General features: G+C 34.9%; 2 protein-coding genes, 1 long non-coding RNA gene and 1 pseudogene across 5 annotated transcripts in view; 1 reads left to right on the top strand and 3 right to left on the bottom strand.

Moving 5' to 3' along the window:
* LOC126726869 (cellulose synthase-like protein E6) overlaps positions 1-4,574 on the bottom strand; it is a 7,432-nt gene extending 2,858 nt beyond the window's left edge. For 2 of the 3 annotated variants that reach the window (XM_050432275.1, XM_050432277.1), the window contains exons 1-2: positions 4,095-4,572; positions 3,687-4,008 (exon numbers count right to left, since the gene is read on the bottom strand). In XM_050432275.1, coding sequence (XP_050288232.1) covers positions 3,687-4,008; positions 4,095-4,366 — 594 coding nt within the window. In that variant the 5' untranslated portion in view covers positions 4,367-4,572. Of the gene's footprint in view, positions 1-3,686; positions 4,009-4,094 lie in introns of all 3 variants that reach the window. The other variant, XM_050432276.1, reaches the window with a different exon arrangement.
* A 9,813-nt stretch (positions 4,575-14,387) lies between these two features.
* LOC126726865 (cellulose synthase-like protein E6) lies at positions 14,388-23,967 on the bottom strand. The gene is made up of 8 exons (XM_050432273.1): positions 23,522-23,967; positions 23,077-23,398; positions 16,532-16,672; positions 16,294-16,425; positions 15,931-16,143; positions 15,587-15,811; positions 15,146-15,493; positions 14,388-15,059 (listed from the first exon to the last, which is right to left on the bottom strand). Exons 1-8 carry the CDS (start codon positions 23,791-23,793, stop codon positions 14,514-14,516), a joined length of 2,199 nt encoding a protein of 732 aa, XP_050288230.1. The 5' UTR covers positions 23,794-23,967; the 3' UTR covers positions 14,388-14,513.
* A 200-nt stretch (positions 23,968-24,167) lies between these two features.
* On the top strand, positions 24,168-25,344 carry LOC126726874 (uncharacterized). Its single transcript, XR_007656086.1, has 2 exons — positions 24,168-24,415; positions 24,745-25,344. It is a non-coding gene; the product is annotated as an uncharacterized LOC126726874 (long non-coding RNA).
* Positions 25,345-29,040: 3,696 nt separating this feature from the next.
* LOC126728623 (cellulose synthase-like protein E6) lies at positions 29,041-58,182 on the bottom strand (annotated as a pseudogene).
* Positions 58,183-58,412: the final 230 nt, after the last annotated feature.

Genomic DNA, 58,412 nt, shown 5'->3' with positions numbered 1-58,412 from the left:
TTAGTTGCGAGTGCAATATCATTTCACCTTCCTCAATCTTTCTGCTATTTCATATCAACATCCCTATTTGACGACCCTTACTTATGAATGCCGCTAATAGCTCTTTTATAAAATCTTTTTAGGACAGAGTTTAACTCTAAACTAGTTTGAAATTATCTCTTCCGATCAATCTTGTTAGTGGCGATTTATAAGATTGTTTATGTATATTATTTAAATAAATCAAATGACTCATTAAAAAAATCATATGACTAAAACTATACAAAAGTTATGTAACTAAAACTACAGATGAATTATCTTTTCAATCATTATATAGTGAATTGAAAGAAAATAGATCTATACTAGTTTGGAGCTAAGCTTTTTCTATCTTTTAATCCATTTCTTTTCTAAATAGACTAGAGTTTACAAATAACACATTGCATTCAAACAAAATAAAGGCAATAATCTTCCTAAAAACCTTTAACTAAACCAAGAAAAATATGTTCAAATTTAAGATTTAAGAATAATATGAGAAGTTAATAGAATAATTTTTAAAAACATAGAGGGAATATTTAATGATTGTACCAAGTTTAGCTACAATTCTCACTACATAAAAAAAACACATGACTAGATATTTGAAAATTTAATTATTGAATAGTATTTTGGCCATGTTTTTTTATGTTCTTAGTACATATATTAAATTTCGTGCCAATCTTTTTTTTTTTAGAAAGAAACCTGGAAATATTATTAAGAAACAGAAGCCAAGTTGGCAAAATAAACAGTTGAAACTTGCGGAGGGGCATCTTCCATCCACACAAGAGAACTTGTGACATGACATGCATGTCTAGCAAAGTTGTGAGCTATAGAGTTTCCATCTTTACAAACATGAGAAAAATTAATACAATGAGAATGCTCTGCAAAAAGATTGATGTCTCGAATAAGAAGACTATAAGATGCTACCTAGGGAGGGGACTCTTTTAATGCATTAATCACTATCACAGAATCTCCTTCAAGAACAGCTTATTTACTAGTATAAACTTATTTTTTATGTGTAATTTAAAATTACAAAAAATTGAAATTTAAACATTTGATTAATGATATAACTATTGATTTTTAATTTTTTGAAAATTTTGCAAGAGTGAAGGATATAAGGGAAAAAAAAATGTTATTTAAAAGTAGATTTATCAAAATTCACGGTTACTAAAAAAAAATGTTAAGTGTAGTTATAGCCAAACTTTATCCTCAATCATATCTAATCATCTATTTCGTCAATCCATCTGTGGAAAGAGACAGACGCATACATATTCTGAAGCTTAGCCATCGTCTAGGACCTACCATGAGTTATCCAAAAAATAAAATGTATGACAATTGAAAAGGATTTTATATAATAATAATCGAGTTGCCAACTACTGCCCATGCATCCTCAAATAATGATGTGATATTTTTTTAACTTATTGCGTTCTTTAAGCACAAATTATTGAATGTAACATGAGGATCTGTGCGAAATATGATTGGATAATATTCTCTCTTAGACAATTGCTATAGAGAAATATGACAACAAACAATCAAGCATCGACAAGCTTGTAGAGAACGGTGGCCATTGATATATAATATAAACATTATCTTCTAAAAGTTGTCCACGTACGCTGACCAAAATTCTCCAATCGGGTAGTCTAAGCCATGCTTTTTGTGGAAAATCAAATGCCAATTTGCATGTGGTTACGGACAGAAGGAAAAGCCATTCTATTCTATATATATGTGCACTAAAATGATTCTCTACACAGGGATAAAATACCCAACAATGAATGGAACAAATTTCATTTTAAAACTTATTTAACTCCTATATAGACGTCAGACACATATTATTATTACACTATTTTCTTAATGAATTTCACTCTATACTCTACTAACCGCAGCTTGTCACATGCCCTTTTTGTCTTAAAAAATACTTATGATATACAATAGTTGGTGGATATTTGGAACACTTCTAGTGAAACATAAGATTTTTATTCCATATAGAGATCTAACACAATTGAGAGAGAGAGAGAGAGAGAGAGAGAGAGAGAGAGATAGAGAGAGAGAGAGTTCAATTTCTCTTGGTCATGTTGATCCACAAAATTTAACGCTATGTGGATTTTTCAGGCTATTACTTGATGCATTTGGTGGTAGAAAGTGAGGGACAGGGACGGAGATAAGATTCTGAGTTAGTGGAGGCTATAGTATATGTGGGGACGTAGGCCCAAATATATATTGAGCCTTGGGTCTCGTTCAAGGAGGCATAGTAGTTCAAGAATAGACCAACAATGAGGAATGAGTAAGACTAAGAACTTCATGAGCAAGCTATGACTGTAAAGGCTGAGAGAGGTAGGCTGAGAGTCGAGGAGGAGTATCTTCTCAGCTAAACAAAGAAGGGATCAGAAGGTGAGTTATCATCCAGAGTGATATTCCAGGAAGTTCTGTTGATAAGGATATGAACTATGAACATACGGGACAAAATGAGAGCTGAGAAATATCTAAGAAAGAGCTGCTACCACGTATTGAATGCTTTGCAGCTAACTTTCTGGTCGCATTTATGTGGAGAAGACTCCTGAACAGTGTTGTTTTGGTCGCCCCAACTCACAGAGGGTCTATGAAAGTGTCCGATGGGACAAGCATTCAAGTAGTGGCTTGAATGACCGACAAGTGAAGAGCTAAGATCATTTAAAGGGAGATATATAATGTAAGAAACCCTTGATGTAAAAGAGGGGGAGAAATTAAGGGAAAATGACTGTAGCAATTAAGAATTGAGCCTGTAATCAAACTTGAAAGAAATATATAAAAAATGATCTTCTCGGACTGTGCTGAGGACAGTTTTCTTTAGATTAAACTATTCTATCTACTTTTTCTTATGATTTGAATCTACTTTATTTGTTGACTGATTCATTAAAGTCCAGTTTTCCAACCCACTTTCTACAAATTCATTGTATTAGGCTTTTTGGGCCTAAGTTCATTTATCATTTGGGTTAGGGACTCAAACTTCGTCCTTTCAGTATAAAAAAAAAATTTATTATGAAACTCCAATTAGTATTAACAAATCAAGAGAGTCAAAACAGTACTTAAAGCTGATTCAATTTGGCCAAGTAAACTAAATATTTCAATACCAATTAATACCGGTATACCGTTTTAGAGTTACCTTTACTTATATATACATATAATCTCCACATTGTGTAATCCCAGTATATGAAGCTAAGATATAGTAAAATAAAAATATATTGCCAAAGTTTTTTAACTGAATTGGCACCTCTCTATGCATAAAGTGCTTGGGGGTGGTCTAGAGAGAAAAGGGTTTGAGTTGTAAGGATAGCAGCATGTTGTAATTATTTTTTAAATATATATATATATATATATATATACATATATATATATATATATATATATATTATATTAGAATTATATATATATTTTTAGTAATTATGGACTGATTTACATTTTTTTTTTTTCACTTATATCTCTACCATAATATATATAAAAATATCTCTACAATAAATATAATTGCATGGTTTTAGTTTTCCCACATACCTACATGCCTCATTTTTTAATTTTGTTTTATTCCCCTCCACCCATTATATACAATGGCCCAACAATAATTATACATTCATTGCTTGCCTGCAATTGTGGAATATTCAAGTGGAATTTAATAATTATTCAATGTGTTATAACAAGGTGCATACCTTAACGGAGGTCCACTCTTTGGCCATGGCAGGCTCCCCAAGTGGCTCAACTGCTGTGCGAAAATAAGCCTCCGGCGATCTTGGTTCTACTTTGAACTTCTTGCAGAATGGAAGCCAAATCTTGGAGAAACGTGAGGCCTCTAGCATAGCATAAAATGTCAAAACTGAACCACCATCATCTGATAGATAAACACTTAGCTTCTCAGGTGGATAGTCATAAGCCATGACTGATAGGACTGTGTTAATCACCATTGCTGGTGGTTCTATCGTGGGGTCAGCAGTGCATACAAATATGTCTATGCTTGGCAAGAACTTTTCGTACCTGTTTATTAATTAAACAATCACACTTGTGACTGAGCAAGGAAAAATATTCATATGTATGTGAAAGAGAGAGATATTCATATGTACCTGAGAGAGATGCGGTCTTTGAAAGTGTAACGATCGATGGGGTTCAATCGGACAAACGTAGTAAGAAACCAATAAAAAGAAAACCAAAGTTCTGAGAGAAACAATCCAATCCAAGCCCATCTTCCAGCTTCTTCTCTTCTTGGTATGTGGCTCAGTCTATATAAAAAGATGAAGCACACACCCACAAAAATCAGAATTGCATACAATTGGAAAAGGATGCGCCCCTTTGCTGACTTTGACACAAAAAGAGGAAGACCATTGTTGTCTCCCATCTCTCTTTCTCTCGCTCATGATTAAAATGAGTTGAATTGCATGTACTAATATATGGTGCCAATAGTTTATGTTTAACAACTTGAAACCTATATTTAAAGAATGAATGGTCAGAAGTTAGAACTAAGCAGAAGCTTGATAAGGGTAGGACCAACGGAATATAAATTTTCTGACCAAGTACATAATTGTGGAGAGTCTGGTGAGTTGCAATAATGTTAGAGTAAATTTTGAATGATATGTCTGAAGTTGCCAAATTTTGGTTGTTATAGTAGTAGTTAGTTCTCTTGATAAATTATTAATTGTTTCCAAATCCTTAAATTGTAACCATTGAAAAATACTAAAGTTACAACATGTTTATACTGTATAAGGTTGGAAAATGTTAAAGGTATTATAAATATTATTACATAAAGTTTATAAATTCATATAACAACAAATGTGATTGGTGTGTTTTAATCATTTAATAAATGAATGTTTGAATTGTGTTTTGGTAACTAACACATTAGAGTAGGGAGAGTGAGACACAAAATTAGATTCCTTTATATAGCAAAAGTTATAATATCTTTAGCATCACTCTATAAGGTGATTTTAATTATTTTAATATTTACCTATAATGTCAGGCCAAAATATGTTATTTTCGTCATCTTTTATCCAAGTTTAATATAATCTTATCCTAGACTAATAATAATAATAAATAAAAACTAAATATGTCCGTGCCACCCATAACACTATTCTGGGGGACATTTTCACGTTAGGTGTCTATTTTTTATCCCCAAAATGTCTATGTTTAACATATGATTATTGATTAAATATGATGTGTAATTGAAAATGAAAGAAGACCTAACAATGCTTAAAAAAAAATTGGTCAGCCTGTTTCACATGTGTGGTTTGTCGGCAAACGAAGAAAGCCTTTTTTTTTTTTAATAAATTATTTTCATTATTTTTTTAAGTGAAAATAACTAATAAGTAGAAATATATATTCAAAATGTATACGAAGGTGTATCACGAAATGGGGCAGCTTTGTCAAAATGTTGACAGTTCTTTCTCACAAATACAATTCATTAGGTTCATCAGCTAGTGCCTGTGTGGCAAAAATTAATTTTGTCAACTTATTTTACTATTCAATTTATTTTTTCTACTATTTATAAGTCTCATTGTACTTTTTGATATTATTCATGAGTTTCACTATACTATTTCAATTAACTTTTATATTTATTTACAGTACTTTCAGTAAAAAGTTTTCAATTTCAGCAAAATAAGCGGATCCCAAATAGACCCTTAAATGTTTGTTTGGATTAAATTTAATTAATTTTCAAAAAGATAATAAAATTATTATGTTTCATGATTAATGCAAGATTAAGGGACATCAAATAGCTTACGACATACTTATCCAATAGTCTACCGGCCCATAGGATAATGGGTGGCCTAACCCGGTACATTTGAGACTCATGAGTAGCCCACTAGCCTAGTAAGATGGGCATGTGCTGATTTTTCTGTCCATACCCACCCACTATAGTCAGCCTAACTAGCCCATGATTAATTTATAAATAATAATAATTTCGGGGGTTGAACTTGAGACATGAGAAAGGAATCCTTTAACTTTAAGACCACACTTATAACCACCAGTGAGAGGCCTGAGGACCGAGGAGTTCAAACCGAGGATTAATTTGCCCAATCCAGGCCAAAATGGGTAAGCAGTCTCCGAAGACTATGCCTACCAGAGGAGAGCATGAGAATCAGAACAACTGATATCCCTTAAAGGCCTAATGATAGGAGAAGAGATAGCAACTGGGGCAAGGATGGTGAGAGGAAGTTTCTTGAAGGAGATACCTCCCACTTCCACATTCAATGCCCTGCACCAACCTCTTTAGCTGCATTAATGTGGAAATGACTCCTGAACAGTGACTTCACAAGTAGCAACTCCTTTTACCACCTCCAAAAAGGTATTGATGAGACAAGTATCCTAAGAAGTGCCCTGAGATGTACATGTGGAGGGCTGTGATGCAAGTAAAGAAGCTATAAAAGGAAGGGAATTCCCCAGAAAATTGGATGAACATTCTCTAAGTAAAAAAGAAACCAGTGAGGAGAATTCATGATAACCTTGTAAGGAACTAGAACTAAACTTATATACAAGGAATTGATCCTTGGACTTGTCTGAGGAGGATATTATCCTTAATTATTGTTCCAATTGTATTTATTGGTTACTTTGGATTCTTCGGTCTTAGACTTCTTGGACTTATTTTTGTATTGCACTTGAGTTTTTGACCCACTCTTTTAAAAATTTTATTATTTGAGCTTGATTTAAGAGATAAGGTACCACTGTTCTAGATGGACTTGGGCTCTTATTTTCTGAGTCGCTACACCACCAATATATTAAAAGAGTTAAAATAATTAGTTTAAACTATACTTATTAATATATTTTTTGGTAGTAGTCTTGTAACTTTGAATTTAAAAAAAAAATAAAAAGGTTGGAAAATTATTTAATTAAAAGATAGAAAAAAAAACTATTTAAAGCTTTAATAAATAAGTTTTAACAGTAAACAAATTTAAATAGGCTTTTAATTTCTTGACTCTCTCCTTAAAAAACTAATTTGATTTTTTCATTAAAAAATTGAATTTTTTTCTTTCAAAATAAAATAAATATAAAATAAGATCTTAACATAAGCACGATGATAACCGATCAGTCCACTAAAGACAAAATGAACATTGCTCATTGGTTGGGATTTTCCCTTCAAGCTCATAAACTAGTCAGCAACCTACTAAGCCTGACCCACTAGGTTGATGGGCCAAGTAAAAACAGGTCGGCGTGGCCCATTACTGAACCTTATGCAAGCTTTTTGAATTTAATTGGAAGTTTTACCCATATTTTAATAGGTACAAAATTAGTAAATATGAAAGTATGGTACACTAGTTTTCAAAATTAAAACAACTTGGTGGATTGAATTAAATTATTTTTTGTGTTTTGTACTTTTGTTGGTGGAAGGTTTTATAGACACAACAAATTGTCACAATAGTTGAGATGTTAATTTGGTCAGAGTAAAATTAAATAAAATAATAAATATTATATTGGAATACCTTGCAACTGAAAACATTGTGAAAATATTATGACATTTTATTAAGTATTTAGACTTTCTCTTATTAGTTTATGCATGCAAGCTAAGGTAATCTATATTGTATTTAAGTTTAACCAGTAATGATATAGACAATAGTTTTCATAACAAATTTCGCAATTATTTTGTTGGTAAATTATTATTAATTCTCACATGGAGCTACACTAAATTTATTATCCACTCTTAACAATATGTCGCCTAAAATACTGAGTTAACCAAACAAAAACAACAAAGATATTTGCCTAATCACCTTACTCAAGATAGTAACAGTACTTACTAAATCTCGAAACAAACATTAGACTTGCAGTTGACCCCGCGTGAAGGAAAGGAACTGATACGAGCAAGTAATTGTGAGAGGAACAAGTCAGCAACACGCGAGATATGGGGAACAAACCAGCAGTAGGGGGTTGAGACATTCATGCTATTCTGATGCTTATCAATTACTTTAGTTTTATTGTGTATGTGTTTAAGTACAAACCAATTTTATGTCCGCTCGCAGTGAGTTAAACGTATGGGAGACATACGTTACACTTGTGACTCGTTATAAAAAGGATATGGGTTCGGTAACAGCCTATCTCAATAGGACTTTTTTGAGATAATACATAAGTTAACAATGAGAATACAGAACACAAAATATAGAATATTTATTATAGTAATCAAATTAAAAAGCTTACTATTATAATGCTTAAATTTAAGTTAGCAAGCTTACTCCTAGTTTATGCGAGGCATTGACACACTTACAAGCATGGAGCACTTACAAGTATGGATTGATAACCTCCGAATTTTAGGAATGAGAGAATCGATAACTTTGGTTCGATAGATGAGTGTGCGTATCTTGTGTGAGAGAGTGTTTTCCTCAACAAATTTCCTCCAAGTTGTCAAGGATCTTCTTGGAGTGCCAAGGGTTCTAATTGGTGCAAATAAGGAGTTCTTGGAGGAAATTTGTTGAGGAAAACACTCCCACACAAGATACGCACACTCATCCTAGAAAGGAACTTTGTAGTTTTTATGTCTCATACACTCACTTTGGGATCATAAGCAGACTGGATAAATAACTAAGGTTTAGCAATTTTGCTCAATGAATAAGAGTCACTAAATATTTCTCAATAGCTCAAGCTATGGATGGACATTGCTTCTATAAAAAATCGTGCAAAGGTAGCATTATATAGGTGCACAACTAGGGTTTAGAAATGACGACACAAAACCTTGTTTAAAAGAACGGAAAAATTAGATACACACAACCTCGCCCAAGCAAGCCTTAAGTGAGGGATAGGCAAAGTCTTAGGTTGGTTTATTGTTTCATACAAGCAAGGTTCTCTTTCATTTGAGTGAATGTTTTCACTTGAGTGAGTTTCGCTTTTGATGGAAATATTTTAGTGAATAAACAAGATTGATACAACAGAAAATAACCCGAATAATTAGTAAATATAGAAAATAAATAAAAGTTTAGAACGATGTTCTCACAATGCTATTGAATCATATTGTAAAAGTATTGTCCTTAAAAGATTGTTTTGTACCACTCATAATAAAAATTGGTATAACGAGTTCTCTTAGTTGAATCCTCCATCTCTTGGAAGACAATTCTGGATCGTACGGACCGATACAGTCCTAACTTATCGTTTCAACAGGTCAAACAGTACAGAAACATTACTGATTCTTACTGCCCAAAAAATAGGGGTATTTCGGCTCATTTCGGCAGTTCCGGCGAATTTTGGTTTGTTTTGGCAGTAAACTTGTTTCGGGCTGGTACAAGATGAATGAGTTTTTTTTTTTTTTCCCGAGTATTTTTGGTACTTACATATCTTTATCTTTGGAGTGTTGGATGACCATGATAGTCCAAATTTCAGCTTGCCGGATCATCCCTCACTTCTTCTTCCTCCTTTCAACAGACCAAACTGTTCAGGTGAACTATCCTTTTTCTTTTTGTTTTCATTTCAGCGAGCAACTCCCTATTTTCTCTACATCCTTGAAAGACAGTCCCATTTTATTTTAAAATGAGACAAGTTTTTATTTTCCGGTCAAAAGGGTGAACGTATTGACATGCACCTCAACAAAGCTTAATTTTTGTTTTTCTTCAAGGCCAGATGGATCATGTGCATTTACTGTGCACCATCAAGTTTTGACAATTGATGCGGTACTTGTGAAGTAACTTTTATTAACTTAATTATTTATATTATTTGTTTTCTTTGTAAATAATGTGCAATTAAGTTTTGTATTTTATATATATATATATATATATATATTTTTTTTTTTTTAAGTTGATGCTAAAGTTTAAAATTACGAATAACTTGTTTTGAATTTAGGTAGTGTTTTATGGTAAATATGGATTTTTGAGATAATGTTTTATGGTAAATAGAGAATTTGTGTGTGTGTGTGTGTCTATATATATATATATAAAATAGTGGTAAACTTGAAATGATACACCAGTATTGACAGGTATCGAAATATATCGTTCCACCGACTAAATCGGTACAGCTTCTGGTACGAAATTGACTCCCTTGCCTCCCTCCCCCCCCCCCCCCCGCCCCAAAGATTAGATTATAACGTTGATTTTCGTTATGGATGCACTTCCACTCATGGATTCTAAGAATAACCTTCTAATGTATTCTTAAAAAAAATATAAATTGTGTAAGGTTGAATTTATTCAACCATCTAATTGTTTTTATTCCATACCAAATTTGCTTGTATTTCAGCATTTAGTAACCCTGTATTTAGGTGGGCCTATTGTAAGGGTAGTGAGTGAGATAGAGTGAAATTTGCTCAAGAGTATGCAAGAAAACAGAGACTCACAGCTTGGCCTCGCAGGTGACTCGCAGCTGCAAGCCGCCAGATGCAGCACACGTGCCAAGCATGCCGGAAGGTGAACAGTCATGCTAGCTGGAACAGTCATGCTAGCTGGAGCATTACAGGACAAAACAGGACAACTAGCCATATGGTTATCTCGCGACTAGATCTCGCGACTTAGTCAAGTCGCGAGGTCAAGCCACGAGCCACCCCTGTTTTGTAAATCCTAACGTTTCACATTCCTCTCCCACTCCAGTATAAATACCCCTTTTACCCACAAATGTAAGAGAGCTTTCAGAGAGAATTTTGAGAGAGAAACCCTAAAGAAAAACAAGATTGATTCACCCACAATCTATACATCAGAGTCTCTTCAAATTCCTCAATTCTCTTCCTCTCCATTGTCAAATCCTTGAGAGACATTTTACCAAACCTTGTTCTCACCATATTCATCACTGTGAAAGGGTTGTTTGGATTTCTGGGAAGCAGTTAGGAAGGAATCAATCTTCATTGGTTGATGCTACGGTCTAGTAGTGGAATCTAGGAAGTTAGAAAAGAAAAAGGTTCGACGCAACTTCGTTGGAGCAAGAAGCTTGGAGGGCTTAGGTGCACTGGGTAGATTAGGCTTGGAGGGTCTATTGTTGTTCATGTATCCCAACTATATTTTCTAGTGGATTGTTTACTGTTTGGAGGGCGGTGGAGAGGTTTTTCGCCGAGGGTTTCGGTTTCCTCTTCGATAACATATCGCGTGTTGTCTTTGTGTTTGCATCTTCCTTCCCTTTTATCTTTGCCTTTTATTATCTGCTGTGGGTTGTGATTTTAATTTGGCTTAGATAGTTTATCCAATTCTATATTGTAGCTTATGTTCATTTTCCGCATACTATTTGTTTGACATAATGCTTGAATTGGTTAAGTTGTAATTTGGGGGTCTAAACATTCAAGGGTGTTTATACACATATTTGAACTTTCAAATTGAAGAAAATATATATATGTAAGAGAGAAAGGGAACCAAATTTGTGTACCTGGAAAACAGTGGCAAAAGAAATCTTATAGGAAATTGTGTTTTGATCATTATATAAGCCAAAAGTGACAACAATAGTCAATGGTTACTAATAACCCATAAATACCCAACAACTAGATTAGAGAGAAAAATAAAAAGTATTTGGAATATGCACTTGCATCAACAACTTTCACTCTTGTGAAATTGTTCACAATGTACTTTTTTGAGTAGCTTCAAGATACTTTTTATAAACCCTTTACAATGAATAGATTTTTATCAAAACTTGAGTTTTGATTACAACCAAAGTTATGGAATGGTTATCACATTAAAATCCTATTATATATGTTTCTAAAAAATAAAAATAAAAATTGTAAGTTCACATATGTATTTATGTGTGTATATATATATATATATATATATTTTAAACCCTAAATGTCTTGGAAATATTAGGAAGTACCAACCAGATGATCTATAAAGCTCTTTGCAAGTTCATATTTTTTTTAGTATGAAAGTTTACTTCATATGCAATGCACCTTAAAAACATAAACACACACATATATATTTATATAAACACACACACACACACACAAATCTTTTCATTTGCTTCATCTAAAAGACAAGCAAAATGTTTAAATTTGAAATTATGAGTTCTAGATAGTTCAAATTTTTGTTGTGGACATTGCATTGGATTAGCACACTTAAAGTTGCAATTAATGAGATTATTTATGGTAACTGTATCCTCATTGAATAGACTATTTTAAAAAATTTTATTTTGTTTTTTTCCCCTCAAAAGTTAGAAATAACTTGCTTAATTCCAAGTAAAAAATGTAACACTAAAAACAATCATAGCTCTCAGTCATAAACACTCGGACCGAGAATATGGAGGCATAAACTGGTTAAGTAATTTTCCTTAACTAAATTATGAATTTTCAAATTAGTCCTAAAATTTAATCTTTTTCTAAACATAAGACTAGATTATGGATTTTCAACTTAGTCCTAATTAAAGTCTTAGAGAATTAGGTCAGCATTATATCAATTAAGAACCAAATTTTGTTGCAATCAATCTACTTTGAGGGCGAATACAAATTGATATGAAGAAATATAACATGTTTTAGGAGATCTTGCTGACATAATTCGTAACCAGTGATATTCTAAATTTACAAGTACGCTACTTCTTGTAAAAAGACCAGTTTATATATAAAGGAAACTTGCTAAAAAACCAATAAAAGCAAAACCAAAACTCTGCTGACTTTGCTGACTTTGTTACAAAAAGAGGAAGATTATCATCGTTTCCCATTTGTGTGTGTGTGTGTATGAAAATGAAGTACTAGTGTACTACCAAAAAGATTTTAACAAAAAGAATGATGTAGGAGATGAGCAAACGTGGATAAGAGTAGGGCAAATGCAAACTTTGCTGGCCAACAAAATTGTGGAGAGATGGTGATCACCTCGTTAGTTTTAACAGTCATTAGAAAACAAAACAAAAATGGACAAAAAAAGTTGTTTCCTCGTGACTTTGATTCCTTTTTCACGGTGCAAGGCAATAAATTAAGAGATTACATTAAATACAGATTATATACGCATATATATGGTAAACTAAAACTTGCAATTTTAAGCCCCGGAAAGCAATTCCAAAGATATGTATTGAGGTTCCTAAACTAAAACCTTTGGATGAATGGCAATAAGTCAATCCCCATTTTCCTTAATCGCTCCCACAGTGCTTCAATCCAGTATGGGATGCCACATGGAATGGTAGTTACTCTAGATATACCTCAACCATATATTGCTTCATTTTCTCTTCAAGACACAACCAAATTACACAACCTTTACTAGTCCTTCAAACGGTTGAAGACCCAATTTGAAAAAGATGAGGAAAATCACAGGCGGTGTGGTCAGAATTAATATTGGAACGTACAAAACAGATCCATGACCACAAATCCTTGGAACATACACATTTATAATGTTATCCCTAGTTGACCTCATCTGTAGTCAATTAGAGATGAAGGGGAATTTCTAAGCCAGCTATAATATTAGTTTGAGTTTTTTAGCTGTTAGGAATTAGGATTGTCTTCTCTACCATTACTATTTAATGAGATTTTAGTCGTTAAGGGTCTATTTGGTTAGAAGAGTGAAAAATTAGGAGGATAGAAAATTATGAAAGGACGGAAAGTGGAAGGATGGAAAAGATTTAATTTTCCTCATGTGTGTTTGGTTGGAGTGATGGAAAAGTGATGAGATAGAAAACTTTTTTATCTAGTTGAGAAGAAAAATGAGATGATGAAAAATGAAATTGATTTAAATTTACAATTATGTCCATGTTAAATAAAACAAAAAATAACATTTTTAAAAAAATTGTGTAAGAACACTTCAAAATTTTTATTTTTTTTAAAGGAACACAAGCCAAAGGGAGATGAGCACCAAAAAAGGAAGAAGAGAAGTACAGGAAAAAAAAAAAAAAAAAAGAAGAAGAAGAAGAAGAAAAGAATAAAGGAAAAAAAACGCAAAACAAAAAGAAAAGATAGTACAACGGACAGATCGACAAAAATTGAAGGGAAAAAAAAAAAAGAAGTACAAAAGACAATAAAAAAAGAAAAAGAAAAAAAATGAATAAAGGGAAAAAAAATGAAAAACAAAAAGAGAGATTTTATTTATTTATTTATTTTTTTGGATAACCGCAAAAAAAGATAGTGCAGATGGACAAAAATCAAAGGAAAAAGAAAAAAGAAAAAAAAAAAAGAAAGAAGTCGAACAGGCAAATAAATGAAAACCCATTGTACCTACATATCAGCGTTTTTGTCTTCTCTACACACACACAGTTTTTATCTCAGTTTTCTCCCCATTTTGAAGAGAAAACATTTTGGTAGGGTCAGGAAAAAAAATCTAAGTCCTTTTTTCTTTTCTTTTTTTTTCGTTCCTCCCTCTCAACCAAACACAAACTAAAAATACTGTCTCTTTACTTTTCACTCCTCAATTTTTCATTCTTCCTAAAATCCCTTCAAACAAACATACCCTAAAGCTGACAAGACTTCCAACTCTAGCCAAATTCAGAACTTAGTTCTCCATGTTGAATCTTTAATGCCATAATTAAGTCTGAATTTATATTTTTTAATAAATTCAGATTTGGAATATGCACACTCAATCCAAACTTGTTATTTTTATTTTTGTATAAAAGTGAACTAAAATATTACACTAATGTGGCTCAATAAGAACATAACAACAATAAATATCAAATAGAAGTTTTGTGCGGCACAAACATAGAAATTAATATAGGGCTATTGCACAAAGCAATAGAGCAAAGATAGTTGATTGGTATGAAATTGAGGTGGGCAGGCTAGCAACGTCTTTCTTGAAGAAAAGTCCTTGGTAAACAGGAAGGTTGATTAAAACTAATAGACCACATAGAAGAATTTGTAATGCAAATCGCTCCCAAACCAAAGTTTCCAAATCTGCAATCAACTTCTTCAGTCCTCCGAAGAAACAAAAGGCATTTAGCAATGCAAGTGTCGCTAAAATGGTAAACATTGGAGAAGAAGTACCAAACTCCATGACCTCTTGCTCATATCTCTGTGACACATCATCATCAGCCACCTTTGTTGTGATGACAAAGGCTGACTTTGTAAACCCCAGTCGTTTTAGGATATAGTCCAACAAGCCAAAGAAGTAGGAAGTTGTTCTTTTATACACCCACATCCTTTGATCATTCCACCAACCTTCGAATGTGCCCCCAAACCAAATACATTCTCCAAGGCAGTATGCACGGTGGAGAAAGATGACAAATGCAAATGCGAGAACCCATGAATCTGAAATCTGTTAGTGCAAGATGATTCTATTCTTAGAAGACAGTTTAGCAACAATAATACACAACTTCAATTTAAAAAATAAAAGTCTATTACCTGTGGAAACAAGGATATGCCTCTAAGCAAGCAAAGGGATGGCACAGTAGCATAGTACAGTGTAGTCAAGCTGGTTGGAGCCCATAGTAAATAGATACAGTACGAAAGTTGAAGTTTTAAGGGAATCTTTTTATATCCAAGCACAAAGGGACAGTTCCTAGAGGCAAATATATAAAAATCACCTTCAGACCATCTCTTGTGTTGTACAAGTGACTGTAGTAGTGTTGTTGGAGCAACACCAAGAAAGCCCTTCCTTTCTGGATTGAAATATATGGACCTCCAACCTCGACATTGTATGGTTAATCCTGTTAATACATCTTCCACTGCACAGTTATACTTCAAACCTATCTACAAATAAATGTATAGGAGGTTCAAATGAATTGTGCACACACATCACAAATAAGAATATAGAAGGTTCAAATGAATTGTACACACACAAACCTCTTTTCCCCACTGAGTGTTCTCCTCATAGCTACAACTTGCAAGGATTTTGCTTGTCTCTTCTAGTACACTTGTACTCTCCTCTACACTTCTATTGCTCCATCTTTTCCAATCTGCCTTAGAATTCTTCTTATACTTTTTCCCAGAAAGAGTCTCCCTTCTATGGAAGCACCCCGTACCAATATAGCAAGGCCCTCCATTCCCATCAAATCCTGGCAACTCCAGCTTTATTGCAATATATAACACATGTATAAATTTTGTTAAAATGTCTTCTCTAATCAAGGGTACACATTTTCAATTCACACATATTGGAAAAACTATAAGTAATTTTTTTTTATACTTACCTCCATTATTACATTCAAGGAACTACTGTAAACATCATTTTTTGTTATGTTCTCAAATGCTTGTGGAAACTGTATGAAGCCAACTTCATTTCCCTTTTCTTCATCCATAAAAAAGCATAAAGCATCTCGCACTGACTTTGAATTGTTTGAATACATATCGCAATCCACATTAAGAATTATTGGACTATTGCTTATCCTCGATGACACCCTTATCTAATATGTTTGATTATGAAAAATAATTATGAGTACAAAATACTTACAAACTTATAATATATGGATTTTATGGCTATTGAGAGTTGAAACAACAAAAAATAGAACTAGTTTGGAGAAGCATTTTGCATGTGGACATGATGTGTGGCTTACCAATGCATTCATGGCTCCTGCCTTAAAATGGTGGTGGTATTGTGTTCTCTTTTCACGTGCCAAGTATACCAAAGTAGGCAAAGGTTGTCCTTGAATGTCCACAGCCTCAGAATCTCTCCCATCAATAAGTATCTATAAATTAGTTATTATTAATAAACTAAGCCATGAAATTGAATAAAATTTAATTATTCAATTAAGTATATTCAGCTCATGAGAAAAGAGAATATATGGTATGTACTTGAAGAATTGTTTGATGATCATGTCGGCTTGCAACCAATATCCACTCATTGAATCCCTTGTGTTCTTTGCTTATTTCTTCGGATATTTGACCTAGTTTTGTGGTGTTTTCAACCTGTTTCTTCATGTCTTCATATAACACCTACATACATGAAACATGATTTTTTTTTTTTTTTTTTTAATCACATGTGAATTGAAAAATAAACTAATTTCCAACCTAATCGTAAAATAGATACAAAATAAATAGACGACTTTGCAGATGTCACGTATCAAGAAGATACAAGATATATATTACAACCTTCCTAGCTAGAAGTCTTTTGATGGGTTTATAATGGTGGGTTATAATTGAGGGATATTATGGAAATTAAGTAAAGTAGATAAATGATTTCATTTTTGGGATTCTTTCACATGTTTTGAGATGGATTTACAATTGTGTGTCAAAATATATATATATATATATATATATATATATATATATATATAAAAGAACGTCAAAAGTGACATTTTTTTATAAAAAAAAAAATTCTCTCATTTGACATTCCACCTCATTTTTTGATTAATTCCATATATCAATCTTCTTTGAAAGGGATATAGGTATTATCCATTTAACCTCTTTCATTAAGTAAAGGTTTTAATGAATTAATTTATTAACCTTTTAACTAAGAAAATGGTTTAATAAAATATTTAATCTTTATTATTTATTTGTATTCAAAGATAAATAATTTTATTTCTTTAGTTTTATATTTTTAATTATAAAAACTTTTGGACAACTACTTAGCAAGAAAATAAGAGATACTCTAAATTTTTCCTTCCATATCAACAAAAATTTTAACCATTTTTTTAATTATTTTTAGTTTTTTTCCATTCAGCGAAAATATAATAGTGTTTTCTTTAATATTAATTTTTTTTAGTTATGTGTTTTTGAGATACATGAGCATTCCACTAATTATTAATATAAAAGATAATTTATATGTTTTCTTTTTCACACAAAGTGGGGAGGGGGATTTAAATTTAGGTTGTTCTTGGAAAGTATATGGTTATTATTTAAGATTTATATCAAAAAACAATTTATTTGAAATATGACACACATGTTCAAATTTAATAATTTTAACAACTGAAAAAAAAAAAAAAAAAAAACTAAAAAGCACAAAAGTAAAATATAGAAAATGTTTTGCAAATAAATTAGTCAAAGTAATTAAATATTTGTAAATTCATTCAAAAACATGTTCGTAAATGAATTATATTAATCACAAAAATTCATATTTCTTCTTTTTAATGACATGTGATACAACTAAGGCTCCGCTTGGAAGGAGGGAATGGAATGGAAATGAATAAAAAGAATAATTTTAGAATATTCTTCCCTTCTCTTGTTTGGGAGTTTTAATGGAGGGAATGGAAAGTCCATTCCCTTGTTTGAGAGTTTAAGTGACAGGGAATGGAATGGGTATGAGGGAACACTCATTCCTCTCTATTCCCTTAAAACCTCAAATTTTCATTCCCCCCGAAATTGGGAGGAATGGGAGAGAATGAAATTAGATTTAATGATTTTTTTACTAAAACTCCAAAAATACTCTTATATATTCAACTCTTTATTTTAAAATAGGAGTCTAATAGTAATATTGTCATAAAATGATTCCATTCCATTCTCTCTATGTTGCTCCCAAACATGATTACTTACATTCCATTCATTTTCATTCCTTTCCATTCCTTTATTTTAAAATATCCAATCAAGGTTACTTAATTTCATTCCATTCCATTCTTTTCCATTCCTTTTCCTTACTTAAATACATTCCATTTCATTCCATTCCCTTATTACCATTTCGTTCCATTCCATTCCATTCTTTTATGAACTCTCAAGCGGAGCCTAATTATCAAATATAATATAATGAATAAGTATTGTACATGAATTATAATTTATATGAACTTGCAATGTACTCACATATTGCAAGAGATATCCATTTTATAATGGTAAAAGTATTAGTCCTTTCCTTTTGACCAAAAAAAAAAAAGTATTAGTCCAACTTAATTCCCTAAATACTATTTAAGTCAGTTAATTACATTTTTCTTTAATTCTTTTAAGGGTTGACTTTTGGAACATCATTTTGAAATATTTTAGACTTCATTCAGTGATTTGTATTAGCCCAACCCTTGTTAATGGAATTTACCTATTTCTATTTGATTCGTTTCAGGACAGGCAATAAGGCTGTGTTTGGTTGCCGTAAAACGTTTTCCGGAAAATACATATTTTCCGGAAATGCTAATTTCTGGAAAAGGAAAATATTTCTGTGTATTTGGTTGCATTTCAAAAAATTTTCCGGAAAATATTTTCTAGTGTTTGGAAAAGAAGAAAGGAAAACACAAATCAGAAAACACAACCCAGAAAACACATCCAGAAAACCCGCCGGCGCGAAGGCGATCTCGCCGGCGCGATCGCGTTCGCGAGATCGCGATCTCGCCGGCGCGAACGATCGCGAAGGCGAGATAGATCGCCTTCGCGATCGCGTTCGCGAGATCGCGATCTCGCCGGCGCGATCGCGTTCGCGAGATCGCGTTCGTGAGATCGCGATCTCGCCGGCGCGAACGATCGCGAAGGCGAGATCGACGAACGCACTCGTCGATCGACGAGAGACGAGCGCGCTCGTCGATCGACGAGAGACGAGCGCGCTCGTCGATCGACGAGAGACGAGCGCGCTCGTCGATCGCGCTCGTCGATCGACGAGAGACGATCGCGCTCGTCGATCGCGATCGTCGATCGACGAGAGACGAGCGCGCTCGTCGATCGCGCTCGTCGATTGACGAGAGACGATCGCGATCGTCGATCGCGCCGCTCGATCGACGATCGCAATCGTGCACCGCGCCGCTCGTCGACGCGGTACGATCGTCGGACGAGCGGCGCGATCGTCGATCGCGCCGCTCGTCGACGCGATCGTCCCTCTCTCTCTCTGATCTGGGCTCTCTCTTCTCTCTCTCTCTCTCTCTCTCTCTCTCTTTTTCCGGAAGTAAAATGAAGTGAAAATGAAGGCAGATTTCATTTTCCGTGGTCAAACGGAAAATTCGTGGTCAACCGGAAATGATTTTCCGGAAAATAACGTTTTCCGTAACAGCCAAACACCGAATTTTCCGGAAAATCATTTCCGGAATTAGTTTGAAGTCAATTCAAACGCACCCTAAGTTGCATTGGCCGACACCAAAAAATCAATGCACACTGACAACTGTCCTGAGGATTTGGATAGTGTTAATTTTGGAGGGTCCCATTGAATGATGTCGTTTCTTGTCAACTGGTGACGCTGTTTTTGTAACTTTTTTCCAAAACGGACCAAGAATATAATATAGAAAGAATATGATGAGATTATTGAACACGGAAGACAACTTTTGTGCGTGTGTGTGTGTGGCTGTGCTTGCACAGGTAAAATACGGAAAGTTTGATTTTGACGGGGCTAATAGGACATTTTATATCTCAGTCACTGGAATCAATAATCAGATGCCAAATTATAGCGCAAACAAAGAATATTACACTCCATGTGCCCTACAATAATACTTTTCTCCGTATGTTTGTCTACACGCCTCACCAACTTATACCATCATTAATTAAAGATCCGTTTGATTAGAGGTGTAAAAAAAATAAGAGAATAAAAATTGAATGAGGATAAAAAAAAGTAAAGGGATAGAAAATTTTTTAATTTTATCTCAAAGTCTTTAGTTTGAGAGTAAAAAAATAAATAGAAAAATAGAATATATAATTTGTATAAATTTTCTTTTATGCCTCTAATAGATAAAAAAATAACAAATAAGAAAAAAAATACAGATGAACAAAAAAATAAAAGCACCAAAAGTGTACAGAGAAGGACAAAAAAAAAAAAAGCTTAAGAAGGAAGTTTTTAAATTAAAAAAAAAAAAAAGGAAAACGACAAAAAAAAAAAAAAAAATGAAGGAGATTAAAATAAGAAAAAGGACAGAAAAACTAAGGAAATTTATTAAAAAAAAGAAACAGCTCACACGTATAAAAAAAAAAAAAAAAAAAGACAACGTGTAAAAAAAATGACAAAACGGAAAACAAAGTAGGAAAAAAAAAAAAAAAAACTGTGAACTACACCTAACATGTTAGCTGAGGGGAGTTTTTTGTCCAAATATTTTCTCACTTGTTTTCTTTTCATGTTTGAGAGAATTTTTTGGTAGGCTCAGAGAAAAAATACTTGAGTCTCACCATTTATTTTTCTTCCTCTCCACCCAATCAAACATACTCTAAAAAATTTTCCTTCTTATTTTCTCTCCAAAGTTTTCCATTCATCATATTTCACTTCCAAACAAATATACTCTAAGAAAAAAAAAAAAAAAAATCTTGTATATATCCTATGCATAATATTTATGTGAGGCTAACATGTGGGCTCCACAGACTTATGTAAAATTGACAAGTAGACATTGTAGGGCCCATATGTTAGTTTCACATGAGTCTTATAGGCCAAACTAATAAGATAACTTTTTTAGATGAAGAGAGCATAATACTTAAAAAATTAAAATTGAATTAAAAGAAGAAAAAGAAAAAAGAGAGTCGTATGCCCGGGAGATGTAACAACAAAATTCTTTACTAGTATGTTTGCATGATATGATTTGAGTATTTGGATTTGGATTTAGGTGATTAAAATCCAGATAATTAACTTGTTTGGGAAGTTCAAAAAAGGTCAAAGATTTGGATTTGATAAATCCACAAAGAATTTTAAACCTTTAAAATGCTCGGATTTGAAATAACTCCTAGAATCTCTGGATTTAAAATCCCTTGACTTCAAATATATTAATTTCAAATCTAAATCCAAGTTACTAAACTCAACCTACTAGTATTTACAGCGTATTGCTCAAGTTGCATATCCTTACTTTTATGCATGGTATTTCACCCGTCTACTTGTAATAAATTTCACTACAGTATTTTTTTTTCTTTTTTGACAGTTATTCACTTTAATTCTTCTTGGTCATGTTGGCCTAGCTAGTAAGGTTTTATTTTTAAGTTGGGTTGAATGAATTTCAACTATAAATGTCTCTGTTAAAAATACTAAAAAAATAAAAAACTACCATTAAATTGTAAAACTCTTAACAACTACTCTTATTAAAGTATATAAATGTAAATAAGGAAGTTAATTTCGTACCGTACCAGCCGGTATATACCGTACTGACTAGTACACTGGTATAGAGACTCTCTTGTTTCGTACCGAAAAAATACCGGCCATACCGGCCTCATACCAACGAAATTCAACTGTTTCGGTCGGTTAGTGGATACTAGACCAGTACCTTTTCTCACGCCACATTAAACTTCTGACTCTCTTTGCCTCCTCTATATCATATCGGTGACGACGAAATACCGATTGGTGGTGAGGAGAGGCGTTGGTGATATTGATTCATACACTGGAAATCGGTTTGAAGTGAAGAAAAAAAATAGAATGGACTAATGCTAAAAGAGTTAGACTGATCTGAATTGTGTGATACTGTGAGAGAGAGAGATAAATAAATCTGTAACTAATGGGGAAGAAATGAAATAAAAATTGAAAGAACGAAGACAAAATTAATTTGAAAGAGGAAGAGGTAATAATGTGTGGTTGGAAAGAGATAGCGTGTGAAGCTGTGATGTGTTGGAACTTGAAAATTAGAAAGATAGGTTGGCACTGCGATAAGAGAGAGCTATGAATTCTGATAGATTGGCAGGCAACTAGCTTTACTGCTTCAGGCGTGCCTGCCAATTTTTGGAAGATGTGAAGCATCCACAGTTCTTTGTGGAAAATGTGGAGCATTGGACAGTAGATAATGAATGTAGTTCTTTTTTATACTAGCAAAGTTAATATTTAATGTCAAAAAAAAAAAAAAGTTTCAAACGTGCAACAGTAGAAAAAAAATAAATGAAAGGATAAAATAAATGTGGGTCAAGGAAAGAGAAAACTAAAATAAGAAAAGTGTTGGTTTTTTTTCTTTCTTTTTTACAAGTACTCAATATTTGGAATGGCAATATTATTAACTTTTTTTTTCTTCTTTTTTATTTTTTGTGTATATATATATATATATATATATATATAAAATTAAAATAAATTCAAAACGGTATACCGGTATTAACTGATATCTGAAATATATCGTACCAGTGACCAAATTAGTATAACTTCTGGTACGATATTGACTCCTTTAAATGTAAGACTTTTATATACTTACATTGTAATTTTAATGTAAATTTACACTATCAATACACAAAAGGTGACAAATTTTATACTTCTCTGCAAAAATAGCTAAATATTGTACAATTTTTGCAAAGGCATACAATTTTTGCTACTTTTTTCCGTCACTACAATATAAATTTACATGGTAAAAAAAAAGAAGTATTTCTCATAATAATATATATGTATATATTTATATATTTGTGATCTAAGAAATAATAAAACATCAATAACCGTGAAGTATGGTCTTTTTTTTCTTTTTATTTTTTCAATTGAAATGATGATGGTCATATTATTCCATCCAACAATGAATGGTGTTTTGCAAATGATGAGGAGAGAATGATAGTGTCAGATTTACCTTGACAGTTGACCACTCCTTGGCCAAGACAGGCTCCCCAAGTGGCTCAACAGCTGTGCGGAAATAAGCCTCCGGCGATCTTGGTTCTATTTTGAACTTCTTGCAAAATGGCAGCCAAATCTTAGAGAAACGTGAGGCCTCCAGCATAGCATAGAACGTCAAATCTGAACCACCATCATCTGATAGATAAACGCTTAGCTTCTCAGGTGGATAGTCATAAGCCATGACTGATAGGACTGTATTAATCACCATAACTGGTGGTTCTATCACAGGGTCTGCTGTGCAAACAAATATGTCTACGCCCGGCAAAGCCTTTTCATATCTGTTTATTATATACAACCACACTCAGCAAGAAAAGCATGTAATAGACAAACGCATACATAGAAAATCAAGTTTGCATGCAATATATATAAGCTAGCTAGGCATGTGAAACAGAGAGATATACCTGTGAGAGAGAAGATCTTTGAAAGTGTTACGATAGATGGGGTTCCATCGGACAACCGTAGTGGCAAACCAATAAAAACAAAACCAAAGCTCTGAGAAAAACAATCCCATCCATGCCCATCTTCCTGGTTCTCCTTTTGCTGGTATGTGGCTCAGTCTATATGCGAAGATGAAGCATGTTCCCACGAAAATTAAAAGTGAATAGAATTGGAAAAGGATTCGTCCCTTGGCTAACTTTGTTTCAAAAAGAGGAAGATTATCATCTTTTGCCATCTCTCTCACTCTTTCTAGCTCCTATGGTGCTTTCAATGAGTTACACTGCATGAATATATATATAGTACAGCCAGAAGATAAAAAAAAAAAAGGATGGGGAAAAAAGGAAAAAAGTGATAGTACTGGCAAACGTTAAAAAGAAAAAGGAGGGGGAAAGGCATGTATAATAGGAGCCAAGCAGAAGAGTAGATAAGACTAGCAAGTATGATTGATTGACCAAAGGGTAATTATCAATACAAACCGTACACACAAATAACAAGGTTAGCTAGAGCAACAAATTTGTGGAGGGGAAAGCTGACCTTGTAATCCCAGCCAATAGAAAAGACACATCATTGAAAACAGCTGATATCAACTTCCCTGCCACGTCACTGCCACGTCACTGAAAAACAGTACACACTTAAACTTCCGTTTATCCAGAAACGTTAACCTTCTGTTGAAATTCAAATTTTGAATTGGAAATTGGGCGGGTTCGGTCAAGGTAAAAACTGAAAAACCAAAAAGCTTTTCATTTTCAATCTTCATTTTTTGAGCTCTCTCTCTCTCTCTCTGTTCATCATCACCACTACCGTTTGGCTGCCACTTCCTTCCATCTTAACGTTGGCAACATTTCTGCACTTGTAAGGTACCAATTTTGCTCCTTTTTTTGTGGTACAGAAACTGCTTGTTGAAACTACTATGAAACCTGCTTATTGGAAGGCCAAAAGTTTAAATTTTTACTGTGTTTCTGTTCTTGCAAAGAAATTAGTTCTTATACCATTTAAAAAAGAAAAAAAAGAAAAAGAACAGTGGACATTAAATTACAAAATTATGTTCCCTCTGATGCTTTTGTGTGAAACATTGTTCATTATGCAGGAGTGGTAAGTTGGATTTTTTATTCTGTTGTGTTGTTTATTGTTTGTTTGTGTGGGCTGCTGTTAAAGTATCTTAACTTCATGCACTTTTTTTTTTCAGGTTTAGTATCAGTCGGATCAATATTTAGAAAAAAATAGAGAATACGTTGTTGCTGAACGACAAGATTTGTTGAATTCTTTCACTTGTCCGTTTGTAGCAGGCCTTTAACCTTCTCTATTTACCCTGTGTTCATGTCTCTTGTTTGAAAGCTAAATTGGGACACAAGACGATGCCTCTTTCACTTTTGCCGTCTGTCAATTCTCAAGGCATCCTTGCCTCTGAACCTGTGGTTGTTCTGCAGACTAGATCATGCCAGCTACGCAATAGAACCATTACTCAGCTTTTGATTTAGTGGCAAGGGGGCTCCTCTGATGATGCTACTTGGGAGGACTTGTTTGCTCTTACGCAGCAATTTCCACATCTTGTGGGCAAAATGTTTTAGTGGAGGGGGTAATGTTAGGAGTCTAGTTTAATGGTGTACTGAAAGATTGGTGTAATGCATTGTATGTTAGTATTACTGAATTGCTGGTATGTGTTGGTATGTTAGTTATTGGTTTGTTAGTTGAGGTGTTCAATTGGTTTTTGCGGGAAAAGAATTAAGGAACTCTTGTATATAACTAATAAGCAACATAATGAGAAGCATCCAGAAAATTAACCAAATTGTTCTTATCTCTCTCTCTCTCAATTCAGGATGTTGGTTACCCTTCAAGTAACTATTTCTTCTTCTCTACTTCTAAAATTCTGATTCACCAAGAGCTTAACTTAACAACTCTTCTCAATTAAGTATATGGACAGGACTTGACGTTAGAGTGCTACAGGCCTTTATTCCTTTACACAAGATGAAAATGACCAATTATCACTTTCATACTAGACTATTGAGAAAATTTATGATACTTTAGTGTTAAAAGATTTATTGAACACTCAAAACATCAAAACAGATTTCCAATGACTTGTAAAATAAATTTGCATAATAAAAGCAAAAACAAATAGTTTTTCTTCAAATAGATTGTAAAATAATCCAAATAAATGACATAATTCACAAATGTGATTTATTTAAGTGTCATTTAGCCAAAATAATATCAAATACAAAAGAACCAACAGGATATACATAGACCAAACACAATATAATGTCTACATCAAATCTTGAACAAATTTTAGCTACCCCCAACGCTTCTAGCTACAACCAACAAGAGGAGAATTTCTAGAATTAATGTCTACTTTATTATTCAAATCCCATTGTTTTTTTTTTTTTTTTTTTTTTACAAGATAAAAATTATTTTTTTTTGTTTTTTCAATTTTTACCTTCACCTAATCCCGCCCAATTTCCAAATCAAAATTTGAATTTCAACAGAGGGTTAACATTTTTGTATTAACGGAAGTTGAAGTGTGTATTGTTTTTCAATGACATGGCAGGTAAGTTGATATCAGCTGTTTTTAATGATGTGTTTCTTTTCTATTGGTTGGGACTACAAGGTTAGCAAGCTGACCTTGTAGTCCCGAATCACCTAATAATTTCCCTTCGTGGAGAGGCTTAAATGGGTGCAGCTAGCGTTGGTTGAAGTCAAAGTTGAATAGTATCAATTTTGATAAACTAACAAAACAAGGAGAGAGAGGGAGAGATGACAGGCCATGATCGTGCCTGCGACGTTGCAAACAAATATGAGGCTATTATACAAGGCTACAACACAATCACGTTAAAATAAATTTGAGTTTGTGTGATTATTAAAAAAAAGAAAAGAAAAAAATTGAGTTTGTGTGGGTTATCGTGGAATAAGAAACTTGTGTTCAAATTCTACTTGCACAAAAACGTAACTCTCAAAAGCTGAGTAAAAAGTAGAGGTCCTTTAGGTAGTGGTGTTTAAGTATTGGTATTTAAAATGATATGAAAATTTTGGTTTGTCACGTATCATGAAAACACTTGTTTAAATTACTTATAATACAAGAAATATGTTTAATACCGTATTTTAAATAACATATTTTAAAATGTGAAAAAACATAATTGTGTGTTTGAAATGTATCTATATGTTATTACTATTTATTTATAATTTTTTTGAAGTGATGACTTGTATAGTTAAAGTATAATATTTTATTTAAGGAAAGAGAAAAAAAAAAGAAAAAAAAAAGAAAAGAAAAGAAAAGAGAAGGAGAACAGGCAGGACGAATCGTGGCAGAAAAAGAAGGAAAAAAAAGAAAGAAGTTGAAGTGTGCGTGAGAGTTCCAATTATGTTTGATTTTGTGAAGTGAGTCCCACGGTTTTCAACTTATTTACAAAACGGCCACTCAGCAGTGTTACTTGAACAATAAATACTGATATGTATAAGTTCTCAAAATATGTGTTTTAAATACCATAATTTGAGAATTGTAACTCAAAACGCTCTTAATAAATTATTCTTACCAAACACTTTATATTTTTTAAATACTGAAAATTGTTGTTTGAAATTTATTACCAAATAAGCCATATTTCACTCAAACTTTGCTCGAGTGTAGAATTGAGCAAAACAATTTGAGATTTAAAAAATTTGTAAGATTACGTAAAATATATGTGCTTTAAGCGAGGGATGACTATTTGAAGGTTGTGGTTCGTCAATTGTATCTTTTCATTTTTTTTTTTTTTTTTGAGAAAGTATCTTTTCATTGGTATCTCTTTATTGACTATTTATATAATTATTCATCCTCTTATCATGCATTTCATATCTTTTGACCTAAAATTTGGGGTTTTTCAAAATGTTTGGAATTTTTCAAAATTGCTGAGTTATTTGCAAAAATTTTGGGATGGGTTTGTGTTCAAATGATGTAAAATCATCATACATTGCATTACATGAGCATTCTAACTATATTGTCATGCATTTTAGATGTGTGCTATATATGATGTCTCATTGTGTGCTGCTAGGTTTGGATTAGGCTAAGCCCATGATATATTTGTGTTTGCATGTCACATGTTCATGCATTTTCATGCATACATACCTTCAAGTTTCTATATTTGTTATATTTTATCTTGTTGGTGCTTTTTTTATTCTCTCTCTCTCTCTCTCTCTCTCTCTCTCTCTCGTGTTAGTTGTTTCATGGCACTCAAATGCCAATCTACTTCGTCTTAGAACCCTTTGCGTTCTGGGGCTTCCTCTTCCTCTGACCCCACTTCTTCTGTTTGGTTCCATGATGAGAGGGCCCATAAGGACTACTTAGAGAACTTTTCTAGATGAGGCATTCATTCAGAACGCCAAGTCATCCGATCGAATTTTTCCAATACTGACCTACCTATTGTCATCTGCAATCGGGGTTGGGAGTCACTGTGTGGCGTCCCTGTCACATGTCCCTCCGTGATCATACAAAAGTTCTACTCCAATATGCACAGATTTGATTCTTTAGTACCTCAATTTTCCACTCGCATTCGAGGTACGCGCATTGTGGTCACTCTGGATATTGTATCCGAGGTGCTCCATGTCTTGAGGGTAGTACATCCTGACTACCTCGGTTGTGATCGCCTGAGGATTGTGTCCAAAGATGAGCTTATGTCTTTATTTTGTGAGACTCTTTCTTTTTGGGGTGATCGTCAGAGCACTCGTTGCTTAACCTTTGCTAAAGGTCCAAGATTTTTGAACATGGTGATGACATTTATCCTTCATCCTTTATCACACTATAACACTATCATAGAGACTCGTGCTACTTTTTGTTGTCCCTCATTGAGGATCTATTTATTGACTTTCCTTTTCACTTTATCTTTTCCCTCATAGATGTCTATAGGGATATGACAACCCGTGATAAGCTCATCTTTTCTTCAGCTATCGTAGGATTCTTCACCATTTTTCTATCTCCCATCCTCTGTTCGATCACTTCTTCATCATGGGTGCCATTGACGTAGCTACTATTAAATGGAGTGATGCTCAGCTTTGCTTGAGGCGAATGCAAACCGAGATAGTAACTCCTCCAGCTTCTTTAGCTCCATCCACCTCCACTTCCTTTTCTTCTATGGGTGGAGTGACACTTGAGGCCATCATGGCATAGCTTGTGCTTATGGATGCTTGCGCTTATGGATGCTTGCGCTTATGGATGCTTGCGTTGACACTCTCAGTGATGAGTTGTGTCAGGTGAACACCTGTGTTAGTCGTATCGCACGACGACAGACTGTCATGGGTGGTTTCTTTGTGGCCTTCTCTCCTTCTCCCGTGGCATCTGAGGATGATGATGATGACTTTGATGGCGATGATGCTGATGAGGATGATAGTGCTAGCTTGCCTAGTGATGATGAGATGTCTACTTGATGTACTTGCGCTTTGTCACTCGTGACAAAAAGAGGGAGTAGTTTTGAGATGAGAGTAGTCATACTCATATGGGGAGGGTTAGCATAGGAGATTTTTGTTAGTTTTGGGCGTGCTCATATTTTTTGAGGGATGTAGTGAGGTTCTTATGTATTTTCTTATAAAAATCACCTTCAGACCATCTTTTGTGTTGTACAAGTGACTATAGTAGTGTTGTGGGAGCAACTCCTAGAAAGCCCTTCCTTTTTGGATTGAAATATATGGATCTCCAACCTCGACATTGCATGGCTAATATCAATAAATCTTCTACTGCACAGTCATACTTCAAACCCATTTGCAAATAAGTTTATAAGAGTTTCAAATGAATTTTACACATACACACACATCACAAATAAGCATGTAGGTGGTTCACATGAATTGAACACACACACACACACATGCAGACCTCTTTTCCCCATTGAGAGTTCTTTTCATAGCTAGAACTTGCAAAGACTTTGCATTTCTCTTCTAATACACTTGTACTCTCCTTTACACTTCTATTGCTCAATCTCTTCCAATCTGCCTTAAAAATCTTGCTATACTTTTGCCCATAAAGAGTCTCTCTTCTGTGGAAGCACCCAGTACCAATATAGCTACATCCTCCATTCCCATCATATCTTGGCATCTCCATCTTTGTTTCAGTGTATAGCACGATAGAAATTTCGTTACAATCTTCTCTAGTCAAGGGCATGCATTTTCAATTCAACATATTGAAATCACTATAAGTTAAATTTTGATGCTTACCTCCATTATTACATTCAAGGAACTACTATAAACATTATTTTTTGTTAGGTTCTCGAATGCTTGTGGAAACTATACAAAACTAACTGCATTTCCCTTTTCTTCATCCATAAAAAAGCATAAAGCTTCTCTAACTGACTTTGAATTGTTTGAGTATATATCGCAATCCACGTTAAGAATTATTGGACTTTTGCTTATTCTCGATGTCATCCTTATCTAATTTTTTTTATTAGGAAAGATGATTATTAGTATAACATACTAACAAACTAAGAATTAGCTTGGTGAAGCATTTTGCATGCAGATATGATGTATGGTTTACCATTGCATTCATGGTTCTTGCCTTAAAATGGTGATGGTATTGGGGTCTCTTTTCACATTATACCAAGGTAGGTAAAGGTTGTCCTTGAATGTCAACAGCCTCAAAGTCTCTCCCATCAATAAGTATCTACAAATTTTTTATTATTAATTAATTAACTAAGCCATGCAATTGAATAAAATTTAGATACTAAAGTATATTTAATTCTTGAGACAAAGAGAATATAAAGTATGTACTTGAAGAATTGTTTGATGGTCACGTCGGCTTGCAACCAATATCCACTCATTGAATCCCTTGTGTTCTTTGCTTATCTCTTTAGATATCCGACCTAGTTTTGTGATGTTTTCAATCTGTTTCTTCATGTCTTCATCAATATAGCTATTTTCGGCCCTTAATTCAGAAATAAGTTTATTTTTTAGTTCATAAAGGCCCATACCCATCAACAAACAAACATTCCTTCTATTTTCTAATGAAACCCATCACCATAAAGATCTTATAATTAGCTACAATTTGGTCTCTCTTCACCATGGCCCAAATTAGCAAAGTTTCTTTACCATTTTATTCCCACATCACCATATATTTACTCACCCATTCATATAAGAGTAGTTTTTTTCATTTACCATACATCCTTCCACATATTCCATTATGGGCATAAGAACCTTGGTTAAATATTTGCTGCACTAAGTTGGGGGTCTCTCTCCTTTCATTCGATCCTAATTTACCTCTTTTACTTATAATAATGAAACCTTTAATCATTGTTTATTTCTATTATAATGAAGGTCATAATATCTTGGATATGATGGAAATTTTCCTTCATGTTAACTTAATAATAATGAGGAAAATATGTGATTTTTATCATGTAAACACATTTATTAACTAATCCAACGTTACAACTAGATGTTTATCATATTCACTACTAGACCATTTTCCTCTTGTGTTAATGGGCTCACTTTTATATTAACTGACTATGTAAAAAATGCATAATTTTTACTATGCGAATACATTTATTAATATTATAGACATCTACCCCTGGACATTTCTCTTATTTACCACTAGACTATTAATTAAGCACTTATTATGGTAAGTCATCCATTGTGCTAGCTTGTCTTTGTAGAAAGTATTTTTTGGAGCCTTATTATAAAACTAGGCTTTTCTTGCTTCATTGATAGCCTTTACGCCATATTCTAAGCCTAAAGTGGAGTCTTGGTCTTGGCTTCCCAGATATCATATTCATAATGAAAAAACTCCTTCTGACAAAAGTTTACTTACAATGCATCTAAAAAAACATAAGCATATATATAAGTTTATGTTTATATACACACACACACGAAGTTTAGCATTTTTGCTTCATCTAAAAGATAAAAAAAAAAAAAAAAAAGGTTTATTTTTGAAATTATGAGTTCTAGATAGTTCAAATTTTTATTAATTTTGGACATTGCATTGAATTAGCACTTAAAGTTGTAATTAATGAGATAATTTATGGTAATTATATTCTCATTTAATTGACTATTTTAAATAGTTTTATTTTGTTTTTTCCATCTAAAATTAGAAATAACTTGGTTAAATCCTAGTAACAAATTTACACTAAAAACAATCATAGTTCTCAGTCATAAACACTTGGACTGAGAATATGGGGACATAAACTGGTTAAGTAATGTTCCTTGACTAAATTATGAATTATCAAATTAGTCCTAATTAAAATCTTAGAGAATTAGGTCAACATTATATCTATTAAGAACTAAATTTTGTAGCAATCCATCTACTTTGAGGGTGAATGCGAATGTATAAGTTGAGTGGAAATATCTTTTTGAAAACTCATAATGACTACGTGCTTCGTAACCTTTGATATTCTAAATTTTCTTATAAACTAATAATTGTCAAAAGACTAGATTATATATAAAGGAAACTTACTAAAACCTTTATTCCATTGAAGTTGAAAAAGAAAATTACAAAGTAGAAGAACCCTTTTTTTTTTTTTTTTGAGAAAGAACACTGTAATTTTATTCAAAAGATGCCAAATTGGCTTGAATAAAAGATGTGGAGGAACACCCTTTATCCACACCATATACTCGCCAAAATGTCTTGCATATTTAGCAGTGTTATGTGCAGCACAATTGCACTATCTGCTAACATGACTATAACTCACCTCAACAAACTGACTTGACAGCCACTTAGCTTCCTCTATCAGGTTTCCAAACCCAACATGCTCCATGTTATCCCCTAACAGAGCGTCAACGATAATCTTGGAGTCCTCCTCAAGGATGAGAGATTTAAGACCAATGTCTCTAGCAAATCTTAAGGCTTTTATTGCAGCGAGAACTTCCACTGCAGTAACCGAGTAGGGGAGTGAGATCTTTTCCACAATTACAGCCACCATAAGACCGTTATCGTCTCGAATCACGACACCGACACCTACTAAGTCGTTCTCCCTAAACATAGCCCCATCAAAGTTCACCTTGAGTCTCGACCAGGGTGGAGGTTTCCAGATGACCCGATCTGAACCTTGAGATGATGGGTGAGGGGGTTTAGGTGGAATGGAGTGAACATAAGCAACTCGGACTGCCCGCACCTCAGGAAGCACTTGCTGAATCGGGAAGAGCTTGTTGGTAGTTCTCAAAGCATTCCTCCAATGCCACACCATCCACACAATAGTAGCAAAGTTAGCCAAATCCAAACCTTCCTCAATAATGAGCTCAACCAAGTCCCTGAAACTCTGAAATGTCCTGGTATAGCAGTTCCTCCAGCTTTGATCATGAGACCACACCTGAGACAGAAAGGGGCATGACCACAATGCATGTAAGGTATTCTCTGAGGTGTTATGATAGTGATCGCAGCAGTCACTTAGGACTAATCTTCGCCGTTTGAGATTACTTTTTGTCGGAATGGTGTCTTTAATAGCATGCAAAAGAAAATTCCTAATCTTTGGCTGCATGGCGAGCCCCCACACCTTCTTCCATATAACATCACTGTTTGGTTGGTATGAATGGTCATCAAAGCTCTGGGACTTGCATAGAAAATGGTACCCGACTTGACAGAATATATGCCTAAAGGAGTGAAGGGCCATAGGAGCTTGTCTTCTACTACTTTGTTGCTCAGTGGGATAGACTTGATTAAAGCAATGTCTCTTGGGAGGAAAAGAACATGTAACAGAGGAGTGTTTCAAGACACCTTCTTCCATATTCCATCATTGTTTGGTTGGTATGAGTGGTCATCAGAGCTCTGGGACTTGCATAGAAAATGGTACCCCGACTTGACAGAATATATGCCCAAAGGAGTGAAGGGCCATAGGAGCTTGTCTTCTACTACTTTGTTGCTCAGTGGGATAGACTTGATTAAAGCAATGTCTCTTGGGAGGAAAAGAACATGTAACAGAGGAGTGTTTCAAGAAGCTGATTTCGGATTGATAAGGGCAGACACAGTCACGTCTTCAAAGCCACTGACTGATAGGGAAGTAATATAAGGATAGAATTCTGATGGAAGCCAGGGGTCAAGCTAGGCCCGGATCTTTGCACTCGTGCCCACCCTCCATCTCATCCCCTCTTTTAACACCTCCCTACCTACTAAAATACTCCTCCATCTGTATGAACCCGAGTAGCACTCCGCTGCCGCCATGATGGAACAATGGGGAAAGAACTTAGATTTGAAAACTTTATAGAAGAGGGAATTTGTGTTATGGAGTAATATCCAAGCTTGTTTTGCTAGGAGGGCATCGTTGAATAATGCTAAGTCCTTGAAACCCATCCTACCCTCACTTTTAGGCTTACAAAGCTCCTCCCATCTTACCCAATGTATTTTCCTCCTATCTCCCCTTTGACCCCACCAAAACTTCCTAATAAACCCCTCAATCTCATTGCACAAACCAATAGGAAGCTTGAAACAACTCTTTGAATAGGCAAGAATTGCTTGAGCCACTGCCTTTATCAAGATTTCTCTACCGCCTTGAGAAAGTAATTTTTCTTCCCAACCTTAAAGCTTCCTCTACACATGCTCCTTGATGTAGTTGAAACTGCTTTTTTTATTTCTACCCACTAAGGATGGTAGTCCCAAGTACTTTTCATAACTCCGAACCTCTTCCACACCCAAACAATCTTTAATCATTTGCCTACTCTCTTCATTGGTGGATTTGCTAAAGAAAACTGTGGTTTTTGCTTTGTTGAGTTGTTGACCTGAACCCACTTCATATATTTGCAACACTTCCACAACTTTCCGACATTCCCCAACATTAGATCTGCAAAACAACAAGCTATCATTTGCAAAAAGTAGATGGGCTAGTGAAGGGCTCCTCTTATTAAGAGAGAAACCATGTATATCTCCCCTCGAGGCTGCTTAAGAGAGTAAGCCATGAAGGCCTTCGATGCATAATAAGAACAAGAACGGGGAGAAGGGGTCCCCTTGCCTTATTCCCCTTGTAGGTTTAATGAACCCCATTGGTGCACCATTTATTAGGATGGAATACGATACAGTTGAGATACAAAGCATTATAAGTGATATCCATTGCTTATGAAAACCCAATTTCCTCATAATAGCCTCTAAAAAAGTTCGCTCCACCCAGTCATATGCCTTACTTATATCAAGCTTAAGAGCCATGTAACCCTGCTTTGTAGAATTATGAATTTGCATGCTATGAAGGGACTTAAAAGCTAAAAGGATATTATCTGTAATCAACCGGTTTTTTGTAAAGGCACTTTGATTTTTAGTGGTTATATGAGGAAGGATTCTTTTCAAACGATTTGCCAACACCTTGGAGAATATTTTATACTAAACATTGCATAGACTTATGGGGCAAAATTCAAACACTAACTCTGGATTTTTGACTTTTGGGATTAAGGTGATAAAGGTGCGGTTTATGTGTTCCGGAAGGGAAGCAGAATTTTTTTAAAAAAAAAAAAAAAGAAAAAAGAACAGATTGAGTGATATCCTTACCCACCAAATCCCAATAGTGCTAATAGAATATGGGGGGCATCCCATCCAGACCCAGAGCTTTCAGAGGGGCCATTTGATTAATAGGCACATGCACTTCATTCTCAGAAAATTCCTCCAAGAGCAGCCTATTCATATCATTGGTCACAATGCACTGAATTGAGTCCAATACCACTTTGGGTTGCCAGGTTTAGGGAGAAGAGAACAGGTTACTGTAAAAATCTAGAATTGTCGAAGCCACCTCTTTTGGATCCGAACACCACCTTCCTTATGAATCCTTGATCCCATCAATCCGGTTCCTCCTAAGTCTTTGGGTTGCCCTCCAGTGAAAGTATTTAGAGTTTTTATCTCCATGTATGGACCACAAAGATCTAGACTGTTGGAACCACATCCTGGTTTCCTTGTCAAAGAGATCGTTCACCTCGGTTTTGAGCATTCTGGCTTTAAAGTTCACTCCCATGGTAAGAGCTTCCAACTCTACTTGAGCCAACAGTTTCTATTTGTGCTTCAGTTCTCTATAGACACTGCCAAAGCTATTACAGCTCCACTTTGTTAAAGCTTTACCACAATCCTCAATTTTCTTGACAATACTCGATGGACTATTGTTGTTTTTGCACTTCCCCCACTCGGCCTTGACAGTATCTGAACACCCTTTCTCAGCAAGCCACATTTCTTTAAAACGGAATGGCTTGTTTGAAGTAACCGCCACTAGATTTTTGGGTATGATCCATAGGGGTGAGTGATCCGAGGTATTGCAGGTCAGATGATGCATTGTAGATCCCCCAAAGCAAACCATCCACTCATTGTTTGCCAAACACCTATCCAGTCATTCTCCAATTGTTCGCCCATCACTAAAAAATTTCTTCCATGTGAACGGATGTCCCTTATAACCCATGTCTAGGAAGCCACATTCATCTATAATGTCTCTAAAAAGTTGCATTTGTGTTTGACTTCTAGTACTCCTTCCCACCTTCTTCGATCATCTTAAAATCTCGTTAAAGTCACCATTACACAGCCAAGGTAATCCAAATTGCCTATTTAATCGTCTCAACAAATCCCATGACTCAAACCTTTTATGGGTGACTGGCTCACTATAGAATCCCATAAACCGCCACACATCTTCACTTCCCTTTCCTATGATGCAATCAATGTGGTTTTTTGGTGAAGTTTCCACATTCAATTTGATAGAATCCTTCCAGAGTAGCACAAGTGCCCCACCTCTATGAATCTGAGGGACAATGAACATGTGATTGAACTATAACTTATGTTTTATTGTTTTTAGCCTATCTTCATCTGCCCATATTTCAACAATAAACATAACAGAGGGATCTTTTGCCTGGGAAATCTCACAAAGCTCTTTCTCTATCACTAGGTTCCCAAGTCCATGACAATTCCATACTAGTAGACTCATGGCTCTTGGCGGGGCTGCCCCACAGCCTCCAACAATACATTGGATGTGTTCTGATCAACTTGAACAACCTGCATGATTTTCTAGGTACATTGTGCTAACCTGTTAACTCAGTGCATGATTTTCTTTTTTTCCCTTGTTCAACTTTGGACTGTGCCTCACTAGGTTTTGGTTAATGCATGATACATTTCCATGTTCTGAGATTGGAAGGTTTTGACATGTCCTCATTAATGACTTGGATTGAAGGCGCATTGATGGTAGGGTTATGAGCATGATTGGCAGTGTTAGAGTCAACTAGGGTTTTTTGCATTAACTCTGGAACCCTACTAGTGGTGGCTGACTTGAAAATCTTGGGATTTAAATTTGCATCTCCAAGATTAATGCCAATATTTAATGCACTTAACGTGATCTTTTCCTCAACGGATCTTGTTGAGTTGGGCACATTCATTACGTCTTCAGTCGCGTTAGGTTTTGCTGGGAAACCCGTATAGTACACCCCATCTTGTGCTTCAAAGACTGCGAGATATTCGGAATGGAGTTGATGTGTTTAAGGCTTTCCTTTGTAATGGACTCCCCCCCCCCCCCCCCGAATTAATAGGAGACTCTTGGCAAGTAACGGCTTTAGCATTCAATACTCTGCTTGTCCACTCCACTTCCATGTCAGGCTCTACATCCACTGGTTGCGCCACCATTGTTCTGCCTTGAGGTTGCCGAGCTTTACCCTAAAAAAACCCCGAGACATAGATAACATCTCTACCCGCTGTCTTATATGGTGGTGTTCTTAGATTCGGACCAGACTTTTGCTGATTAGTGGTCAACGTGCCCTTACTTTCTATCCAAAGCTCACAATCCCTGTCATTGTGCTCCAATCGCCCACACCAATATCACACATTCAACAGCCACTCGTACTTAAAATTTACCCAGCTCTTGCTTCCATTGGTTAGAGAGATGACCCTTCCTCTGCACAAAGGAAGAGTGATATCCACCATAACCCGAACTTGGAAAAAACTACCTCCATCGTCGTCCACTGCGCCTATTGATTTCTGGACATCGCCCACTATATCACACAACTTTGCCACCTTTCTCGTTAAAAAACTATAGGGGATATCATGGACTTGCACCCAGAATGGAACTTTGTTAAAAGCTAGCTCGTTGACGGGAACATCATTCGTGTACCTTTGCATGATAATCAAGTGTTTGTCAAAACTCCAAGGTTGATTACTCAGGATTTTATCAACATCAGCAAGGTTATTAAAGACAAACAGGACGATATTGTTCCCTTGATTGCGAATTTTGAATCTGTTGTTGAAACGCCATAACTGCTTAAAAGTTCTTGCTACTGCTTCCATCTGAAGAAAACGCAAAGTGAAGAACTTAGCAGCAATTACAAACTCTACCTTTCTATGATCCTCAGGGAGTGTGAAATCCATTCGCTCCTTATCTGAAAGTGACAAATTTTCCCACCTCCTGGTCAGTTGCTCCATTCTCTTCTGATGATAGGATCACGCGAGAATGAAAGGAAAGTATATGAGAACTGTTTCCCAAACCCCTAGAAAAAAACCCCCACAAGCTCTAAGAGTATTCGTGATACTCCCAGAGAACAATGAAACAACACAAGAACAAACTCTCCTTCCAAGAAGGGACAAAATTTCTACAACCTAAGAGAAGTAGAGAAACCTACTTTCTTAGCGACAGAGAGATTTTTGAATGAGACCTTTGACTAACTAACTGAACTTAAAATAGAATAAAAGAGGTCCTCTTTCCCATTACTAAGGTAGATATAAAATTCGGCAACCGGTTTGCAGTACAAAACTATTTATTATCGAATCAACATACTATTATTTTTTTACTCATTTGACTACTTCATTATTATTAATTTTAAATATTGATTCTAATTTTTTTTTTTAATATTTCTTATGCTGAAACACTTCATAAAGGATTTCACTTATGTTTCTATATAGACATGTCTTGAACCAACTAGTGAAACTTCTCTCTTTTTGTGTGCAATTAATATTAAATGTAGGGTTGTTGATGATGAATTTAACAAGAGCACTCTAAAGTTTCACACATTTGTGGGCAATGAATGTTTGTGTTTATGTATATATATATATATTTATACTTTTCTCACATATATGCATTTATGAACATATATGTATGGTTATGGTTATGTACTTGCTACCATATGCATTGCATGTGAAATAAAATTTTCATATTGATAAAAGTCATGAATTAAATTAGAATATATATATATATATATATAAAATACTAAGTATTTTAACACACACACATGGGGAGATGGGAGAAGGTTTTAGAGGAACTGACAGTGGTGTATATTAATTAATTTAAAAATTAGATTGTTCTAAAACAGGTGAAACCAATTTCTCACATAGAGAATATATATATATATATATATATATATATATATTTATATTATGTGCTCATAAAATATATTTTCAAATTTAATTTAACATATTATGAATAAATCAATAAATATATAAAAGTATGAACCTTACTCATAATGACCTAAGATTTTGTGACGCATTCATTGGGAATTCTTTTTATTTAGCCTTCCATACCATCAAACACTCACATTTGTTTGAAAGTATTAATTCATTATTATGTGTTAAAGGATATACACATTTATTTATATGCACTAATTATTTCTTACCAAGAAGTTTATGTGATCTCTACATATTAATTATAGTCCCAAAACCAGTACATCAAATGAAAAACATATAATTACAGCGACATCCTAAATTATTACAGGTTTGAATCGTAGGTTTTAGTTTTACCTTTGAATGTGGATCGTAGAGGAAGAGAGATATGAAGCAGGAGAGAAGCTGTGGAACCTATGTGAGTTTTCCTTTATAATTTGTAGAGATTTTAGGGAATTTGATCAAATACATATAGTTTATATTTTAGATAGCTTGAGGTTAATGAAAACCTTTATGAATACGGGTCCCTTTGGTTGCCAATTGTACCACAACATTGTTAGCCAATAAAGCATGTGTTTCAGTTTTGTTTTTGTTTTTTTTTTTTTGGGACAAAATTTATGTATAGTATTTTAGGTATTATTCCTTAGATTCTCTTTTTAAAATTCAGTCATGTGGCTATTTAACTAAAAATACACTTCTATCTCATGAGAAAAAAACTACATGACTGAATTTTAAGAGAAGAACCTAAGGAATTACACATAAATACTGTACCTAAGTTTCATTCATATATATATATATATATATATAATTTATTTTATAGGTAATCAATAGAAACCTTTAAGCTAAATGTTGTAGAAACCTTTAACCTTCAAGGCACATTTTACAATACTTTAGGATAAAAAATGAACTTTTAACACTACAAAAAAATGGGACTATTCCAACGTTTGCAAAACAGCTAGGATAGCCCCAAAAAGTGCTAGAATAGGGTCAAAATGCCTATCCCGGTGCTTCAAACTACCAGGCAGTAACAATAGATATAGGGTCGTCGGACTTGTACCAGCGTTTTTCAAAAGCGCCGGAATAGGTTTCGGTGCTTTTCAGACCTTGTTCCAGTGTTTTTATTTGTGCCAAGACAGTATTTACCAATAGCTTTGAAAACTTGTACCGGCGAATTTCAGGGGCTATACCAACGCTTTTAAAAGCGCTGACATAGGAAGTACCTATTCCAGTGTTTTCAAAAGCCCTGGTATAGGTTTTCAATGGATATATCAACTGAAGACCTATACTAGTGCTTTTAAAAGTGCCGGCATAGATAGTACCTATGAGCTTCAATGATAATATTAAAAATTCTACCATGCTCTAAAAGAAAGTTATGCAGCTTTATTCAAATAGTATTCATATTTTGGACCCTTCTTTTCAAAACTTTAAATCATAAGTTAAGGTTTTTAAATGTAGCCACAGGTTTTGGATAGAAAGAGTTATTTCCAAAGTAACTATACTGATGGATATCCATTTCTCATCAAACCAACAATACCAGAAAACAAATGTGGTTCTCTGATGCACACAATTAGTCTTTAGCCGACTCCTCTCAAATATTTGCATAAATTTAGTTTTCTTGTGTTGCTATGAACTGACTTTCATAAAATTTTCAAAACAATATGTGTGAGGAGGATTTTGTCAGAAATTTTGTACTACTTAACGAACCTCTAACTATCTAATGTGACATCACAATCAAAATCATTTGACACTTCTGAAAATTACCATTATAGACTTATGAAGCAAGAAAAAAGGTAAAATACAACCTTATAAGGCCGGTAAGATTCATTGAAAAGAAACTCACAGCTATCAATATTGCAAGATAAAATTGGCAGGAAGCAGAGAGGAAAATGGACCTATTGCAATGGACTCTGTCTTTATTTCCATGCTGACATATTCCACGCCACTTTGATGGGATGGGACCAATCCCTTCATCACTAAAGCTCTTTGATTCAGGCCAAACGCCCATCACAACCACATTATAAAAGGTGATATGCGAAAAGGTGTCAAAACAAGATAGCAATTGACAATGAAACAGTGGGACAGATATGTACCACACAAAAGGGAAGCAAAAGCAAATATGATTAGGCCAGATCTTTTTTTTTTTTTTTTTTTTTTTTTTTTGACCCCATCACTATCAAATGATTGGTATTATACAAAAGAGAAAATATAGTTATGAGCGCCGCCAATAGAAATAAATCGGTATTTACTTGAGTTACAGAAAATAGATATTCACTTCTTGTACATCATCACTCTTATTGGTAATAGTTTTTTTTTTTTTTTTTTTAGAAAATTATAGGTTATAGTTAATAGGCCATATTAAGATAAAGTTGATTTTATATGCTTCTAGAATCCAAACTCCTAAACATTAATAATCAGCACTTTTCACGTCCTATTATTTTTACAACTCGCTTGGCTACACCATCTACACCTCTTTAAACTCCATTTGATTTTGGGAAAATTAGCTTCCCGACTAAACTAAACTCCATTCAGTAACAATGTAGACACACTTAGGGTCCATTTGGATTGAGCTTATTTTTGCTGAAACTGAAAATTGAAGCTGAAAATACTATAGCGAAATAATTTTTAAATGTGTAAATAGTGCTGTAAGACCCATTTTTAATGAAAAAATTGCTGAAAAGTGTAATTTGTGAGATCCGTGAATAGTGCACAAATACACTATTCACAATTGACTTGTCAACAATTGCGGGTTGAACAAAAAAAAAAAAAAAAAAAAAACACTTGTAAAACGCAAACGCCATTTTAAGTTGAATCCAAACGGGTGCTTAGTATAAGCATGTAGATAAAGGAAATAGCTAGAGCATGAGATTTGACATCTAACAAAAAAAAAAAGGCATATTGGAGTATATGCTTTAATATACCACTATTTACTCTCACTCTGGTCATTAAAGAAAGCTAAACATAGAAAAAGTGCACAATCTGAAATCATTGATAGACTCTTTGTTCGATCTAGCGACACCCATGCTCTCACACGCTTGAATGAGCTTAGAGTATTTGATAATCTCTTTGCCTTCCATAACGAGCTTTCTCTTCAATGCTTCCACATTCACCAATCTCATCAGCCTCCTCGCCTCCATGAATGACATTGCACTATCTTTATCTTTATCATTATCATTATTGTTGTTGTTGCTATCGCTGTTGTGGTAACCATCGCCTCTTGCTTCTCCTCCTCCAATACCACCACCACCACCATTGATGGTGGCAGCAGAATTGCATAGTGTTCTCCTCAAATACACTAAAATCGACAACGTTGCAGCCAAAGATCCATTACCTACTATAATAATAGATCCCAGTCGATCTCGTCGGACCACCACCACTACTCCACCATCGCCTCCACATTTTTTCTTTCTTTCTTTCTAATTTAGTATCAATTTGGTTTCGACAAAATCAACAGCCACAAACTCTTACATCTTACTTCCCAATCAAAGTAAACCCTAATATTGCTTTTCAAAATATTCTCAAAGTTTCTAATAGTAAATAACAAGAAAAAGAAAAAGAAAAAGAAAAGAAAAGAAAAGAAAAACTCTCTATGCTTCTCTTTATTTGGTGGTATTGATTATTTAAATTGTAATTGAAAAATTAAAATTAAAAAAAGAAAAAAAAAGAAGAAGAAGAAGAAGAAGAAGAAGAAGAAGTGGACAGAGAAAAAGTATACAGGCTAGCTTAAACTCCAGCAACGGGAAGGTAGAAGTTGTGAATTGTGAGCAGAAAGCCTTACAACTTTTACAACGGTGGGCTGGGTAGGCCAAGCGATGAGGGAGTAAGGGGGAGAGTGAGGAAGAATGAGAGAGAGAGAGAGAGAGAGAGAGAGAGAGTTTAGGAATTTTGAGTGTTTGATTTTATTGAGAGAGTAAGTCAGAGACCCTAATTTTTGACAAAGTGTTGAAACCTAAAAATTTTGGTGGGAACCCCAAGAGTTTTAGAGGGAATTCAATATATTTTTATTGTGACAAAATTTTGACCTATTATAATAGATTTAAAGCCACTGCAATAGAGAAAAAGTTGGCTAAGGTTTATTATGAAAGGAATATGACTTGTTGTGGCGAAACTCAAGTCCGCCGTAATAGCTCTTTACGGATTTTTCTAATAAAATAATATTTAATACTTCAAATTAATAAAATATAATTTAATAATTAAAAATATATAATTTATTCCTACAAATTAACAAATATATAATTTAATACTTCAAATAACTAAAATAAAACTTAATACTACAATTGTCAATAAAATATAATTTACTAATTAATAACAATGTAGTTAATACTTCTAATTATGTAAATATATTTTAATACTCCAAATTAATTGAGTATAATTTAATAATTAATAAGATTTAATATAATACTTCAAATTAATAAAATATAATTTAACACTACAAATTAATAACATAAAATATATTAATTAATAAAAATATAATTTAATATTACTTTGGAATGACTAAAATACCTCTAAAACTAAAAGAAGGCCAACTTACCTCCATAAACATAGAAAATGACCGAAACACCCCTACCACCCAAAAAATGGCTAAAACACCCCTGAAGTAAGAAAAATAACTGAAATACCTTTGAAGCCTAAAAAAAGACCACAATACCCTTGAATCCTAAGAAAACACCAAAATTGGAGGCCAACTGACCCCTAAGACTAAAAGGAGGCCAACCTACCCCACAAACTCAAAAAATGGCTGAGACATCCCTACCACCCAAAAAATAACTAAAATGCCCCCGAAGCAAGAAAAATAATTTAAATACCATTGAAGCCTATAAAATGACCACAATACCCTTGAATCATAACAAAAAACCAAAATTGGTGGAAATATAATTTAATATTCATTAAAAATGACTGAAATACCCCTAAGACTAAAAGAAGACCAACCTACCCCCACAAACTAAAAAAATGGTTAAGACACACCTACCATCCAAAAAATGCCAGAAATACCTCTAAAGTAAGAGAAATAACTTAAATACCATTGAAGCCCTAAAAAAGACCACAATACCCTTGAATCATAAGAAAATACCCCAATGTTTGGGGGTATTTTGGTCATTTTTAGGTTTTGGGGAGTGTTTCGGTTGTTATAATTAACTAATTAGTAAAAATATAATTAATACTTCCAATTATGTAAATATATTTTAATACTACAAATTAATTTAGTATAATTTAATAACTAATAAGAAGTAATATAATACTTCAAATTAATAAAATATAATTTAACACTACAAATTAATAGAATGAAATATATTAATTAATAAAAATATATTATAATAATTTAATTTAAAAAAAATTAATTGAATTTAATACTTCAAATTAATAAAATATAATTCCTTGCTACGAAATACTAAAATATAATGATAACTAAAAAAAAAAAAAATGTAAGATGAGATTGGAGGACCAAAAAATTAAAATATAATTTAATATTACTTTGGAATGACTAAAATACCCCTAAAACTAAAAGAAGGCCAACTTACCTCCATAACCATAGAAAATGACCGAAACACCCATACCACCCAAAAAATGGCTGAAACACCCCTGAGCAAGAAAATTAGCTAAAATACCTTTGAAGCCTAAAAAAAGACCACAATACCCTTGAATCCTATGAAAACACCAAAATTGGAGGAAATATAATGTATTATTTGGTGAAAACGACTGAAATTCCCCTAAGATTAAAAGTAGGCCAACCTACCCCACAACCACAAAAAATGGCTGAGACACCCCTACCACCCCAAAAATGACTAAAATACCCCCGAAGCAAGAAAAATAATTGAAATACCATTGAAGCCTATAAAAAGACCACAATACTCTTGATTTATAAGAAAAAACCAAAATTGGAAGAAATATAATTCATTATTCATTTAAAAACGACTGAAATACCCCTACGACTAAAAGAAGGCTAACCTACTCGGCAGCTGAAAATGAACCAAATACCCCATATGCATTAAAAATGTCCACTATACACCTTAAGCCAAAAGGTGACCAAAATACCCTGGAAACTTTGAAAAGGACCAAAGTACCCCTAAACTCTAAAAATGGCAAAAAATACACTCTAAGACTAAGAAAATGACCAAAATAACGTAGAAAATGACCAAATACCCCTTATGCATTAAAATATTTTACACATATACATCCTAAGCCTAAAAAATGACCTAAATGCCCTTGGAAATTAAAAAATTATTAAAATATTTAAAGAGTATGAGATCATTTCTTATGTTTTGGGGCGTATTTCGGTCATGCTATAACATTTCTCTAATTTTTCTGTCATTATAACGCTGCCTTCACAAGTTCTTTGATCATTTTATATGCTTTAGGGTGTATCGATTATTTTTTAGGTTCCAAGTGCATTTCAAATAGCTCCAATGATTACGAGGACATTGTGGTTATTTTTTTTTATAGGGTATATTGGTCATATTTTACTCATCGAGGGGTATTTTGGTCTTTTCAAAACATAGGGGGATATTTATGGTCAGTTTCTATGTTTCGGGGGGTATTATGATAATTCTATGTGCTTTTTTGGGGAGGGGGTTCGGTCATTTTTTAAAGTTTGGAAAGTGTTTCGGTCATTATTTAGGTTTCAAAGGTAAATCGGTCTTATGTTTGTTTGTTTGTTTGGTGCATTGTTCTTTCTTTCGATATCGGGTGTATTTTGGACATTTTTTGTGGTTACGAGGGCATTGTGGCCATTTTTTCGATTTATAGGTCTATTTAGGTATTCTTCAAGTAATCGAGAAGTTTCCACCCTTTTCAGGCATGGGGGGTACTTTTGTCATTTTCTAGCTTTTAGGAGGTATTTCGGTCATTTCGATGTTTTGGGGATATTTTGGTAATTTTTTATGTTTCAGGGGTGTATCAATCTTTTTCTGGGTGTCTGATGTGTTTTGGACATTTTTTTTTTTTATCTTTCTAGGGGAATTTTGGTCATTTACCAACTTATAGGGGTATTTTGGTCTTATTTAGGTAATCGAGGGTATTTTCGCTAGTTTTAGGTACAAGGGGTGCTTGGGTCATTTCTGATGTTTTGGGGGTATTTTAGTCATTTATTAGATTTCGAGGGTATATTGGTCTTTTTCTAAGTATCAGGGGTGTTTTTGCTCTTGTTCGATGTTTTGGAGGGTATTTTGGTCTTTTTCTAGGTTTAAGGGAGTACTGGTCATTTGTTAATTAACAAATCCCTATAGGTGACCTATCCTAGCGATTTTGGAGCGTTGGGATAGGTCTTTATCCATTCCTTTATGGAGTGATCCTATCCTAGCACTTTTGGAGCGCTGCAATAGGTGGACCTTGTTCCAGTACTTCCAAAAGCCCTGGGATAGGTCTCTCTCCATAACGGAATGGAGTGATCCTATCTCAGCGCTTTTGGAGTGCTGAAATAGGTGGACCCTATTCTAGCGCTTCAAAAAGTGCTGGGATAGGTCTCTCTAAATAAGAGAATGGAGTGATTCTATCCCAGCGCTTTCGGAGCACTGGAATAGGTGGACCTTATTCTAGCGCTTCTAAAAGCACCGGGATAGGTCTTTCCTATAAGGGAAATTGGTAACCTCATTCTAGCATAATATAGCTTCCTATACCAGCGTTTTGGAAAACCGCCGCTATAGGCCTCTTATTGCAGCGATTTGTAAAGCGCCAGTTTTGAGCTATCGTAATAGGGTTTCCTATACTAGTGGTTTCAAAAAGCATTGGTACAAGCTTCTATATTACGGTGGTTTTTAAAAGCGCCTGAAAAAAACGCTGGGACAGGACAATTTTTTTGTAGTGTAAATTGTAATCAGCTGCGTTCTTATTTTCAAGGCATTTCAATAAACTAAAAATATTAGATAGTATGATTTTGAATAAAGTAAAATCACATAACAAAATAGATACGATCATTTTTAATATGAGTCTGTAAAGTTATGATTTACAACTATGTTTTATGTTGGCTTTATTCCATAACAAAAAGTGTTTTAATTGCTTTAATTTATTTTCTTGTATTTTGTGGGATCTTATTGTATTGGGTTTAGAATTAAGTTGGTGAAGACTCAAGCTTAATTGAAGACTAGTGCATTTCACGACTAACTCGCGAGAAGTTCTCGAGAAGGGTTCCCGTGAAAAGGGCATGTAAGAAGCACATGACTGGAAGTTGAAGAGTCTACCAGGCTATCAATTTCACGTGTATTTCGTTGGTAAGGCCTTCCTGCGAGATACCCTTAAGACTCTCTGCCTGGAGGATTTTTAAGTGTGACTTTCTTACCCTTCACCCATACTATATATACCATCATTACCCACAAATTGTAAGAGGGCGATTCAGAGAGAAAAATCCTAGATAGGTTTTCTACAACATGCACACCCATCTTTTAGAGAGAGAGAGCTACCCATCCTTAGTGAGAAATCATTGTAACTTCTTATCCTTTCCTCTCCCATTGTCATACTTTGAGAGGAGATTTGTACCCAAACACAACCCACACCTATTCAAAGTGTAGAAAGTGTTTTGGAGTTTAGGAAGTTTTAAGGAATTACCAAAAGAGTCCGGTGAGGCTTAGCGGATGCAATTAGGCGTATTGTGGAATCCGGAAAGCTAGACAAGACACGATTCCGAGAAGCCTTGTTGGAGTAGGAGCTTGGAGGGCTTAGGTACATTGAGTGGATGAGGCTTGGAGGGTCTCTTACTATTCGTGTATCCTAACTTATTGTCTAGTGGATCGATTTACCGCTTGGAGGGCGGCAGAGAGGTTTTTTGCAGAGTTTTTTAGTTTCCTCTTCGATGAGATTTGGCGGATGCAATCGGGCGTATTGTGGGATCCGGAAAACTAGACAAGACACAATTTCGAGAAGCCTTGTTGGAGTAAGAGCTTGGAACGCTTATGTACATTGAGTAGATTAGGCTTGGAGGGTCTCTTGCTATTCATGTATCCTGATAGGACATATGTGTTTCACATGTTAAGAACATATGTCATGATTTTATGTAATTGGCTTATCCTTTGACAAAAGACACTTTACTTGTATTTGGGTAGATTTAGGATGTTTTAAATATTTCAAGAAACCTTGTTTCAAGATCATGTATTGAAGCTTTCAAGTCTGTTTACGAAAACAAGTTCAGAGTGTAAAATCATTAAAGCTCGACTGCTAGTCGACAACTACATCTATCGAGCTTAAGGAAGCTGTTCTTCATTCGGTGTGCTCGACACTTGCTCGACACCTACTATCTGTCGAGGTTTAAGATTTTCAGAATTTCAATATGATTTTCTTGGGATCCATGAATACGTCTTTGGGCCCTCTTTTTTTCTAAACCTAGACATATAAAAGGATCAGTTTAAGGGCCGTCAAACAGTTTACAAGTTGCACAAACTTTGAGCAAACTCTGCTCAAGAAAATTGTGACCGGAGACGAAGTTCTTGCCCTAGTTCATCTCTTTCTCTTGAAGAAGTTACTGTGTATGTGCACCGTAGGGTTTTTTGACCAAGCATCTTCGTGATCTTCATCATGTGGATGAACTGAAGAACTTTGCAACCAACGACCTTCTTAGTTGGTGATTGAAGTCGCGTACTGGGATCCGCGCAATTGGTTAGTCACGTACTGGGAGTCATGCATCTGAAAGGGAAACTGTCACTACAGAACAAGTTCAATTGGGTATCGGGGTAAGGGTTCAACTGTAGGTTGGTAAGGTATTTGGATTCCTTTACTTGTAACCGCTTATTGTGACAATAGTGAAGTTTCGGGAGTGGTGACCTGAAAATCACCCGGTGGGGTTTTTACCATTAGGTTTTCCCCATTCGTAAACAAATCACCGTATCTTCTATTTTCCGCTGCACATTTAGTTTATTGGTGATTTGTTTGTGCTACCACGCATTTGCATGATAAATTGATTAATTAATAACTTAACTAATTAATTAATTAATTTCTATCATAAGGGGTCATTCAGTTTGTGGCCTATCATATCCCAACTTATTGTCTAGTGGATCAATTTACCGCTTAGAGTGCGACGAAGAGGTTTTTCGCAGAGTTCTTCGGTTTCCTCTTCGATAACACATCGTCGTGTTATTTTGTGTTTGTATCTCTCTTCCCTTATTCTTGTGCTTTACTTTTATTATTTGTTGTTCATGTTTATGCACTAGAGTAGTTATCGGTTTATTACGCTTTATTTACTTTTGTTTTGCACTTAGATAAGTTAAAGTAAAAATAATCTTGCTGTAATTTTTAATTGGGGGTCTAAATAAGTTCTTGTGTTTTTACACATTTTCGAGCTTTCAGAGTCTTTTGAGGACCCTAAAGTTTTGAGTCTAAAACTTGGTTGTTATTGTAGTTGTTTTATTCCCTTCAATTTCTCTTGGTCATGCTGTTCTCGAAAATTTGATGTTAACAGGTGAGAGTCTGAGGGATATATATTACAATAAATATTGAGTAATGCTACTGAAAGTTCAAATAGTGTATAAAACACCCTTGAATGTTTAGATCCCCAATAACAAAAATACCAATTCAAGCTTTGACAAACAATAAGTGTGCGGAAAATGAACACAAGATATAAACAGAATTGATAAACAATCTAAGCCAATTAAAATCACATCCACAGCAGAAAATAAAAGGTAAAGATTGAGGGAAGAGAAATACAAATACAAGGACAACACAACGATGTGTTATTGAAGAGGAAATCGAAACCCTCGACGTAAAACCTCTCCGCCACCCTCCAAGCGGTAAGTAATCCACTAGAAAATGTAGTTGGGATACATGAACAACAATAGACCCTCCAAGCCTAATTTACCCAGTGTACTTAAGCCCTCCAAGCTTCTTGCTCTAACGAGGTTGCTCCGAACCTATTTCTTTTCTAGTTTCCCGGATTCCGTTACTTGACCATAGCATTAACCAATATGAAATTGGTTCCTTCCTAACTACTTCCTAGAACATCAAACAGCCCTCTCACAGAAATGGATATGATGAGAAAAAGTTTTGGTAAAAGGCCTCTCAAAGATTAGCAATGGAGAGGAAGAGAGTAGAGAAATTTGAAGAGTTTCTTTTGTGAAGATTGTGGATGAATCAATCTTGTTTTACTCTAGGGTTTCTCTCTCAAAATTCTCTTACTTTCGTGAGTATGAGGCGTATTTATACTTGGGTGAGAATGGAATGTGAAAAGTCAGGTTTTTCAAAACAGGGCTGGCTTGCAGCGTGGCCTCGCGGCTTGACTGAGTCACGAAATCTAGCTGTGAGATAACTGAACGGCCAATTGTTCTATTTTGTCTTGTAGTGCTCCAGCTAGCATGACGCTTCAACTTCTGGCATGTCTGGCACGCGTGTAGCTTCTAGCGGCTTGCAGCTGCGAGTCACCCGCGAGATTTAGTCGTGAGTCTCTATTTTTCTTGCACACTCTTGAGCATTTCTTCACACTATCTTATTCACTACCCTTACAAAAATCTCACCTAAATACAGGGTTACTAATTGTTGAAATACAAGCAAATTTGGCACAGAATAAAGCCAACAAGATGGTTGATTAAATTCAACCTTACAATCTCCCCCTTTGGCTATTCTGTGACAAAACTCTAAAACAGACTCTAGACTTAACATGTGAGTTGGGAATAGTTGAACATAACTCACACACACCTAACTCTAGAAACTATGAAGTTTTTGAATCATATGAACATGAATCTCCTGAAACATAACAATACACCATGATCGTTGTATGCAGAAAAGCATGAAATGCATATGAAGCAGGCATGATGTGATCAAGCAAAGATGGAGTAAAGAAACAAACCATGGCTTGATCAAACAATTAATCACTACAAGGTAGTGACCACAATGCTCATTTACACTTGGAATGAATACTTGGACATACAAGCTAACAAAAACAATGCAAGTCACTTGTATCCCCAACACTCAACCAATGCATAATACACTAAGTATGTGCATCTAGGAACAATCCTACAAGGGCACAAGAGTGATAGTGCTTAACAAGAAAATACATGACATTTAGTTAGAAGTACTGATTTAACAAAGCATAAAGGCTGCATAAAGCAAGGTACAGACCATAAAGCTTATAGAATGAAAAGAAACCCTAAAAGCTTACAAAAGCAACATGGGTACAAACCACATTATATACTGAAAAACATTATCAATATATAAAAAGTAACAAAGTTTCAAAACCATCCATGAGTTATGAGTTTGAACCAAACATAAACCATAACCATAGTGTATCAAATCCATAGTAACAACAATTATCCAAACTATAATACTATAACCATAAACATTAACCAAGTAAACAAGATAAACATAGTTTTTTACTGCTCCCCCTCAAATTAGTACTCCCCTTCAAAGGTTGCTTTAAAAAAAACTTCTCCCCCTTTTTGACTGGAATGGCCAAAAGGTCACTACTCATGATGTGTGGTGATGCTGTCAAATTTTGCTGTGAGAACATTAAGTTGGTCCTGCATGGCTGCTATCCTCTCAGACTGCTCGGTTTGGACCTCTTTGAGCCTATCAAGTCTATCCAAGATGACCTAAAATGCATTTGGAGGTATATCTGAAGAAGTTGATGCTCTAGTCTTTTTGCCTTTCCTTTTGGGTGTTGAAGTTGATGCTTGACCTGCTGCCTCTGCCTTAGTCTCCATTGGGACGCCTTCTCCTTCATCACCTTCATCTTCTTCACCTAGAAGATGAACACTTATCCTCTTGAAGGTTTGCTTGTTAATTGCTAAAGGTGTAGACATGGGACTGATGTCTTGAGGGATTGCAACACCCTTCTTTCTGAAAATCCTCATGAGTAGGCTAGAAAAGATCAGTTTAGGCCTAGAAGTGGTTCTAGTCTCATCCACAATAGTATCAAATATGTGGGAGCTGATATCAATGAATGCTTTTTCCTTGAGCTCCATCAGAAAAATAGTTTTGGCATTGTTAATTGTAGTCAACTTCTTTATAGGATACAGGTTAAACATCATGATAATAGTGAGACACCTCATGTCCACTGGAAAGGTTATGGTATTAAGGCATTTCCCTTCTGTTTGTCCACCAATCCTCTACTGTATAGTTTCTATAGAAAACATCCTATCCTTATAGTTGATGGAACTCATGATCTTCTAACCCCTCAAGACCTAACACATCATCAATGTCTTGTGCATCTAAGGTGAATTTTGTTCCTATAACCCGGCAGCTCAACTCTTCTTCCCTTATCACAGCATTGGAGTAAAACTCCCTAATTAGGGGTTCACACACAACTGGTAAATCACTTAGCAGCTTTTCCCATCCTCTCCCCTCAAAACAACTAGGGATAAAGGTGTCTCTCAAATCCTCCAAATCCACATACCTTTCTTGCATGATTCCTGCCTTTAAGAAAAAAATTCTTGTATCTCTCAAAATGGGAAACAGACCTAAACAGATTATGGTCCATTTTCATTCTCTTATTTGCTTTCTTGGTAGGTGTTTTCTTCTTTGGGAATGAAGGAGTCATCTATAGACAAGCAGAAAAGGCCACAACAACAAAGCACAGTACATGTATAAAAAAAATTAGTACTCTGTTAGTGTCATAAAGAGATAAGAGTAGAGTAACAAGACCAAAGATGGCTTAAAGGCAGGTAAAGAGGAAATGGCTCAAATCATAAACCAACAACTCAAATGAGTGTACCCATTGGTAGATACTCAAGACCAAACAACATTTTGGAGAAAAGTTCTAAAGATGCATAGAATAACATCACACGGGGCAAACATATGTCAATGAGACATATCTTGATGAGAATGAGATGACACAAAATACTCAAGACAGAAGCACACACAAGATATACAAACACATAATCAAATCAATATATCCCAACAAACAAAACTCAATTATTTTGAAACAACAAACCAAAGTAAGATCAAACAAAATGGGTATAAGTCTATCAACAAACCCTAAGCTTAGAGTAAGACAAATGATAATGAACAAATCTAGCAACCTAAACAAGTTCATATAAACCAAGATCCTCAACACGCCATACAAGGACAGAGCTCAACACCGAATCACTAACCCAATGCAAATTAGAAAATCAACTCATAGAATCAAGAGGGAAATGCTCAAATCAAGAAATATTGAGTGAGAAAGTGAGAACCCATACCTTTTTCTTGAAGATTTTGAGTTGAAATGAAGCAAAAATGGATTTGGTAGAGAGTGACATAGAGTGTTTGGGTTAGTTTCAGTCGAAAGAGAAAGTGAACAATCACAAAAAGTTCGAGGAAAAATTGAAAAAGATTTTAAAAAACTGCCCTTACTGTGCAAAACACGCGTTTTTCGTGACTGAGATAAGTCGCCAACATCACCTGCCAAAAACACTTCAATTCAAAAGTTTTGAAAATTTTGCTAAGTGTTTTTCACGACTAGAAGTCTCATTCACAAGGGTGTCACGAGTTGAGCTGCGAAAATCTCTGTGTACCCCTCACGACTGGACCTTCTACTCGCAAACAAGTCGTCAAAACTGACCCGCGAGCTCGTGATTGTGGCATGTGACTTGATTGACCCGTAACTGAGTCGCCAAAATAGGGCAACACTGTTTTTGAAATTTTCAGTTTTTGTGAGAACAAAATACTTTCCAAAACCAACTAAAACGCTCAAAAAATCTTTTTGTGTTTGAATCAACAAAGATTGAGCATTTGAAAACACATTTTATCAAGTACAATCACACAAATGAATTTGGTATTCATTGAATATAAACTTGTGTATTGTGTGTGGATATCAACAATGAGATAGTCCTTAGTCTAATGTGAAGTTTCAAGGATCAATTCAACCAAGGCATACACAATTAGCACTAGATTATGTGACCCATCTCAATTATAGAAGTATGCATATATGACCTCCCACAAGACTTGATTACATAATTTGTAACTTTACATTTTCCTCTACTTTCAATCATAACATTTGATCTTTTTGATCCTATTGAAACAATCACCTCTCATTGTGAGAATGATATTTGATATTTCAACTTGATGAGATAGCCTTTGGCTTTTTGAACAATCATACACTTTATTTTTGGTCGCTTTCCCTTTTTCCTAGTCGAATACTAGTATGTGCGATAGGCTTTTGCAGCTCAATATCTTTTTACATTTGGAGATTTACATTTGGTCAGCTCTTTTTAGCAAAAAAAATAATAATAATAAAATAAAGAGTAGGAAGATATATAGCCACAAGTCTATGCATGTCTCAAGATCAATATAACCATTCACTAATCATTCATGACAAGTTTGAAGATCTATTTACAACAGTCACATAGATTTCAAGATTTCTTCCACAGTGATAAGAGTGCAAAGGAACAAGTTACACTCGTAAATGCACAAGGCCATTAGCACAAAGGTACACGGCAAAATAAGTTTTGAGACAAAACTCAACAATGTCGATCAAACTTTTTGATTTTCTACTTTTTATGTGGTTTTTGGATCTTTTGACACAAGATAAGGAAAAGATTGATCAAAAGCAACATTAAAAAAATTTTGAATGATAGAATGCAAAAACAAACAAACAAATTTCAACCCACACAATTAATAAGCAAACAACCAAACAAAGTCACAAAGTATAGGAAGTATTGATGCATGAACATGTTATAATACTTATGCATGAGTACCCTTTTTTACCCACACGTCACTTGTGTTTGGGTGATTTCCTTATAGGATTAGGTACGAGATTTAGGGCTTTCAAACCTTCGTGCAAAGCTTTCAAAGCAGTTGGTGAAAGCACCAATTATCTTTATTACGTCCATTTGGGATCACCACTTTGATCTCTTGATGGTTCACTAGCCCAATTTCTCCTATCATTTCTAGGTCCTCGTGACTTTGGAGCAGTTGCACTATTCAATGCTCTCAGCTTTTGACAATTTGGTCGAGTATGCCTTTGAAGTCCGCGGTGATGACACACATAGTTTGATCTAGGACCTCTTTGTGGTCGTGAACGAGACTTGGCTCGGGATTCAGACCTGCCCACAGATTGATTACAAGGGTTGTTCAACATCCGTTGGTTCTCCACATTCCTCTTCTCCTCCATCTTGGACTTCTCAACAGTAGGGTCAACTTCAAATGGCTCCTTGGCCTTTATAAACTTCACTTCTTTGGTGATATTGCCAGATGGGCTACTCCCTCCGGTATATCCCAACTCGGATTTGTCTGAAAAATGTTTTTGAGATGAAATAACATCATCTAGCTTCTTGGTGGAGACCCTCTCTATCTTAGCATTTGCTTGAACAATCTCTTGCTCAAGAAATCTCACTTTTGTGTAGGCTTCTGACAGCTCACCATTCAGTGTCTTTATCTCACATTTGACCTCCTTGTAGCGAATTAGGAGACTTTTATAGTCCTCTTCTGCCTTCTTCATCTTTCTCATAGCTGCCTTGACCGCCCTTGTGCACTCACCCGACTTCTCTAAGAATGAGTTATAATTTTTCTTGAAGATTGGCTGTGCTTTCATCTTCTTCAGCATCTGATTCTTCAACAACTGCCAGTTATTTTTCATCACTATGTTCTCTAAGTTCTCGTACAAACAAATTCAATTCGTCTGAAGACTCAACATGGGCAATAGTCATAAAAGCAGAATAATTCCCTTCTTCGTCACTGCTTTCCTCAGAATCTGAGTTGGATGAATCTGAGTCACTCAGTGTTGTGGCATGCACCTTGCCTTTCGATTTCAAATAATTCGGACATTCTTTCTTAAAGTGTTCATACCCGTTGCATTCAAAACAAGTGACACCTTGTGTAGATTGGGATTCTTTTCCATATTTCTTTTTGAATTCCCTTTTCTCCCTTCCTAAACTTTGGAATTTCCCTTTATCACCAAATTTACCATTATTCTTGAATTTCAAGAATTTTCAAAAAAATTTCACAATGTATGCAACATCTTTGTCAACCACATCCTCATCCGATGAGTCATGAACTTTCAACTTCTCATTAATGGTCTTAAGAGCAAGAGATTTGCTCTTCCGTTGAGTGGGTAGCGACATTTCATAAGTCTGAAGAGAACCAATCAGCTCTTGGACTTTGATGTCATCAAGGTCGTTACTCTCTTCAATCGCTGTCACTTTGGCACGAAAACTTTCCGACAATGACCGAAGGATCTTCCTTACTATTTTAGAATCCTTCGTTTTCTCCCCTAAATTGAACTTTCTAACAATCACCTCATTCAGCTTGCTATAGAAAGAGTCAAAGGACTCATCTTCACTCATTTTGAGCTCCTCAAACCGAGTGGTCAGTATCTGTAGCTTGGTGTCTTTCACTTTCTTTGTGCCTTCGTAGGTGGTCTCCAATATCACCCATGCTTCTTTGGCAATGGTAATGTGAGAAATCCTGTGAAACTCATCTGAAGACACACCACAGAAAATCGCATTAAGTGCTTTACTGTTAGCATTAGATGCGGCAAGTGATGCCTTATCCCATGTGGATTTGGCTTCCTCAGGCCTGGTCCAACCTATATCAACAACATCTCAAACTAATTCATCAATGAAATATAAAAATGCTCTCATGCGGACCTTCCAAAAAGCATAATTACTACCATCAAAATATGGAGGTGCATTTAGGGATTGAGACCGGTCCATCTCAATATGGGGTCAAGGATCACACTATGGTAATGAAACCAATAAAAGTGTACCTGTTCTGATACCAATTGAAAGTTCAAATGATATATAAAACACCTTCAACGTTTAAACCCCCAATAACAAAAACACCAATTCAAGCTTTATGACAAACAATAAGTGTGCGGAAAATGAACACAAGCTATAAACAGAATTGGTAAACAATCTAAGTCAATTAAAATCATATCCACAGTAGAAAATAAAAGGCAAAGATTGAGGAAAGAGAGATGCAAACACAAGGACAACACAATGATGTGTTATCGAAGAGAAAACCGAAGCCCTCGGTGTAAAACCTCTCCGCCGCCCTCCAAGCGGTAAGTAATCCACTAGAAAATATAGTTTGGATACATGAACAGTAATAGACCCTCCACGCATAATCTACCCAGTGTACCTAAGCCTTCCAAGCTTCTTGCTCCAATGAGATTGCTTCGAACCTATTTCTTTTCTAGCTTCCCGAATTCCGCTACTTGACCATAGCATCAACGAATGTGAAATTGGTTCCTTCCTAACTGCTTCCTAGAATACCAAACAGCCCTCTCACAGATATGGATATGGTGAGAAAATATTTTGGTAAAAGGCTTCTCAAGGATTTAACAATGGAGAGGAAGAGAGTAAAGGAATTTGAAGAGTCTCTTTTGTGATGATTGTGGATGAAACAATCTTGTTTTACTCTAGGGTTTCTCTCTCAAAATTCTCTCTGGAAGCTCTCTTACTTTTGTGGGTATGAGGGGTATTTATACTTGGGTGAGAATGGAATGTGAAGAGTCAGGTTTTTTAAAACATTGCTGGCTCGCTGCTTGGCCTCGCGGCTTAACTGAGTCGTGAGATCCAGCCGCGAGATAACTGAACAGCCAGTTGTCTTATTTTGTCCTGTAGTACTCCAGCTAGCATGACGCTTCAACTTCTGGCATGTCTGGCACGTGTGCAGCTTCTAGCGGCTTGCAACCGTGAGTCACCCACGAGTCTCTGCTTTTCTTGCACACTCTTAAGCATTTCTTCACACTATCTTACTCATTACTCTTACAAAAATCTCACCTAAATACAGAGTTACTAATTGCTGAAATATAAGCAAATTTAGCACAGAATAAAGTCAACAAAATGGTTGAATAAATTCAACCTTACAGCTACCGTCACAAATTTAATAACAATAACAAGGTGGATACCCTAACGGAGTTCCCCTAATAGGCTTCCCAAGTGGCTTAGCTACTGTGTGGAAATTAGCCTCCCGCAATCTTGGTTCTACTCTGAACTTTTTGCAGAATGGAAGCCAAATCTTGGAGAAACATGAGGCCTCCTGCAGCATAGCATTAAATGTCAAAACTGAACCACCATCGTGCGATATATAAACACTTAGCTTCTCAAGTGGATAGCCATAAGCCATGACTGATAGGACTATGTTAATCACCATAACTGGTGGTTCTATCATGGGATCTTCAGTGCAAACGAATATGTCTATGCCTGGAAAAGCCTTTTGGTATCTGTTTATTATATATACAATCACACTCAGCAAAAAAAGTGTAAACACACAAACGCATACATAGATTATGAAGTTTGTATGCAATACACATGTACATACACATATTATAGCAAGCTTGTTAGCATGATAAATATGTACATGCACATATTAGCTAAGCATGTGAAATAGAGAGATATACCTGTGAGAGAGGTGATCTTTGAAAGTGTTAAGATAGATTGGGTTCCATTGGACAACCGTAGTGACAAACCAATAAAAACAAAACTGGAGCTCTGAGAAAAAACAATCCCATCCAATTAAAAGCGAATAGAATTGGAAGAAGAAGACTATCATCTTTTGCCTTGTACAAATAATCATTGGTTTATGATTTTTGTGAAATTGGCTCCTGGCTTAAAAGGTTTAGGCTTAAAAGGTTTGGTGAAATTACTCTCTTGTCCCTTGCCGTCGCCTACTTCATCCCAATTCCCAAGCCATTGCCTTGCCTCCCTTGCTATCACCATTCCCTCGTGACTCTCTGTGATTGTGCCCAGGTAAAGTTTTTCGGAATCCTTACTCTCCATAAT

Source organism: Quercus robur, chromosome 5 (assembly GCF_932294415.1).
Source record: "Quercus robur chromosome 5, dhQueRobu3.1, whole genome shotgun sequence".
Classification (NCBI taxonomy): Eukaryota; Viridiplantae; Streptophyta; class Magnoliopsida; order Fagales; family Fagaceae; genus Quercus; species Quercus robur.
The sequence above is the reverse complement of the archived record's forward strand: the minus strand, read 5'-3'. Positions and strand labels throughout refer to the sequence as shown.

Bases quoted from the DNA above. Each gene is read 5' to 3' on its own strand.
- LOC126726865 (XM_050432273.1), bottom strand. From the start codon at position 23,793: ATGGCAAAAGATGATAATCTTCCTCTTTTTGAAACAAAGTTAGCCAAG. The intron at 23,399-23,521 runs GTATATCTCTCT...TATAATAAACAG, and splicing joins AAAGATCTTCTCTCTCACAG to ATATGAAAAGGCTTTGCCGG. The intron at 15,494-15,586 runs GTTTGTGTGTGT...ATTTATTTGTAG, and splicing joins ACACTCAGTGGGGAAAAGAG to ATAGGTTTGAAGTATAACTG.